This window comes from Leptidea sinapis, chromosome 37 (genome assembly GCF_905404315.1).
Source record: "Leptidea sinapis chromosome 37, ilLepSina1.1, whole genome shotgun sequence".
Lineage (NCBI taxonomy): Eukaryota > Metazoa > Arthropoda > Insecta > Lepidoptera > Pieridae > Leptidea > Leptidea sinapis.
The window spans coordinates 3,473,153-3,545,241 of NC_066301.1; the positions used below are offsets into that span (position 1 = coordinate 3,473,153).

Below are 72,089 nucleotides of genomic sequence, written 5' to 3' on the forward strand. Positions count from 1 at the left end.
GAATAGGATCAGAGCTCTCGTTCCAACAGTGCCACTGTGTATATTTCTACTAAACTTTGTTCTGTTTCGTTTTCGTTGATAGTTGAATGTTTTTATTGAATTTAATAACAAAATTAAATTAATAGCCAATTTGTTATGTTTTAAATTGATAACCCTCACTTCTGGAATTAATTATACAAATAAAATTTTAAGACAAAATTTATGAGCGATGCGGGAATAACACGCCTTTAAAAAATAACAAATTGTTTTGATTTACAAGAGCGACATCTCAAGCCAATTTCCTTATATGCAAATATAGGGGTTGAGCAGGTTATCAACTATAAAGTAGAAGTAAGTAAAGTAGAGCCTGTGGATGAAGCCTGAGAGTTGAACAAGGCACACAAGATTTATCAACGATACGTCACTCAAACGGTTGGCTCAGTTGGAAGAGCACTCGCACGGAACGCGAAAGGTCGCGGGTTTGAGCCCCGCATCGTTCCTATTTTTTTTTTTATAAATTTAACTTGTGTGAAAAGAAACAATCAAGTGAGGAATCATTTCATAGATATAATAATCGACCAGTTATTTCACATAGTCTCATATTGTGAAATTATTATTAGTCAGTTATTCAGATAGTCACACCAATATATTTATAATTATTTAATTAAACAAATTATAAATAACATGACATGACTTTACAAGTGTGATAAACATAATAATGTAATACAATATAAGATAAAGAAAGAAAGAGTCAACCAAAATATGTTATTGATGTAATATGAGACGATGAAAACGGCTTAAATTAATATCTATTTAAAATATGCAAATTTCTCATTAATATTGTACTATACAATGTCTGTATTACTATCGCCAACGAATAAATAATGAAAACCATTCCTCGCGTCGTTTTCCTCATTACTGAGGGTCGTGACTACACCGCTGCATCAGTTTCCCCCGTACGATTCCCCTCCATCTGCTGCGATCTTTATTTAGCCTTATGAAAGGCATCATGGAAGTTGATGTTTAGAGCAGATCGTATTTGGTCCGACCATCTCGTGGGACTGCGTCCTCTGGGACGCCTGCCATCTACCTTGCCTGTCACCATCAGCTGTTCCAGATTATGACCCTCCTTGCGAGCAATATGTTCAAAAAATTCCAGCATCCTACGAAATCATATTGTGGAAAGTCTAGTTTTGGCGTTAAGTGCTCTTAGAATAGACACGTTGGTGCGAAAGGCGGTCCATGGAATCTGCAGCAATTTTCTCAAAGCAAATTTCAAAATGCCCACCATGCAAATAAAAAAAGTTTCATTTTTAAAAGTATTATAAAATACAGTGTTAGATATGACACTACGTACGTAGAATGTTAACACAAGGAACAGATATAAACTTGTTATGCCTACTACTCGGTTAAGTCGAGTTAGTAAGTCTTTTATTGGGCGATGTATATGATTCTACAATATGATCCCAAAAAATGTACATAACAAATGTGTTACAAAATTTAAAAGACGTGTTAAAAAACGTTTGTGTGGAAAAGGTTACTATAGCATAGACGATTTTCTTAATGATACCACAGACTGTGAATGAAGTGAATACCCTCAGGCTCTTTTATTATAAATGTTTATTGTACGATATTATATTGTAATCCATATTTTAATATATAAAAAGCCCGCTAAGTTACTTGCGCCAGTTCTTTCTAGGTCTGAGGCAGTCTATTGTGAATGGGTGGTAGCTTTTGCCGTTCAATAAGTGGTTTGGAATTCTATTTTGAATAAAAATATTTAAATTTGTACCAATTTGATAATGTACAATTCCAAATCACACTTGACGAGTTTTCTTCTATATTTTATGATAAAAAATATAATAATAACGCACCGGGAAGAAGTATACAAAAATACTTCCGATAAGGCGATAAACCTCAAATAACAAACTTCAGTATGTAAATCTTCCTCTACCTCAAGTGATCATAAATTAATTAAGTTCAACACAATAACTATAGTACGGTAAGTTAATTAGTTCCACACGAACAACGTCAGGGCACAGAGCTATGCGATTTAATCGCTGTTCAAGCCCGAGGACACATTAAAAAACTAATTAAACAACTCTTAAATTCGGTCACAATGTAACATTTGTATTATAATCAGCCTGATAACATTAACAGAGGTTGTGGGAATAATAAATTACTTTTGTCAATGGTTCGTGAATAGACCAGATTACATAAAATGTGATTAAGCAATCACACTTTGTAATTCATTACTGTATATTAAATTTAACTATTCAAAAACTAAACTAATGACAAAAAAGGGAACCCTTATGGATTCGTCACGTCTGTCTGACCGTCCGTATGTCACTACCTTTTTTTTTCGAAACTATAAGAACTATACTGTTGAAACTTGGTAAGTAGATGTATTCTGTGAACCGCATTAAGATATTTACATAAAAATAAAAAAATCAATAAATTTTGGGGGTTCCCTATACTTACTTACTTACTTTTACTGAAACTCAAAAAATTTTTTTCATCAAGCCCAAACGTGTCCAATCCAATCAAAGGATGGGTCTCCAAAAATTATAATTATGGGGGATTGTAATGTATTTTTTTAAACGGAAAGTTTGCGTGACAGACACTTCCAAAGATGTATGCCCTCCCCCCCCCCTCCCGTAACTTCTAAACTAAGAGAATGACGAAACATTAAAATATATATATAATATATCATGCAAATGCAAACTTCCACCGAAAATTGGTTTATAATATAAACATATATATAATAAAACATAAATTATTTGTTACTTGCTGCTACGGAACCATTCATGGGCCATTCCGACTTGCACTTGGCCGCTTTTTTAATAACTTCGTTGTTGGTGTCTGTGGCGGACATGGAGCTAAGTTAAAGTGTCAAATGTGTACTTCATATCTACGTATGGCACTATTGTTGGCAATGTTTATGAAAATATTTAAACAGTTAAAAAAACCGACTTCAAAAACTTAAAAGTATAAATTAACTTTTTTTATCTTTTAACATACATAAAAAAAAATACCGATCGAATTGAGAATCTCCTCCTTTTTGAAATCAGTTAAAATAAAAATCAATATTAGGAGGATATATTATTTCGCTGACAGTAACCATGAAATTAGAATTTGAATCAAGGTGTTTTAACACAAGTAAAGGAAAATTGCCCCGTTTTTTTTGTTTCATATAAAACTTACGAAATATGGTACAATATTTTCTTTTTTTACCTTTTCTACGATAGAAGTAGACTTATGACTTGTTTTTATGTGTAAAAAAGTTTTACAATCGCATTTTAATTTACAACCGCTATAAAATATATTTATTGACTTTATCCTAGTAATTTATTTAGGGTTGAATGCATAGTAGTAATAAGGAATATTTTGGCATGTAATTAAGTTTATTATGAAACCTTCTTGCACGCGTCACGAATCTACAGTAATAATTAAACTATAATTATTGTTTACAAAACATGGCCGAGATATGAGCGAATGGCGTTTTTATTACTCTATTATTTGACATTATAAATTATGATAATAATCTTTAATAACAAAATTATTTCATTACGTTACGGAGAAATATTTATTCGTTATTTAGTGATAACCTCAGCGATGTAGGTAGAAGCTTAAAATAATAATATAGCGATGAATCGGCAACCACGGACTAGTAAAAAAGAAGGACTCGACTGTGTCACCTTACATAACACTGAAGCAACAAAACAAGCCGGTAAACGAGTAAATACCTATGTATTTACTCGTTTACCGGCTTGTTTGGCTGTTATGCTGGTGCTTCCGTTGTTGAGTCTGTTTCAGCCAAGCTAGGTGTAACTATATATATATATATATAGGGGAGATGTGTTTGAGACGCACGCGCGACGTGAGGAGGCGAGAGGCGAGAGCGGAGCCGTGGCGGGAACACACGGTTTTTATTTTGTTAATTTTTTTTTTATGTTTCTTATCTCAGAACTTGCGACTGGGTGAACCAATTTAATAATTTTTTTTATTTGAAAGCGGGTGCTTCCGTTATTGAGTCTGTTTCAGCCAAGCTAGGTGTAACTAGATATATATGTGAGATGTGTTTGAGACGCACGCGCGGCGTGAAGAGGCGAGAGGCGAGAGCGGAGCCGTGGCGGGAACACACCGATCCCGAAAAATAAAAATAATCGTAACTAGAACTAGATTAATTTATTAGATTGTATAAAATTCGCAATAATTTTTATACTTTAAAGTGCATATTATATATGTTCTTGAAGTCGGTTTTTATTTTGTTAATTTTCTTTTGTTTTAAAATCTATCTGCACGAGTCCAAAGCTGTTTTAATGCCGACAACAGAGTTGCATCTTGTAAAACATCATAATCAGCGGTTTCTTTAAAATCTTTTATTATAAAAATTCTAAAACACAAAAACCTATAATGTATTCCACGTTTACATTTGCACCACGCGCCAATTGACCAATCACTAAGTACTCTGTAATTAGTTCAGCTGTCAATACTGTCATACCGACAAGTGTCATTAAGTTTCTCATTATGTTTATCAAACAATAGCTATTAGATCCAATTACGAGCGTACAGACTGAAATGACAAGTATATTGTCACGTCTCTTTTGTATTTCGAAAAAGACAAGAGCTATTATTGAATTAATTGCAGGAAAATTGCCTCTTTCTATTGTGCTTTATAATTAAATTGTTGGCAGATGTTCACTTGAGTCATGCTATCCTAGTATTTTCTTTGATGAACAAAGAAACACTTTTTTTTAACACAAACTTTGAAAACAATTACACGCGTTTTAATCTTTTAAAAAAGTGCATTTTATTAATCAATTTAAAAAAAGGAGGAGATTCTCAATTCGTCGGTATATTTTTTTATGTTAATTATTGCAGAACTTTAGATCAGATCTAAACTAAGCTAAGAATATGCTTCAAATGTGGTTTTGCGACAGTTTGGTTAGGTTCTGATTATGGGATTGACAAAGTAACGGAACTCTTCAATTCTTATGAGTAAATTAACGATGCTCAGCCGAATCTTTTTATGCTGTCCGGATATTTGACTCACCTACCTTAACTTCGTTATCGTCAATTAATTTTTGTAGTCGGATTTAATGATCTATGGAACTCCTTAACGACTTATAGTCTGTAATCAAATTGCAACGCGCTTGCATTAAAAAGACAAATTAGTTAGTGTGCTTCAGATTCAGTCAAAATCAATAATTATTAATTAATTATAAATAATTATTTCTATTATATATAAAAACCCTTTGGACTTTCCGCTCAGGATTCCTAAAAAACCCAAAAATTCTGAGCGGCATTACAATTGCGCTCGTCACCTTGAGACAAAAGATGTCTCTTTTGCCCAGTAATTTTACTAGATACGGTGCCTTTCAGACCGAAACACAATAAAACTTACACATGGTAAAGTGTAAGCAGTAGTTTCACGGCAGAAGAGGCGCTGTTGTGGTACCCATAATCTAGCCGGATAGGAAAGCTCATGGTGGTAATGGAGAGGGCTATGCTCGGAGTTTCCCTGCGAGATCGAATCAGAAATGAGGAGATCCGTAGGAGAACCAAAGTAACCGACATAGTCCAAATGATTGTGAAACTGAAGTGGCAGTGGGCAGGGCACATAGTTCGACGGACAGATAGCCGATGGCGCAGAAGGTCCTCGAATGGCAACCACCTACCGGAAGCAGTGTTGGTAGATCACCCACAAGATCGACATCGCCGGAATACGTTGGATGAGGGCAGCGCAGGACCGATCGTCGTGGAAATCTTTGGGGAGGCCTTTGCCCAACAGTGGACGTCTTCCAGCTGATGATGATGATGAATACAGCCGGCATCCTGTGCTTAAGAGCCTTCCACTTTAATCCGATGTAATATCTTCACCATTAAATAATATTAAACACCTAATTAAAAGGGATTTTGCTGTAAGCTGTATTACTCAACTGAGGATAAATCTTAACGATCTGAGAGCCTAAGACTGAGAGATTATGATAAATTTTGCAATATTTTATGAACTGTATTGTTTAAAATATCAAGGATTTCCTTTAAAAATTGCAAATAAGAATACTGTGCAAATATCAGTCACAGAACAGACCTCGAAAAGAATTCATTATGTACCTAACTTCAATAAATAAATAAATTGACTTTGACTTGACTTTTATGTTCTGTGCCAACTCTAACGGCCATACAAATAAACTTGGTATAAAGCTAGACCTCAGAATAAGCCAGGAATATGCAAAATGTTGACTATACTGCTGACAACACTGTCAATACAATGATAATTCTGAAGTTTTACGAATGTCAAGCAGCTTTGCCAATAAACGCGGGAAACGTTATACGTCCGAATAAATCAATCATAAGCAAAATGTCTATTTGTAAACATTTTGCATATTCTGAGTTTATTATCAATTATTTATTTATTACCACGTTTAATTGTAAGGCCGATTGTGATTGGAAAAGCTGTCAGTCAGTGTTTCATGAATGTTAACGCTTCACAGGCTCATCTTTAATGAAATATAATTGATTCAGTAAATGAATTAAAAAATAATATTAATTAGCTGCCTATTTAAACATAATTTAAGTTGAGTCTAAATTAATATTTCCTTAAATAAAAATAAAACCTCTGATTTTTTAAGCGGGATTCTAACAAAGCTTATGATTCATTTATGGTCTTAACGGTCCATGGTCCACCAGACATGAAAATAAATTTACTCGGTTGAGTAACAGATAATTTATGTGCTAAATAATTATTCGCGAATTGTAAACATCTGGTTGATAGAAAACGTCACCACAATACACTCTACACAAATACTGTAACACGATCACATTTATCACCAAAATGTATCACAAAGGAGTATTCACTTCGCTTCACGTGTATAGCCACCCTAATTTAGAACCACACAAAAACAGGTAGAACTATTAACATAACAATTCCAATCGACAATTGAGGGATAGACATAGACTTAACTGTAAGATAGACAGGCTCATTGAGCTGTACCGGTCAAGACAACGATTTTCTAATGGATATAAACTCTTTGGCGATAAACTTTTTGAAAATTTTATTAAATTTTTAATTTCGAATTTAATATTATAACATTCCTAATCGTTATAAGACATTTATTCTATTATTATTCATTCATTTATTATTACGTTGACTAACGAGAACTGTAAATATTAATCGTGAATATAATGCTTAAGCAAAAGCTATGGGTACAATGCTATAAAATGTAAACTTTATGTTTGAAGAGGATGTACATACTACGTAATAAGAGACGAGACTGCCTAACCAAAAATTGAAATTTAGTTTAGTGTAAAACGAGCAGTGATATTATGACATAAGTTTGAAATAGTAGGAATAACAGTGTGGCGATGGTGACGAAGTATAATCCAGCTAAGTTTGAATGCAAACGTAGTGGATTTCGGCTATCTCCGTTTTTTACAAGATTATAATCATCATCTGTCAATCTATCAATGACTGTACGTTTCATGCAAGTGAATCGCATTTTCTTAGAGAGTTTTGCTAGGCTGGTTTGGTTATGTTACACTTTAGCTTATTATATATTATATGTTAGCACAGCACTCCTTTTTTCTTTTTTTAGAAACCGATACCATGAATTAGCGGTTTGGTTAAATAATATTGCCTTAAATATGGTAAGGTTATCTCATCTGCCCCACACGCGTTTCAAGTATACACTCCGTCTAAACATAACAAATTCTGCCACACTAACCCTCTAATTCAGCCGGGTCTATTATACCCGACATGCATAATTCATCCGTTGATAATATGTTAATTTAGCTCACCTTATGTTTATGCTAATCGTAATTGGTTATTTCGTTGGTTGGGATTACGTCGTGTATCACGTCGTCTCACTTTCTCATCCATCATGTTCTCTTGGTGGGAGATAATTGTCATGACTAGTGACTATGCTCTTGTACCTTTGCGTTTTTAAACTTTTTATTTTATATGGGAGAACAGTCAAAATTTATTTATATGTTCAATCTTTAAAGCTTCATCCCTTGTATGTTGCTAGTCAAACCCCAAAATTCAACACGTTGTCTTTCGACGTGGCGTTTGACTGTCCAAATCAGTCTTTCCTAGGATTACACATTAGTCAAAGACCGAAACACCCCATTGGCTTGAACTTTGTCTATGGCCTCTTGTCAGACATGAGGTATTACCAGCCAAACATAGAAGCGGTGGAGCTTCAAAGTTTGACTATAACATATGTATAATATGGACAACCCTAAAATATACTTCTCTAAGAAGAAAAATAAAGTAAAAAAAAGAAAGATAAAACCTTCACCTAAATATTTTCGTCATTTTCCTGTATATCATTATTCAACCTATTTGCATAATGTGATATACCTAGATAAAAAACGGGTAATATCTCCTTTGTAACAAAGTGTAAGTTATTTTAAGAACTTTTATTTGACTCATAATATTTGAAGAAACTTTATTACAATAACTTCATTTCGTTTCACTTTTTTATGTGACCTTGAATGTTAAATAGACCCCGTAAATACCATGCTCATCAAAAAATATTATCATGAGTAATTTTATGCTAGTACACGACGCACGCAACAGATGGCGCTACTTGTATCAAGTTAGCGAACACAATGAAAAGTGTGTCAAAGACGTATTAATAACTTATCTGGCTCGTAAATTTTATAGCTCTTCTGATTTATTGTTTAGTGACAATAATATTGATGAAATCAATAACATTTTTTATTGCTTCAACATTATCTTTGTTTTTATTAAGAAATAACAGATTATGACCAATTAAAATCAGCAAATATAAAACGGCACACATAAATATTCATTTTAAATGAAAAATATCTTCATAATCGCCCATTAATATGCGCTGAGTTTATTCCTCGGTAGACAGCGATAGCAACGAAATTAATGATCCATGAAATAAGTCTTATATTTTCCTTACAGCTGTATCGAATCATTTAAAAATGAGACACCCGTACCGATCCAAAACCAAATCTTTTCCAACAATTGAGTTCTATAGTTGGTTTCAATTACAAGCTAAAAATAGTCACAACATTCAACTAACTCGCACAGTCACAAAAAGTACCTCCGAGTCAAAGTCCCATTCGACGCTATCTACGATAAAATAATTTAACCAACCTCTGTTCACAGCTCCACCGTCTGTCTGTCTATCAGTCTTTTCACGCGACCAATTATGTATTTGACAGTTGAATTTTCGACATGACATGGGCCTAATCAAAATAGCATTTATTAAAAAGCCGGCATTAACAGAACTGACAGCTCACGGCTTTGTTATTAATGACGTTGAGAGTGGTTTCTCGCGTGTATTTCATCCTTTTGTATGTTTTTCAATGAGTTTAAATTGTTTTGTTGGAAGTTTTTTCTGTCCACATTAGGTGGGCTTGACTTGTATGGAATTAGACGGAGCTCTTGACATACAATTACTTATATAGTGATTTTTACTCGTTCTCTAAGTTCAAACAAAACTTGTTAGAGCGTTAAATTTCCCTTATTCTGCTGGAAACAATTTGACTTATTATTCTGCCTTATTACAATTAAAATTATGGAATTAATCGGCTACGATTTATAATACATTGGCACGATATTTGATGAAACAAGGTTACTACTATATCAGGTAAAAATCAGGAATGTAATGGTGGTATTTATTTTGCGAGGAAACGTCTACTTTATGAGATGTTAATTTTCAAAGTTTTAATACTTAATTGATGTAAACTACATTATGAAGTTTGACTTTGACAGTTAGTGATTGCGATGAGAAATATTTTAAGATTCTGTTCGTACAAAATATTTATACCAAGCTAGTAATAAATTTGGTTAATTATGAACTTTTTCATAGCTGATAATTGATTAAGTATATAATTTTGTTAATATTATACTGTTATTTTATCATTTTTAGTATGACAAGCCTTCAATTGTCTAGTTACATATAACAATAAATGGCTGATAAGTATAGTTATTAATAATTTTTGCAGTAGATTTTGTGTCTTTCAGTGATTATTACGTAAGGGATGCTCCGTCTAAATAGACAATGCGAATGCAAGCGGTAGTCGTGAGCTCTCGTGATCACAGCTTTGTTTTGTTGTGCTCCGTCTGTGTTGATTGACGGCACTAATGTGTGTGTTACAAGAACATTAATCAATCATTCTGTTGAGTTTATTGCTGTACTACGTCGTAGTTGGAAACTTGTTCTGTCTCGATGGCGTATAATTCACTTTTATGTCTATGTTTAATGCGCTTTCTAACAAATTTATTACTTGATAAATAATTCTATTCAACATTAAATTTGACAGACAATATTTTAACGTTTATATTATATAGGTAAAAGTTTACTTTAATAAAAACAAATATTAAACATATGTTTAATATTTTTACTCTACCCCAAATGTTTATGTCAGTGATTTATTAAATTAACTAACAGATTTAACAAAAAAAATTATTAATATTCCATAATATAAGTTACCTGGAAAATAAAACTTATCTTTAAAAGTGGCGAAAAATTAAAAGAAAGAATAATTTGAATGATTTTTATATTTATAATATATAATTTAATATTAAACATAGATATCAATATTTACACACATTTGGCTGTACAAGTCTTGAAAATAGTCTCAACATCACCCGCAAAGATACAAACTTAACGGCACGTTTCTCTATACTATATAACTTAACTTTTACATTGCACTAATCACTAAATTTGTCATTGCATATTTCATTTGACATGATTTTCTAGTCTATTGATATCACAGAAGAAAGTTGGACAGTACATCGATAGTCCTTTGTTTTTTTCACTACAAGATTTATTGGTGAACAGCTGCTCCAAGTCTTTGGCCGTACATCGCATATGGGGAGTAAAAAGGCCCCAGCGCAGGGTTAAACGCACCGTACGGAGATGACCCGAGACTCGCAGGTAGGCTGGCCTTAGAGTACGGATGGTAACGGCTTGCTGAGAGTGGACTTAACGGCGCCGTCGGATATGCGCCGCGAAGACCGGCTGTCGTGAACAGAGGATTTAGCGGATTGAGCAGCGATGGTTGACTTGTAGATGATGTGGATGGTGTAGATCCATCGGCTGTGTGACTCCTCAAATGCTGCAGAAGTTCTTCAGAGTTTCCAAATCGTTTTCCACAGTATGATTCTCCGACAATCCAATTGCAAACATAAGGGCGTGTAGCTTGCTGGTACTGCAATCCACCTTGCTGTGACAGAGCCATCGCCATTGCTATGTTATACTTCTGATGTTCACATTGAGTGCATCCAGCGGGGCAAGCACCGTTGCTCATCAAGAGATGGTGATTGTTAACTGAAAATTGACATCCAGTACAGTATGGATCTTTACACACGGGAACCAATGTTTCTCCACCTGCTGGTGTTTTGACACGAGCATATCCCAGATATGGATTTGGCGTGGATCCAGGGAAGGCTGCCGCAGCTGCTAACATTGCCGCGTGATGCGCACTGAACGGCGATCCAGCGTACGGCGGTCTGAATGCTGGGTTTGCATGTTGCTCCATGCCGGGAGGACAACAAAGTCCGGTCAACGGATTGTAGCCGGGAAGGCCGGGTAAATTTTTAAAAGCTCCAAGATGGTCTTTGCCATGACCTAACACTTCCAGACCGGAACGAATAATTGGGCTGGTCCCTGACGAACTCGCTGGTGATGATTTTTGTTCGTTCTGAGGACTACTTTTTCCGTTTTCAGCTGTTGGTGGAGTTGATTTCCGACCGGGCGTGCTTTTTCCAGATTTTTTATCATCTGAGCCATCCGAGCTTGCCTTTGATGATGGACGGGTATCTTCTGGCTTCTTGGTTACAACCATATTTTCATATGGCTTGAATGCTAAATGCTTTGTCTCGGGTGTTGAACGGGGCTTGTCCATTTTTGTAGAGTTTGGCGAAGAACGACTAATTGAATCACTGTTAACACTGTTCACTGACTTTCTCTTGTCTCCACCTGGCAGAAGTGGTTTAGTAGGCAGCGTGTCGGCACCTATCTGGCTGCAGGTTTGCGCTAAAAGCGCAAGCGGGCTTTTCTTCGAATCCATCTATAACAAAGAGAAACATAAAGTTAGTATTTGAAATTTAATTTACAAATTTACATCGAACCAGAAAAAATTTGCTTAAAAACAAACAAATACCTAATTTATTAAAAAGTACAATTATTAAAAAGGAGGCTGAATTTGTACATTTGGTTTGAAAAGCTTTAATTCTTATCGTGGAATAAAAAAAATTGTTACATCATTTTACAAGTCACTAAATAATTATTTTGGTTTGTTTTAAGTTTTTATTTTGAAAAATCAACACTTACAGATGATGGAAGTGGTGATAAGTAGTCAGGTTGAAGATATTGATTGGGATTTGTATTCATCATTCCTCCGTCTTCAAGTACGACCATTTGGAGAACAACGTAAATGAACACTTGTAAACTTCACGCAACACTGTAGACTCTACAACACAACTACTCTGTGGCACGTCCGCGAGTAAGTGAACAACGAAAACGTGCGTCCGTAGCAGTGGTCGAGGTAACTGTGAGTGTGAGAGACAAGACCCCACTAGAACGCTACGTGCCGGCGCCTCGCCCTTCGCCCCGCATGAGCGAGACAGCGATATCTCAAGTGTTAGTTAGAAAGGGAGCACCGTAGCTCTCCGCTGCAAGCGGTCGTAAAAAATAAAGCGGAAACGACACATAGCTGCATTGCGGTAGGGGAAAAAGGAAAGGCGGTATGGCCGGCAGCGCGGAGCGGATTGAGACGTGCGATGGCTGTGTTGGTGTGTTGGTGAGCCACCCATGACGGCCTGCTTTGAGCCGCCGCCGCCGCCACTCTACCTGCGCGCTCTCGGCTCTACACGCCGCCGCTTTTTTGTTCTATGCCACTTTTATTACGCTTTCGACACAGCGGCTCTCGGCGCTTTATGCTGACACATTCGAAACTACTTACCTACTCTTTTACAGCCGTCTTTGTTCAGTTCAAAGGGGAAAATGAAAACTGATCCGCTCTACGTACTCGTTTGATGTGTCAACGCTCGATTCACGAAGTAATATTTCACTCCATTGACAGCGACTCCATAATGTTAATGTTAATCTGACACTAAAACCTGTCAAACACGTACCCGGCCCTCCGTAGCGATCAAATTAAATATGTCAATTTAGAAACCCATATCAACAGCTGCACACGTCGGGCCCTTTAGAAATATTGCTTATTGTGTCCAAACAAAGATAGTAAGTATAACGTATGGGCGGACGACGGCGCTCGTAAATAACACGGCGGGTAGTAATATATTTGACAGAGCGTGGACATGCTAAACAAAAAACATGTTTACTGTGATGCGGGATCGCGGTGTACTATAAATTGGGAACTCTACTATTTTAGTGTTTATTTAGGAGGTTAGAGAAGGCGCCGAGTGCACGGTACGACTAAATCACTAAATCTTTTGCATGAAATAGACGGCATAGACAATATTAAGTTCAATTTTCTTGGTTGTTTATTGTTTTCGATATTACCACCTTTTATTGTTAAGGAAATACATTTGTAGTGTCAACAAGTTATAAATCTTAATACTTATTTCTTTAACAATACTATAAATTATTTTAAATTAAAATGAAATAGTAAAATATTGAAACTACATGCGTGTTACTAATTGTATAACTTTAGATTAAGGATTGGTGTCCGCTGCGCTCTAACTAGATACCGCCGGCGTAGTCTCAAAGTGCGGCAGCTAATACTACGCCCAAGTGGACGTACGATGACGTGCCACATGTTAAACTTTGCTAATAATTGAAACTAAAATACCGGATTGCGTCATTGTAAAAATAATAATACAAGAATTAAGAAAGACACAAGGATCACATATCATCAGTAAGTATTTTGTATTTTATTAATTTCAAAGTAAAATAACACGAAACGTATGTTACAAAATTTATAAAGAATTCATTGAGTGTCAAGATTGCGTGGCATCTTGACAAGCATCTAATAGTTGCCGTAATAAAAAAGCTATTGTTCTTAGGTAGTACTGTATCTAGTTGGAACGCAGCGGAGACCAATCCTTAATCTAAGTGAACATTACTTTTTACGTTCAGCAAAACCTTTATACCTGTATATTATATAGTATACACACAAACAATAATACCAGGTGTTAACCTAATCGTTTACGTACAAAACTTTAGAAATTATAATCATTATCTTAAAAATATTCACTTTGCTTTAAGCAATGTATTATAGCTTAAATTCTAAAGGCAAGTTATAATCCTTGACTCTAAGGGTTTGTTCATTTTTTTAATATTTCATCAAACTTTTTGTGCCAAAGGATTAAGATAACATGATATTATATTGAGATTTTTTAATCTTAGTTGCATTTGAAATACAAGTAAGGATTAAAAACCTTACAACAGTTGCTGGAAGTATTAGCTAATATGTACTTATGATTTTTGAATTATTTGAGAAATACATTTATAGGTAGGGTTACGTATAAGTAGATTATTTTTATGACAACAAGGGACGAGGCGAGAAGGATGTTCAGCTGATGGCTATTGATACGCCCTGCTTATAACAATGCAATTCTTGAAAACTCAATAATTCTGAGCTGCACTATAATTGCGCTCGTCACCTTGAGACATAAGATGTTAAGTCAGACCGAAATTCAATAATGCTTACACATTACTGCTTCACAGGATAGGCGACGTTGTGGTACCCATAATCTAGCCGGCATCCTGTGCAAAGAAGCCTCCCACTGGTATATTAATCATACTGATTTCAGAAAGGGTAAATACTTAATACGTACAGAATAATAAAAAATAATATAAAATATAAATAAATTTTAAAAACAATTTTACCTTAAAAACATGTCACTTTTGTATTAAAATACGAGCTGACTGATTTTTACAGCATTCAGGGAAGTAACTATGACAGCAAATAACCAGGTTTTTCTAGTTTCCTGGATTTCCCCCCACAAACTATATGTATTAGTTATAAGCATAATAAAGTTCTATCCCCCAACACGTAGGTAGGGTTATAGGAATAAGTTTCTGAGACCCACATATAAGGTTAAATAATTGTAAATTGCTTTAATAAGTAGCATATAACTAATATTGTACATATTTAAAAAATGAATATAGAAATGTGAATTTTGAAAAAAGGTGTGTGCGTATAATCTTTACGCGCGATTGAAGTAAAACTTAATTATAATTAACTTTAGGAATAATTAACAGATACATATATTATATACTTCTTTTTCTTATCTGGAAGCTCATAGACAAAATATATTCTTTCGTTTGCACTTGTTTGTCCCAACTATTTTAGGACATCCAGTATATATAACAAATATTCTTAGAAAGTTGAAAGATATTAGATATTACTTATTGATAGCTCTTGCCTCATCAGACAAGAAAGACAAGAAGATTTAATTAATACCATATAATATATACCAAATGGCCAAATGGTATCTATTTCACATCGAGCTAAAGAAGAATTACGTAAATCGGATCATAAAAAAATACCGATCGAATTGTGAACCTCCTCCTTTTTGAAGTCGGTTAACAAGAGAACCACATCACGTTATATTGCAGGGTTAAGCTGAATACAAATCGTTTACAAGTTAGTATCCATTATAAAACTTAATAGAAAATACAAAATGAAAGACATAGAGCTCATAATGCCTTACACATAGGCACACAGTTTAACCGCAAATCGAAAATGTAAAGAAATCTATTCAAAACCGTACCGCATGAACGATTCCAATAGGTTTACGGATATCCGAACCCAATTATGCATTAATAGATTAATTTATTCACGTGTAAACAGCGTATTATTAACAGGGACTTAACAAAAAACTTGTAAACGCCGAAAGCGGTCTCCTTTGATGTTAAACCAGCTTGAAAGACACCGATATGGTTGTAAGCTGAAAGTTTTGGGACTAGTAAATTATTATTATGTTTTTATTGAAAAGACCTTGTTAAATACAAGGCGAAAGTAATAAAACTGTCAAGTATTGAAATTACTAGCAATGCTTGTTTATAGTAAACTGGTAATTTTTCTATTATTTTATACTTTATTTGGCAAATATTAAGTTTTTAGTCAAATTAAAGCTTTTTGTTTGCCAGCGATACAACAATTATAGTTGATGTGTATTCACATGTTCATAATAATTATTTTACAAAACAAAACAGCGTATTTGCCCATTTTTCTAATGACGTGTCACTTTGAGATCTCGCGTGAGCTGACGACGCCATTTTGATTGCTGAGGCTACTAGACTCAGTTAGTGGCTAGAGGATAAAGGCAATTAATATATAATAGTACAAGTAAAAGTGGTAAAGGCGAACACGGCCATTGTTTCGCGTCCAGTGCTAACTTTGGCCAAGGTTACAGAATTGCTACATACAACTGTAAGTAATTCTAATTATTTTTAAATAAGATTAAGCCCATGTTACTTGCTGTTGCTAATTATATAGCTTTTTATGGGTGAGGTAATTTTTAGATTTTGAAATTGAAATTGATTGAGTAATTAGTCTATTTTTATCCGTTACAAGTTTAGAACCCAACATAGTTATGATTTTTGACTTTTTTTATGAAAATACGAGACGACAAGGACATTCAACTGATGGTAATTGATATGCCCTACCCATTAAAATGCAGTGCCGCACAGGATTCTTGAAGAACCGCAAATATTCTGAGCGGCACTACAATTGCGCTCGTCACCTTGAGACATAAGATGTTAAGTCTTATTTGCCCAGTAATTTCACTAGCTACGGCGCCTTTCAGATTGAAAAACAATAATGCTTACACATTACTGCTTCACGCCAGAAATAGACTTTTGATGTTATCTATCTTTCGAAAAAGATTCGAATGCTTATTAAAAATCAGAGCCTGAAAACGTAGATAGATAAGTTTTTTTGTTTCAGATAATAAAACTTCACTTATAAACTTGTAACATATTTACTGAACCGTTGTATATTAATGTTAGTATATATATATCAGTTCAGTGAATGATTTAATAATGCTTCACAAGCTATTTAGATGTAAAGTCCCATCGCCTTTTCGACAACAGCATCATAAAACCATACAAGTATATAATGGGTTTGTATCATTTCGTAACGCATCGTCGTAACTTCAAAAGCAACGTTCAAGTGTTCACTTAGCGCCGAGTGTTCCTGGCTGCTTGATGGTTGGCTCGCAGTATCGTTTGATGTCGCCGCATCCGGCGCGTCCGCGACTACTCCATGCCAACTCTGTCCTTCCTTTAATAACGTGAGTGGTGAATACGTGACGACTGACAAGAAACAATGCATGTATAGAGCCGTACATTTTTATTAATATTATTTGTATTAGTTAATTATGCTACTGTTGTGTAATAAAGGGTATTAAAATCATATATCACATGAGTGTTTTAATACCTAATTATCAACAGTTGCATACAAGACCCATCTACGACCATAATAATTATGAATCATCTATAAAAGATTCTGAAACAGTTAGCTTCCTGCTAACATTAAGAAAGCCAGTCCTAGTAACCATAATAATAATAATAATAAGAGTGTTATTATGAAAACGGATGGTACAATGTTGTACTGAATTTCATTACAACACTCGTTTGGATGATGTAATGGATATTGGGACATTCGAGGAGGACTCGAGAGATAAGTTTGAGGCTACAAAATTCAAGTTGTGTTGATGTACGTCCCCAAACTGTGCGAAATCGACTGCATGAGTACGGACTACGAGCTCGACACCCAATTAGGTGCCCACCGATACGTCACGGGAATCGCGCTCCTCGCAGAACATGGACCCAGGAACAATGGGATAAAATTATGTTTTCCGATGAGTCGCATTCGGGTTTAGGCCTGATACAAGAAGGGTGCGAGTGTACCGTCGGCCCGGAAATACTGAAAGGCTCAGGTGCATTCAGGAAGTTCATCCTTACAGCGGCTCAACAGTTATGGTATGGGCGAGTATTATGAAAAACTGGAGAACTGAGCTCGTTTTTGTAAATGAAAACATGAACGCTGAAAATTACGTTGAGGATATTCGCAGACCTTATGTCCATCCATTTGCACAAACCTTTGGCTCCGATTTTACGTTATTGCATGACAATGCGCGTTCACATACAGCTCGGCGAACCAGTCAATACTTGGCAACGGAGAACGTCCGGGTATTGCATCATAGGACCCTAAAAATATTATTTTAAAAATCAAATAAAACATTATTATGTGAATAACCATCCTTAAATTTAAATAGGTACATGTTGCTTAGACTTTTTTGATGTGTGTACATAATATCCTAGTCTCGACTTACACGTCTAAAATTTTATGACGTCAGACCCCCCGAAACTGTCGTAAAGGCTCCATTCTATTCAACCCCTAATTGTGTTATTTATTGCGTTGTTAAACGTTATCTTCAAAGTGGAGATAAGACGCAAATAAAATCTGTTAGTTCATTTATATCTTCTAGCCAAATGAATGTACATCTTTACTTAGGAGCGGGTACCAACCCAGAAAAAATTTGGATTTTAACAGCGCATCTTTAAAGTATAGACTATTATATAAAATGAACACAATATAGATATTATTTATGAAATTGATTTTGATTCAAATATTATATATATACACACATAGATTAATGATTGGTCTCCGCTGCGATCCAACTAGACACCGTACTACCTAGGCACAATAGCTTTTTTCAATTAGCGGCAACTCTTAGTTATTTGTGTGCGTGGTATCTTTGAAATTTTCTAACTTATAAGCGCTTTGTGTTATTTTACATTGAAATTAATAAAATACAAAATACTTAGGTACTGATGATATGTGATCCCAGTGTTTCTTATTTCTTGTATTATTATTTCTACAAAGTTTTACTACGCAACCCGGCATTTTAGTTTCATCGGCAAAGTACTACACACTATAATAACTATGAAAAAATTGTTGTGGTACCCATAATCTAGCTGGCATCCGGTGAAAAGGTGCCTCCCACTGGTAGTAGTTGTAATAATTTATAATCTTTGGCCGAATGATGATTCAGTTTCCATCACTTAGTTGTTATTAATGCCTTAGTAATCTTAAAATCAATACTAAGTCAATTATTCTTAAATACGACGTAAAAAGCAGGGCGGGGCTCTAAAGCGATAAATAACAGGTGAGGCGGAATAAATATTGTTGTTGTATCAGTATTTATGGTTGCAATAAACACAGGCAAGGCGAGCTTTTGTGAACGCCGCCCGTTGTAAATAATTTTACACAGAAACGTCCGTTGTTACACACTGTGGAGCCACGAGATACGCTGCCGATGAAGGAAGTATCAAAACGCTTCAGAATCGCTCAGTTTATGACAATTAATATTGTTACGAGTTATGAGCATGTAACAGGCTTAAATTAGTAGTTTGCGTGTTATAATATATTCATTCAATTATTTCGAGCATTATATCTGTATATAATTATATGCTTGATGTGATTTGTTGCTATACACCGGCACAAGAACCTATTTCACTTTTATTAATAAATAAACGATCTACTGGGCTTCTTTTTTTAAATAAACTTTAGGTAAACTTTTTGCACGCTAATTTAAATTAGCCGAATAGAAGACACTACAATATATTTAATATCTATTATGTATACTGTATTCAACGCGATAAATAAATTTCATTTCATTTCATTCAATACCATAATTAGGTGACTTATTTGATGGAATAGTAATTCTTAAGAAATACACCTATAATCAATAAAATATTATTCTATAAAACATAAAAGGCGATGATTATATTTTAAAGTATGATGTACATAATTGTACGGTACAAACTTATAAATTTCAAACGAATGAACACATAATCGCATTTTTAATGGCTTCACAAGACCGGTAACATTCAAAACCGAGAAAGACAATGTTTAATGACTGTTATAATTAGTGACAATTGTACCAATTTCAAAAATGCCGAAAGTGGCGCTTCGTCTCAATGGTATCTGTTAAGTAAATAATGTTTTCGGCATTAATTTTACGGTCCATTGTGAAGAGCTTTGCAGATTTGCCGTCTGTACTTCCCGTAGTGGCAAGCGTTACCAATTGCTTTTGTTTCATTGTTCGAGATATTTCATTTGTTCATGATTTCTGTGACTAACGTCTGTATTTCCAATAAATTTTGTATGTCAAATAAAGTTACAGCTTATAACTTATAATCTTTATATAATTATAAAACAATGTCCTCCGCCGCGACTGTCAGTGTGTCTGTTCGAGATAAACACTAAAACTACTACACTGATTTTCATGCTGTTTTCACCAATGGATATCCAGATTCGCGAGGAAGGTTTTAATAAATAATTCGTAAAGGTTTTGTATAAATTTTGTATAAATTAACTTAATTTAATAAATAATAAGTAAAAAATAAGCCGTTTGTAAGTTTTCACCGAAAACACTGTCTAAACAGTTTTAGATAAAACAAAATAATTTATAATGAAATTGTGTATCTTACATACGTCTATAGCAAATCCGTGATGGCATAAGAGTATTTCTTAATGATAACAATATACTACATTCATTTTAATACTTTAAATGTTGGCAATTATGAAGCGGTAATGTAAAGGCTGTTTACGCTAATACGATATTAATCCTTATCATTTTATTACTGCATATTATACAATCATTCATTTCCGATGGCTTCAGACTACATTCATCTCGAATACATCTTTTTTTTCTTTTGACAGAACAGCGTCTGTCGGGTCAACTGGTTTGATAATTGAGAGTTAAGGAGCTTAGCAGTGGGAAGCTTCTTTTCACATGATGCCGGCTCAGTGAATTTCACCGCGACACATTTTCCTTCTGTGAAGCAGTAACGTGCATTATTGTGTTTCGGTTTAAAGGGTATCGTAGCTAGTAAAACTATTGTGTTAATCAGTCTTAGGTATCTATCAAATGTAATATCTGTAGAGCGCACTTAGACTTTGCTCAGACTTAACTCAAGTAAAACTTAGCTGAGTGTAAGCTTAGTTTATATTTGGTTTCGTTTTTATAGTCATTTGACAGCTGAAATTATGCTGAGCTAAGGCAGCCAAATGCAATAGTTAAGTTCGCGTTTTATCTTATTCTTCACGTGCCTCTACATTACTGGAGGTCAGCAGTTAGCTTTTTAAACTTGTCCTTGTCCATGGCTAAGGGGAATAGTTCTTGGACTGTCTTGATGCCAGATATCTGAGCCAAGACTTGTTTCTTCTTTCAACACCTCTTGTGCCAGCAATTTTCCCCATCAAAATAGTTTGCGTTTGTTTCGCGTTTTATCACTCTCAGCTAATTGTTACGTCAGTGATGTCTGAGCAAAGTCTTAGTATGCTCTATAGAGATAGATCTCCTCAGGCTTAATGTCTCATGTCTCAAAGCGACGAACACACATGCGATGCCGCTCAAAATATTGGCTTCAATCTAGAACCCTAAATCACCTAAATGGCACTGCATTGTAATGGACAGGGCGAATTACTTTCATCGTTTACTCATAAAAATATAAGTAATAACTAACAAATTAGTTCACGGTACAATATGAGCTATCAACCTTACTAATCCACTTTATAGTAGGATTCGCATCACCCAAGTTCTATAGTATACTTTAGTAAAAGTCAAAGTCAAAAATATTTTATTAACATAACATCAACAGATTGCTCATCAACGCCAAAAATACATGCTAATTACACAAAAGTTTAAACATATATAATATTTTTTTTAAAATAATGCAATCCAGTAAAACAATACGAGGCTGAATCATATACTATAATACTATTCAATTCCATATTGTACTATCGTTTATGTAATCTTCAATAAATACTTTTTTTTTATATATCAGAGGGGGCAAACGGGCAAGAGGCTCACGGGATGGGGAGAGGTGAGGCAACCGCCCATGGACATCCGCAACAACAGTATGCTTTTTTCTTGAAGGTCCCTAAATAGTATCTGTTCGGGAAGACCGCTGCCGGTAGTTGATTCCACAAAGTGGCTGTGCGAGGCAAGAAATTTCGTACAAAAGGCGCGGTTGTGGAATGCCAGACGTCTACGTGATGCGGATGGTACTTTGCACGTAATGTCCGGTGGTGGAATTCGGCCGCTGGAATCAACCCGAACAGCTCCTCTGAGCACTCCCCGTGATAAATGCGGTAAAAGATGCAGAGAGAACCCACATCTCTACGCAATGCTAGAGAATCAAGCCGATCTGAGATGACTTGATCGTCGATGATTCGAGCCGCTCTTCGTTGTATGCGGTCAAATGGAAGAAGCTAGTACTGGGGAGCACCCGCCACTGTAATAAGCCTTCGACAAAAGTCTGCGTTGAATAAAGGATTTAAATTTATTTATTGATAATTCAGATACATTTTTTGGTAATTGATTGTAAGATTTAATACCATTGCATCCAAAAGAATTTTTTATTTTACAGTGCCTTGTAGTATAGGCATCAATACACAGCAATGTCGGAAGAAAACTGCAATTTCGTTGTTCCATAACCAGAATAGAGTATTTGGTAGATGAGGAAACGTTTTGTAATATAACAGTATAGAGACATTATTCACATATAATGAATAATAACGAAACACAACGAAAAGTCTCCCATCTCTTTTTTCTCTATATGTGGATCCGGTCCGAAAACTTGAGCAAAGCTTTATATATAACACTAGATCGTTATAAATTTCACTTATAAGACTTTCATGAATTTCCAGCAAATAATAATCGATAGCAGGTTCTAATTGATCATTATGTTTGAACTCACAAGTATCAAAATCAATATCGCGTAGTATCAAGTGTTGTTCATCAATCAACCATACGCAAACAGCATCCACGTGTGCGGAATATTATGAATTTTTACCCGTTTACGGAATGCAAGAATTCCATGTAACATATAATTTATACTCAAAATGCGAGCGTTAATAGGAGTCACATTAAAATTGTTAAATAAATAAACATTCTTGTAATAACAAAACAGAAGCTGTTGAACATGGGACTATAGACATATTAAATATAGATGGCGCGTATCAAATACTCAATTAAACAAATAAATTCATTCTTGTGATTAATAATTTTAATTTGGAATAACATGAAATAGAATTTTGTTGCTCTTCCAGAGATAGAAAAATATTCGGAGCAGTACGAAAAGCCTAAAAGATTTCAATTATGACATATGAATTGGATTCACTTAAACATAAGGCAATGAAAGTCATAAAGGCGAGTCTATAAGATATAACGATTTATATAGAACGAATGATACTTAATCTAAAAACCAGAAATATATCAACCCAGAAAAAGGTGAATAAAATTTTAGGAACTACTTGAGGAGGCATGAGATAAAAGCATCTTGGTGAAGTTATGCAATTGACAGAATGATACCAATATCCTTAAAGATATAACGTTGCGTCAAAGAAAGGAAGTTTTGTGCCTTTGTAGAGGTGATCATTTATTGAAGGAAAATAAATAATTGTTATTGTTCAATAACACTGTATGGCACTCAGTAACTGTATTAAGTCCAACCGTTCATATATAATAACAATTTTCAGTTTCTGCGGCTGCATCGAGTCATTGATACATCTATGTACAAACATACTAAGTTGTTCAGAATATATTGAACAACAAACCACACGTTCCAAGAAACAGTGGCTCAGTAAACAACAGAAAACGATGTTATTACAAATGCAGTGAGTTCAAAATAGCTTGTATTTATATGAATCGTAAAGATTAAACGGGGTGAGATATAAGCAAACAACCCTCAGGCAGATGTCAATATTCTTGGTAAGAATTTGTTTTTATAATTAGGTATACAGATCACGTAACTAATATGCCTTTAGGGCAAGATAAATACAACCGAACTGTAGAAACGTGCAACCTATGTAATTCAATTAAAAAATACTGAACTAATATTTCATATTTTTTTATGAAAGAGAAGGACATATGAGCACACGGGTTAACTGATTTTAAGTGATCACTGCCACGCACATTCTCTTGCAGCATCAGAGGAATCACAGGAGCAGTGCCGGCCGTTCTGATAGCCCGGTGCTGTCCTGACCGTTTATGGTGATCTACAGATGATGTGTTGGTATATCTTTCAACTAAAACACATATGAACACACGACCAGTAGCTAGCTTTTGAATAGTCTTGCAAAACGGCCAGAGGCTCTTTATGCAATGCAATAAGGCATTTCGACCTAACTGTATGTACCCTTAGTGCTTAAAAGTAAAAGACTAATGGTAAATATGTGTCTCTTTTCAACAGTGAAGTAGAAATGTATGTGTCGGTGGCTAACAGTAATTTTCGATGCTTCGCAAAATCAAAATATTAAATTGTTAAACGTGTGATTAGCTACTATATAAATAAATTTATTCATAAGAAAACTTGCACTGAAAAGTAAGCTATTTTATTATTAAAACGTTACCTATAAACAATTGTCTTAAGATCACAACCTTATTAAACTATTCTATGAAAATACAGGGCAGCATGATGTATTAAAATATGGATACCAAACCAGCTCTTCAAATAAAAATCTCCTATCTACGAATATATTAACTTACCACTACTAATACTATCTACCAATATATCAACAATTTTTTCATCTATTTATATCTTTTCAATTGACTTTATTTAATAACAATGAAATACTTAATTTATTTTTGCAAACAATTTATTAAAATATACTATTTAAATTCTGATACCTAATTGTATTAATATTATTATTACTAAATAAGAAACTGTATCGTCATTTTATTTTCTTATCCAAAAGCTCATTTAGGTCGTCTATCGTAGCCCCGTTCTCGTCGTCACTATTAGAGAAAAACTTACAATTAATCAGATCTGACTTCACTACAGTGATTATAATTAGGATCTCTTTTAGACCTTTCCAAATATTTCAATCCATGCCCACCACTTGAGGAGTAGTTTTCATACTACTTTCCCTGAAGCAACTCCCTTCTGAAGTTCTTTAGTAAGTACACCCAGGATTTAATAATCTCTTCTGAACCATCCTTCTTCACAACAATGTCATCAATTTCCCTGATGTACCACATGGGCTTCCAGTATATCTAGCTTAGAAAGCATGGTATCCATCCACCTCATAAACTTCACCTTTCACGTAAGGACCATCACCAGGACTGTATAATAAAAATTAATATAAAAAATAAATCACAAACCATCGATTAATATTACAATTGCTTAATGTGTCCCATAATTTACACGATTGAGTGAATTAGTATCAAACACTATTCAGTCGCTCTCAACAATAGAATATCTGATTTATTTTCCATTCCCGAGTCGTATTGTAGCGTGAAATCGCTTCACCCTTAACACAAAACTTTATTATTCCTCACAGTATTAAATTACAAGACGCATACGCATGGGTATAAATAAATGGTGGCCCACCATAAAGATAGCGATAAACAAAATTCCGTCCCGCGCCTTCCCCATTTTTATTGGCAGGGGGCAATTTGAAAGGATGTTCTCTGCCAAAATAACCAAAGTAATGCTACGATTATTCAAGCTCAGATTTATCATTGTCAAACTTTATGTGTTCTACATAAGAACTATACTAGCGTGTGAGTTAATTTAGCGTTGCGAGATCTTTTGTGTTGTTGGGTAATCTATATTCGTGCGATGGCTTAGTGCGTTTTACGAAATTGTTAAAGACAGATAAAGGGTGATATTTACATCAGGGGGTTGTTTATGAGAGGTTAGTGTTGACTGACAGACGTTATGGCTGGCTAATCATTATTAATGAGGGTCTAATGTTTAATGATTGCGTCTGCTTATCTTTGTAGTTGCACTGTTCTAACTAACCATGTTTTACTCTACTAACCATGATTCTATTATGGCAGAATATTTTTTCACGCGAAGTCATGTAATACTTAGGTTCGGGTTACAATTGACTTCATCGTTTTGAAAAATAGGCAATTGGAATCGACACGATCCAAAGATGTAAAGTTTCTTTAACAAGAATCTATTCTTTCATTCATTTGTACAATAAGAGTGGGTAAAAAAATATAACGCCTAAGCTGAACTCATAAATTTACATCATTGAATGAATTAGGCATTAATTTTAAATTTACGTCAAGATCTATCAACCCATTTCTGAGTTATTTAAATACACACAGACTAATTAAAAAATAAAAGTATATGTATCAGTGTGTTATAAGATATTATACTTATTACAAATTTTGATAAAAAAAATAATTAACAGGAGAAGCCTAAGGATTTGAAAAATAGGTCCATAAACGGATGATGTAATCTACCTACATAGTATGAGGAAAGGAAATGACTGGCGAATAACACTAAGAGATCGTGGATGTACTGAACAAAAGTTTAGCTCTAGAATAGTAGAGATTGAAACAGCTTGTATAAAAGTGTTGATTTTACTAGACGAAGCCAGGATAGTACAACAAACAGCACCGTGACAACAAGATGTTTGTAATTTCCGCCTTTTGGGATTTAGACATAATTGTTTGTATGTTTAAAATTACAATAATCTTTCAATGTTGAAATGTTGCATCATAAGAAATCTATAATTATAATTGTAAAGGTCAAAACTGCATTAATATTTTACATAATGAAGGCAGTAATTATAGTCAAGTTCCTTATTTGGTATTCACGAAAACAACTTTATCAAATTAATGCTTTGCGGCAGTCTGGTTAGCTTCGAGCAAACATTCAAATATTATCACTTTAGTTCAACAAACAAATACGCTAATCACTAAAGATATTAAATATTCTTATCTAAATAAAATAAAACAAATTTATACAGTGACAGCATAGTTTGCCGTAAAATAATATACAAATATTTTATGTTTCGTGTCAACAGCTCGAAATTTATAGCAGTGTGAATCCATTTTCTGGTGACAAGGCCGTTTGTTACGTTAAGCGATGTTCCATCCGTTTGCAGTGCTTCATTGATGGTATTCTTTAGAAGATTGATGATCTAGTTTGTACAGAACGAGTAATGATTGCGGAAATATTTTTAACTTCGACTGTACGTAGTGTGTTTGTTTTAAAATTAAAAATTCACGAGGTAAAGATATCGTTTGACAGGATCGTAGTTGACATTAAAATACCAACACAACTCATTAACATACTATTGTTATCGTCAAGGACTGACAAATAAATAGTAGGTTTTAATTTTTTGTATTGTCACATAATTTATTTTATTACTATTGCCTTAATTATATCTAAGACTGAGGACTGTATCTCTTTTGTAGATTTAGACAAATTATACGCCGAGCAGTTGAAATATAGATGATTCATGTATTAATTAGCTTTTTCTGTTGTTCTGCAGAAGTGTTCAAAAATTATTGTGTTTCGGTTTGAAGGGCTTACTAGTGAACTTACTGGGCTGATGAGACTAAATCTTTCGTCAGTCGTGGGTGGAATTGCGCTTCCGCTCAGAATTGTTTGCGTCCAGTCAAGAATTCTGAGCGGCAACGAATTGTAAGGGCAGTATGTACCTGCCACTGACCATCAGATGAATTTATTGCTAATCTTGTCAAATTCAAAATAGTGGTACTTTATTCTCTAGTCTATTTCTGATAGTTTTTCGAACAAACAATAGAATACAATCAATGAATATATTTTATTACTATTCTGTCTGTAATGTCAATCCTGGATGTATAGGCATAATAATGCGCCAACAAGAAATATTTCATATTTTCTACTTTCATTGCAGTTTTATAGAAATACACTTATACTAAGGTAACAAACCATAAAACTAATTTATTAGTCTATAAATATATTTATTTATAGCGGTTCAAAACTCTCTAAATATTTACAATTTAATATTACAAACATTGGATTTAGGCTCAAAGTGAAATTGCCGACGCTCTTGCTAAAGAAATATGAAAAATTCATTTGAAACGAAACAAGAGGGTGTGGAGGACTAATAATTTGAATAAATATAAAGAAACGTCCCGTCGCCTGACGTGACAAAACGCGGACCCAGCCACGCGTGCTTATGTGAGTTGATGGAGTAATTTGCCTGTTCTCGTGGTATGAACATTTAGACGGAGTTCATACATTAATGCGTTTGTGTGCAACGCAACTCTTTTTATGACATTGAGTTGATTGTACGCTGGTAATTGATACGCCCTGCCCAATACAATGCAGTACCACTCAGGATTATTGAAAAACCCAAAAAGTCTGAGCAGCACTACAATTGCGCTCGTCACCTTGAGACCGAAACACAATAATGCTTATACATTACTGCTTTACGGCAGAAATAGGCGTTGTGGTATACATAATCTAGCCGGCATCCTGTGCAAAGGAGCTTCCCACTGGTGGAAGGTAGTGATGTTCTTCAACGAAGGCGTCCCAAATTTGATACTAGTTTTTTGGAATAGGAGGATGAACTAGGGTACGGGTCACCGGATGTTAATTGAGGAATCACAGGAGCGTTGACAGCCTTTTAAAAAGGTGTTACTAGTTTTTATTTAATTGGTCAATTCACGAACTATAGCCCATGATATTTATAAATTTAAATACTTATTCATATTTGTTTTCATCTTGAATTGGCCAAATTTTTGTTTCGCTCCATCTATCTTATTTACATGAATATACTGTGTCAGTAATATCAGGCAAGGCGTAATACGATATGACGTCTCTACATACGCAAAAATGTTATTAAGTTTTTAAGGACGCGGTGCGAGATATGTGACATAAGACATGTGACATTTATGAGCACTTCCTTCCCGGTGGGGATTAATTCTCAAACAACGCAACTCAAGATAATTCCCTTCTAAGACGCAAAGATTATGGTATTGTTTTCTTTTCCTAGTCAAGATTACGTTGATTACATTTCTTTTCACATGTACTTTTCTAGAGAAGTAGTTAAGCATAGCTTTAAGTCCATACACTCTTCCCAGAAGGTCTACACAAAAAGGGTGCTAAGTGCGTTCACAAACATAAAAATAATAACAAAATCCACGTGTATTTTGACAACATAATACTCGATGGTCACAAAAGACATCAAGTCACGAGCAATCGGTTTTGCTTCCCCGCTGCTCTTTGAAAAGGGCCTCGAACAGGTTTTGCAAATAATTTACTAGAATGTTTTTTGTCGGGGTCGCGGTATTCAGCCCACTGTTCGCTACCGTTTGGCGGGACGTGATGAAAGATTTCTTGCAGATTATAATTGACAAGATCTTTGTTGGTGGGACAATGGGGTTTAATATAAATCGAGCCTTTGTGGCGGTTGAGAGATTAGCAGGAGTAGTTTGTATGTAATTCCACGAGTAATTCTTGAAACGAATAATTGAATGAAGGGAAAGATGAATCCTACATTGTGCAGTTCCTACGAAAATTAATTCAGCCTCCCCTTAACACTTTGAGATTAGAAACATAATGCCATAAATCTTTGTCAGATGACTGATTTTATCTTTTAACGAATATTTTTGATCCCATGTCATGGACGTCAAAGAGGTTGAGATATTAATATCAGAGCTAACGAGGTTAATATCGTATGATTAAGTAGCACCGCCTTCTACGTATACCTTCAACAGCAGGTTTGTCTAGGACTTTAATGGCTCATTTTAATTATTTGCGACAAATTTAATGCTTGAGGATATAAGTAAGATCACCAACTTACAGTAATTTTTGACACATATTTTCGTGTTTCATGCAATTTATGATGAAATTCAGTGCAGACTATATATAGAAAATAGCTTAAGAAAAGAGACAGGCTACCTTTGCGAAAAAGGGCTTGTAGGGATTGAAATAGGGGATGGAAGTTTGTATTTCACCATTATCGAAGATGATACCATGAAACTTTGTATTTAGGCAATTGATGGGAAATACATAATTTTAAATATATTGTGCTCTAGTGTTTTTGAAATTTTGTATGGAGATGAAATAGGGGATGAAAGTTCGTATGGTAATTCAAACAATGTCACGCTTTCACACCTAATTCCGCATTCCAGTTTGCTTATATTTGACACAAAAGATAGAACGCTTAAAAGTTACAGGAGTAAATCACGGAAACAACTTAATGTGGCGGTACTCACGAGTATCAAAACCGCAAAATCTTTATGTAAAAAGCAAAGAAAATGGAATGGAATAAAAAAACAAAAAAGAATTACTTAAATTAAGCAAGTTGTATTAACGCTGTACACTTATGAATTGCAAAGTATTCCAAAAAAATTAAATTCGTTGCCAAAATAACTCCACCACATTTTAATAAAAATATTTTTAATTATTCTTTGTTATTAGTTGCATTATTACAACCTAATCATCTAACAAGAGAATTCTGTACAGTCAATGTCTTAATTGTTTCATATTCCATGCATACATCCTTCATACATTTAAATAATCCATTCCGACTGAATCCAACATCATTATTTACGTTTTCAGTACCATTATTTATACACTCATTGTTTCCATCAATGGCGTCGTTTGATGTATTTATTTCTGCAACATGGTTCGTGCAGACGTGGGTAGATTTACATTCACGGACAGACGTTTCCACTGAATTATGCTGACAGTGACAATGAAATCTAGCCGACATTCGCCCACCCATGTCGAGTGACATTTGTTGGAATAACCAAGTGTTGAATAAAAAGAAGATTGTATATGGAAACGTGGCTTCCGAAAATTGTTTTGAAATGATATTATATTATACGATTTAGCTGAAGTAATTTATGCATTGATTTGATTTTGTTTTTGCTTTAAATTTGCTTCTGGAATGTTTTTACAAAAACATTAATGACATTCAACTAAATCCCTGCTAATATTATAAATCTGTTAGTTTCTTTGTTTGATGAAATTTGGTACAGCGATAGAATAGACCTTGGCAAAGGACATATGCTACATTTCATCTCGGAAAAATCTATGGTTCCCGCGGGATTTGTGAAAAATTTAAATTCACGTCAATGAGTATGAGGGCTATACCAATAGTAGGTTTAGTTTGCCATAGCAATCTTCCTCGAAATAAGATTGATATAAGATACTGGGAACGGCAGCGAAAACGGGAACCGGAACTGGAATAGGACATGAGATAGCCTTCAATTCCATTTTTTCCAACCCTTTGCCTACGCGAATGAAGTCGAGGGCATCAGCTAGTATACTTTTTAAATCAAGTGTAGGTTAGCGATTACTGATAATGGTTTATGGTTGTGTATCAAGAAGACTGGCAATACTCTTGTGATGGTAGCGTGGCTGTTCCATTGACCAGAATATGTCTTATTCATTATGTTTTTTTTTATAGTAAAAAGATTTCGTAGAATATCTGCCGAAAGAAAGGTGCTATATTTTAATAATCTCCGTAATTTGACTTGCCAATTAATTTTGTTTTGTGGTCATTTTCCGAAATTTTACAAGGCCTTGTCAAATTGAAGAATGAAGAAAATAATTTAAATTAACAATCAATAATTAAAGTTTGTAGAAACTTAATTGAAAATTAATTGAAATAAGAATCTGCTATTTTTCGTAACGGCATTTGGCTATATAATTGTCTTATTTTTTTTTGGTATATTTACAGTATTTGCTGAGTGAGTAATTATTTGTCAAATTCATCATATAAATGTACCTACCGGGATTCGATCCCGGGACCTCTGGCTCATTAGGCAGAGTCACTAACCAGTGGACTAAAGAGTCTTACATTATTATGAAGTCAAGCAATTACAACTTAGCAAAATAGCTTGTAAGATAAATATTTCATGTTCCAGCGACACCGTTCATTCGTCGGCACGCTTCAAGAATACATTATAGACTTATCTAGAAGTCAATCGTTATCAATATGTTCGTGGAAACATTTGCAAGCGACGGACAATGAATGCAATAATTTGTGTTGGCTAATACAGAACCATGTCAGATCAATGTTTTCTGTCTGTTTCATTGGAACGATTGAATTAAGGGACAGTTTTGACAGATTATTAGACAAGGTTGCGCAATGGTTCATGTTTGATTTGACCTCACTGGTCCGTGTGCTAAAATCACGGACCTCTACTATCCACTGCACTGGCAGCTGTCAAAGTGCTTTTGTGCCTGTTTGAAATTCGCCATTTTGGCGCTGTTGGCCATGAAGCGAGAGTCTGCGGTACTAAAACTATTGATTTTTTTATTTATTGGTTCCCAAACAACATACGTGTATTAATCATTACAAAATAACGCTAGTTTAAGTAAACCATGATTAGTTGGGCACATAGTTCGACGGACAGTTGGCCGTTGGGGCAGTAAAGTCCTCGAATAGCGACCACGTACCGGAAGACGCAGTGTTGGTAGGTCCCCCCACAAGGTGGACCGACGATCTGGTCAAGATGGCCTGAATACATTAGATGAGGGCAGCGCAGATCTGATCGACGTGGAAATCTTCAGTGGACGTCTTCCGGCTGATGATGATGATGATTAAGACATACGTCAATCAAATGGAAACTAATGATGGCGTGATATTTAACTAAAACAAATAAACTAAATAAATTGAAGACAACCTCAGCAAACATCGATAGATGGTGGAAAACTAATTAAAAAAAAATATGTACTTTATTTATTACGTTGATTATTGAAGTATAAATAACACGGAAAACGAAGAAATTAATTCAATATGCAAAAATACCTCAGAGTATTGTACGTTCCTTTGCAGCCATTTGTATTAAACGTCAAAATTAATTCTCTGGACGCTCGCGAGTGGCGCTTCAAATAGGTACGAAAAATTTGCTGCCAAACATATTATGCAACAGCCTGTCCAGTGGTATTTATTTATACAGGTAAGTGGCTAAAATTTTGCGCGCAATTCTAAATCAAAATTTATTGAAAGGCGTACTAGAGAGAGATGCTATGCTCAAGTTTTCATTCCAGTGATCTTGACCAGATCGTCGCTCCATGTTATGGGGGGCCTACCAACACTGTGTCTTCCGGCACGAGGTCGCAGTTGTTTTTTTTATAGCCGATTCAAATTTAAAACACTAGATGAACACACCTTTATATATACAATTAAAATATGTAACCAAAAGTTATGAATGATGCGGGACTCGAAGCCTCTCGGGTTCCTAAATTTTATTTGTATAATTAATCCCAGAAGTAAGGGATATCACTTTAAAAATATAACATATTTTTGGTATATAGACAAATAAATGGGGCGACATACAAGGAGATTTCTAACGGATATACAGAATAACAGAAACGGTATGCGAATTTTATTGTTACTGAGGCTGGTCCATGCATTATGCCCGCTCACGAGCAAGAGGGACATCCTTTGGGGTATAGACAAATGGAGCAAATGTATCACAGACTGGTATCCCAGAAACTTTAAAAGGAAACCACGGGGACAATACAATAGATAGTCATACGAACTTAGGACGATAGCCGACAAGACATGGTATAGGTTAGCTAAAGATAGGAAAGAGTGGAAGAAGTTGGAAGAGGCCTTTGTCAATAGATAAACAGATAGTGATAGTAGATAGATATTTAGTTAAGGATAGTATGTAAATATATAATATGTAAATGATACCATCTGAATAAATCTTATATTATTATTATTATTATTTTTGTTGTACCAATTGAAATAATATTGTAATTGAAATGATTTGTAACATCATTAAGCTGTAAATGTTGATTTAAAAGAGTATCAATGTGTTTCTTACCATTTCTTCACATTAAAGCTCTGCATTTTCCAAAGTAGTAGTAAATGGAAAAAGAAAAGAAACCTTTTGATTTGACCTACACAAATAAAGTGATTTTGAAGTGATTTGATTGATGATAAGCGAAGTAAAACTATAATGGATACCAAATAAGTAGGTTAAAAAAGAAAGCTTTGACAAAAATTGTCGGGTTTTATTCAAAGTAGAAGGCAATGGAGACATATATTTTAAGGACCACATTTAAAATAAAAGTTTAATAGGCAAACTGTAATAGTTTAAAGTTTTTGTCAAAACTGATATCATAAACGTGTCAATTGCATCGATAATTACGTATAATAAAAATCCGGTGTCATGATGTTTAAAAGTTAAATCGTATTAACTTCTTTTAAGTCTCAAGCATTATAATCGCCATACATACATATATTTAAAAGACTTCGTTTTTTTTAACGTACATTTCTCGATTTATTTTTGGCAACCCATGAGGATATAGTTTCAATACTATATAAGCTAGTCTAATGCTAAAAATTGTCAAGTTAATACCATGCATTGAAAGCGCTGAAGATGAAATATATATCATTTTGGATGAACAGAAAAATTGGGAATTCAACATGCCATTGCTAACATAATATTTGTGCAAATAATAAAGGACACAATAGAGTTTCAGCTAAGAACTCACACTCGTTTCGAAAACTCACATAAAAACCCAATTATTCATAAAGTCTCGAAAGTTCTCAAGCTGAATAGAGCGCCGCTGTATGATAATTAATACCATTTGGAGCTGAGGTCGAGAAAAACACGAGTGATTGTCTTCGATCAACAATGGGCATTCATTGAGGGGTCTGCTTAAGGACAGACAAAGCGCCGATTTTGGATAAACATCGAATTCTGTGTGTTTGACGTGAAGAATGCCGCGGACGCACACTCTGTGATAATCAATAACCTCAATTGTATTATTAACGGTATTTTTCCTATTTATTTAATTTCAATATTTTATAACATGATATCTTATAATTTGACAAAAAGTTGGCTCATGTTACTAATAAATACTACTTAGTAGATACTTATTTTGAAATTTGTGTAGATTAAGTAACTGATATGATATTGTCTCTTATTTAAGCAAAATATAGTATATATGTGTTGGTATATATCGGGTAATGTCTTGTCTGTGACTCGTTGCTTAAATATCAGTATTTTTTAATTAGATTATATTTTTCTACTATTATTATCATCACAGTTTTAGTTGTTTTAAGCTCGTTATAAATACCACATGAAGTTCGATTGCGTTATCGAGTATTTTGAAAAACCTAAAATTGTACTATACAATATTATCAAAGATTCTACTTTTTCTCAATTTTCAGACAAGAATAGTTTAACCCCCTGTTCTACATAATAATGTAGAGCATAATTAACTTACCAGCCAGGAAAAAACATTATCAGTTTATGCAAACGCTATTAGTTGTCTTAAGTGATTTTATTTTTTTTATTGATCTCCGCTAAGATTTTTCTTTAACCAATTCGATGGGTATTTCGCCTCTACAAGATGCATCAAAATACCAATAATTGTGGTCGTTTGGCTGGCATATCAACACATATTTGCAGCACTAATCATAAGCTAGGGAGAAAGCATGTCAGTTGGTCTGGGTAGAGCCAAGGCTTAGATCACTGGGTAGAGCCAAAGCTTAGATCACTGGGTAGAGCCAAGGCTTAGATCACTGCGTAGAGCCAAGGCTTAGATCACTGCGTAGAGCCAAGGCTTAGATCACTGCGTATAGCCAAGGCTTAGATCACTGCGTAGAGCCAAGGCTTAGATCACTGGGTAGAGCCAAGGCTTAGATCACTGCGTAGAGCCAAGGCATAGATCACTGGGTAGAGCCAAGTTTGTTTGGCCTCACGGTTGTGCACTCGCTATAAGGAGCCGAAGGAGGCTAGAAGAACCCACCTAATTTTATTTTCAAAATTACATTTCATTTGCATAATAAATTAAAAAAAAGAAGGTAAAAATAATCTAAATGTTTTTGAGTTTTCTTTAGTGTTAATTCCGCCAATATTTATTTTGAAACGATTCGACACGTGTTTCGCCTCTACACGAGGCATCCTCAGGCCATGTTGACTCGTGTAGAGGCGTATTGTTTTTTTTGAAAATTACATTACATTTGAATAATAAAATAAAAATAGAAGGAAAAAATAATCAAAATTGTAAAAATAATTATGGATTCTTCAAAAAATTTGAGGTAAAAATGAATAAAATTGGTTAGCAGATATAAAGGGTAATTTTAAAATTAATCTCCACCGCCTCAATTTTGATATTATATAATATTTTATGATAAATGTAGCCCTTAGGTTTAGATTTGTAGAGCATACTTAGACTTTTTTCAGACTATACTTACGAAAAACTTACCTAAGTATGATAAAATGCGAACGAGACTTTTGCATTGGGCTGTCTTAGCTTAAACTCAACAAAATCACTTGGCGTTGCAATGCTTTCTACCGCATTTATCACGGGGAGTGTTCCAAAGAGCTGTTTCACCTGATTCCTGCCGAAGAATTCCAATTTTGCACGACACGCCACAAGTTAGGATATCATCCCCATCATCAGCTTTCGTCCACGTACTACAAAGCTGTTGAATGATCTTCCTTGTACAGTGTTTCCGGGGGGATACGACAAGGGTATCTTCAAAAAATGCGCGTACACCTTCATAAAGGCTGGCAACGCTCCTGTGCTTCCTCCGGTGTTACAAGAGAATGTGGGCGGCGGTGATCACTTAACACTAGGTGACCCGTACGCTCGTTTGTCCTCCATTTCCATAAAAAAAAAATTAGCTGTCAAATGACTATAAAAACGAAATCAATGATTATGCACTCGGCTATGTTTTACGTAAGTAAAGTCTGAGCAAAGACTAAATACGCTATTGGAGACTCAAAGTGGTGAAATACAAGGTTACAACTATTAGTTTAAATACAAAACTCGTTGCATCAACCACCCCGTGTGGTTTGACGTTGTCAGACTGACAGTGACAGACGTCTGTCGGCCCGCTCTAGACATGGTAATGATACTGTTTACCATATAATACGACTGCTATTGACGAATGTACGAGCTAAGCGAATTTCCTGCCTGTTTTAATTGACGGCTTTGATTTATTGTCGCATCGCTTTTATCATGTGAAATACGTAAATTTGAAGTTTCTTCTTTTCAGAACTTAAATGCAAAATGCAATTTTTTTACCTCGATACCGTTATCTCTGTTTGTGATATTTACACAATTAGATATTATTTATATTATTAATTTTCCACCACAAGTTGGACCGACGATTGTGGTTGAGATCGCTGGAATACGTTGGATGATGAGGGCAGCGCAGGACCGATCGTCGTGGAGATCTTTGGGGGAGGCCTTTGTCCAGCAGTGGACGTCTTCCAGCTGATGATGATGATGAATGTAGCCGGCATCATGTGCTTAGGAGCTTCCCACTTGCATCCATCGTAGGATGTAGATAGACCCTTGGATAATTTATACGTCTAGATAGTCTCTTGCTGTTAGACAACCGATAAAAACTGGCGAGGAATATTAGTTTAGTGTGCGTGACCAGCCACGTCTTGCACTTGCGATTTGTATGACACTTAGTGCTAGTGTGCGTGAATTACTCAAAATAGAGGTTAGTTCTAAACTCAACTTATTTCGACGTTTTCATAGCTTTCATAGTCTATCTAGACATATAAAAGATCTATAGCAGGATCGATTGTCGTAGAGATCTTTTGGGCGGCCTTTGTCCGGCAGTGGACGTCTTCCGAATGATGATGATTTGAATTGAATGAAGCACATTGATGAAGCATGACAAATATATCTTAATGTTCTTTTTGATCTTTCACTTCGAACTTATACAATGTATCGAAACGCTTATGATGGTAATTCTTAAGATGGATACAGATTATTCCAATTATTAGTCCGCAATGAACAAATAATAATGACAATCATTATTAGACAAAATTAAATGATCTAATCCTAATAATAAAATGTTCCCACATTTCACCTATGTGCATGAATTTTGAAGGTGGAAGGAAACATTTTTTAAATGGAGTTGAGGATCTTTTGTTTCCCTTAAAAACTGAGAAACCAATTCAGAAAACGAATTCAGAAACCAATATATAAAATTGCTTCAAGCTAGGGATACACTACTAACAGATATTAAGATATATTTATCTCTTGGCACCGTTGTATGTTCTATTTCAGATGATAATTCAACTCCGGTATGGTCTAGTGGCTAGGATACCTGGCTCTCACCCAGGAGGCTCGGGTTCGATTCCCGGTACCGGAATTATTTTTTTTTGTTGCATATCGATAAAAATTTAGTTCCAAAATATTTTTTAATTTCTTGATTTCTAATTATCAGAACGTAGTTTAAATTAAACCGCGTTGTTTACTAATATCGGAGGTAATAAATAACGGATTATTGGAGTCATTATAGTTTTCACAAAATACTTTTATCTATAAAGATTTATTAAAAAATATCTTTACTAATAATTGAGCTATTATTCTTGTAACTATAATTTATGTATCCGAAAAATGGCTATAACGATTCTGATGAACATTACTACTCATGCGTTTTGGAGAGAACTAGTCAAGTCTAATTTCTGGGAAAACACATTTTGCTGAGTTTTCCACTGTATCGTCCGTCGACGACGTCGTCCAGGTATCTCTCTCTCATGAAGCGTCATCACTATAAAAATTTAGGGTCTACCTTTTGTGTAGCAGCAATTCCGAGGAGAATTGGAAGAGTTGAAGAATATTACCATAGAATACTCATATCAGTTCTCCTTTCTACGAACACCAGAGGAGACACGGCCTTTAGTTAAAGAAAGACCCTGAGCAACTTTCAAATTGTGTCTGAACCGAATGTTGAACTAAATAACTACCTTTTGAGCTAACTATCGTTGAACTAACTAACTAACTTTTTAAATTATCAAGATTTTGGACTCTTCCAATACTAATAACGGTGCAATTGCCAGGATAGGAACCGCTCACCAATTAAGGCGAGGAAGAAACTTTGTTACCCGTATTTAAAAGTACTTTGTGTTATCGCAGTGGTGTGTTATTTGACATGGTGAAATGACGTTGATATACAGAACAACTGCAGGAAGCAAAACATGTATCACAAATTGATTAAAATAAAATTATCATTGGTTACCTTAGGTCTCCACTGCGTTCCAACTAAATAACACACTACCTAAGAATAATAGCAATTTTTTATACCACAACTATTAGATGTGTGCGTTACGTCTTGACACTCAATGACATCTTTAAAATTTTGTAACATACGCCTGCACCAACAGATGGTGCACCTTTTTGAACTATGGAATATTATTTAAATCCTAAAGCCAAAACTGTTACAGTAAGAAGAGATCGTACCTATATTCATTCACAATGACAATTTTTATATTTATATGTAAATATTACACTGCAATTGAAAATATAAGATATATATTCAGAAAGAAGACAACAACTTGGTTAAAAGAGCTGGTATAGATATTTTTCAGCACTCTGCCCCATGTTTTAAAAAAGAACTCAAAAAAATTATGAAAGTACTGCAAGATGGTTAGTCAGTGTTCGTAGTTATTGTTTTATTCTTTAGTTTTTCTTGGTTATTAAGTAAGAACATTTTTTTATCAGCCTTTTGCTTGTGGCTTTAATTTGTTAAATTTTTTCAAAAAATTGTTTTCTTAAGTTTTAGTATAAAAAAGAATATATATAATACTATTAAGCATGACGAGTTAGCCTGTAAGTGGAGTATACAACATTATTAAAGAATTTTTAAATGTATCTATAGATTAAGATAGTTGTATGCACGTTGGCTTCCTAATAAATAAATAAATAAAGATTCAATAGGTAATCTTTAAAATCTGCGTTAGTTAATTCTTTAGGCGCTTCTCAGTCTAATATAAAAATAATGAAAATCATCGTATCTAAAAGGACCTATGATTGAGATTGATAAGCGAGCATGGGTCAGTGTAAATTACAATATTGTAATAAATAACCCATACTCGGTATAAAACTGCTACTCATTACCATTAATCAAGAGTGAAAAATCGTCCGTGAAATCCTACTTGCCGACAAACGAGTTTTTTTCTGGCCAGCTCTGAAATACATTGATGTTTATTTAACACAAATATTAATTAATGTTCGTTACTTAATCATTTTATATAATTATACATTTTTGATTGAGTAGATTTTATCTTTTTTTTTGTTTTACATTGATTCTTTCTAAACAATTTATTATGTTTTAAAGTGATAACCCTCACTTCTGGGATTAATACACAAATAAAATTTGAAAACAAAATCATGGGTTTAAGTCCCGCATCGTTCATAAAAAAAAATTGTTTTCAAATTTTAATTCCTTCTTTCTTATTTGTAAGATTATAAGAATGAAATGTAAGTAGGTATTTTTTAAGATTTTTTCAATAAATGTCACCTACATATTATATAACATCCCTTCAATAAATAATGAGAATTAATACAAACTCATTGGAACCAAAAAAGAAAAAATTATTTAAAGTCAATGACGTTCTATAACGTCATTGTTAAAAGTTATTGATTCTGCCGTGCTTGAAAGTTAATCAGATTTGCAGAATAATTTATGTGTTTTTACATCTATTCCTCCACCATATTCTAAAGTTGCACGTTCGTATGCGGAATTAAAATGTAGAAGATCGTCCACCTAAAATGAAACTCGTTCGTTCAAATCGGAACAATTGGTTAAAAAATTTAAAGTTGTGTCAGAAGGTTTTATAGCCGAAAAAAAGTATTTTAACTGGAATTGAATTAGTTGTTTTCAATTCAAAACTAGTTTAATAGTATTAAACTTGAATTCTATAATGCGGCTAAATCTAAGATCTATATGAGAGCGTGGATGAAAAAAAAAATTCGGACCGACAGACAAAATGTTGGATAACAATCGTGTCGTATCAAATTACTCTTTAGAATGTCCGTACCATAATTATGGTTCTGTTTGTGATTAAAATTGAATAGAAACCCGTAGTAAATAAGTGGATGATACTTAAGATCAAGTCATGTCGGCCGGCGCCGCAGCGAATGCCAACAGAGAAATAAATAAAATCACAACAGCCAAACAAAATTAACTCATATCTAATGGTAATAAAGTTGATGTGAATAGTAAAGTTATGGTTGTCTCCATATAAGCGGAGCCGACAGCCGTCAATCAGAAGGTAAAAACCGGTAGCCGCCTCAGACATTAAAGAATAGAAAAGATGTGGAGTAGTTAATATTTTATGAGGGTAAGATAATTATAATATGTGACCCTATTTAGACACAATGCGGTATTGTGATGAATCATGAAATGTTTTATTTATATCGATTTAGATGGAGTGAATTATATAAAATAACATTCAATAAGTTCGGGTCCCATGTTGTTACCCTGGGAGCGAAGAGTATTATTATTTGACAAAAATATATTTTTAATATAACTCTATAGTAAGTTTCTTATATTTTTTTCGACTAAGATCAAATAATTTGTCTCTCATTCTCTTTTCAGGTGGTTATAAGGAGAATATCTTTAAAGTGAAGATGTACAATTGCAATTCTTAGACGTGTATTTTTTTTCAGAATGCAAGTTTCATCACAATTACACATTAATTTATAATGAAATAATTAATGAAAGTATCATTTGAGTCAGTATAGTATAGAAATTAAGTCGAATATTATTACTAAAATCATCCTGCACCAATGACTTGACAATCTGATAACGAAATCGGATTTTAGTCACAGATTCATGCGGAACCATGATTCATTTTTAAATAAAAGTAGCATTTTGATGTAATAGCATGAGATAAGGTAAAGTTAGCATATTATACATTGTTTAAAAACTGATTTCCATAAAAAGGATGTTCGTTTTGGGCAATCGATCTTTTATAAGTTAATTTTGTATAATAATAATTAATACACACAATTTTCTTAATTAAAATGAAATAATTAAGAAAGATATAAATCATTTAGATTAAAGCGAAGGTTAATTCATTAGGCAAGCTTATTAATCTATCGTCAAATGCAATTTTGAAACGGAAACATAAATCAGACGGATTACTTTAAGCTGTTGCCAACATTCGTGGAGCTGTTGCGGAATAGTTATATAATGATAATGTATGAATATTTTAACGATATACAAATTACTTATTAAATTAAATGAGTTGAAAATGTTTCAAGTCAAGGTTCAAGAATCAAGAAAAGTATTCAGTTTAAGGGTAAATGATATCAGTGAAGATTCAGAAAACCATTTAGATGTATGGCGTCCATGGTGCAATTTTAATCGTAGTACGTTCACGCATAATTAAATTCTGGATCGAAATTTCGTCCAGTGGTGCCTCCATAATAACTGACAGCATCAGAAAACAGTAATATGTCACATGTCATGGAATCGCATGAGCGGCGGATATCACTCATCATTAGGATCGAATGCTTGTTCCCTCATCGTTGTTTATATTTTATATTTGATAGCTTTAAAAATAGTTCCTACTCTATAAATTTTACTATAGCATTATACAGGAGGATAACAAATATATTATACTATAATAGTTTCAATAAGATAATCATTCTTATTTTTTAAATCACTTATAGCACCTCAGTTAGTAAATATAATGGATCGAAATAAAATTATTTGTTTGCCAATGCTGAAACAAGTATTTTTTAAACGCTAATTGGAAAAAATTAAAAGATTTCTCCAACAACATAATTATTTAGTTCTGTCTTTTTATTCAATTGTTTTAGTAATTTCATGCAAATTGTAAGGTAATCGTTATTTAAATTGCCATGAAGAAATAAAAATAAATAACTTTTATATTATCATGTAAAATACACTGTTTTTCGATATTATGACAGCCTAGTTTATTTGCAGGTTTGAGTTACATACTTCACTGTTGTCAAATACATAAAGAATACATATCATATTTTATTGAAGTAGGCTTGATTTTGTGGAAATCCATAATTATCCAAATTGAGTTTTCTTGAGTGTGAGAGCGTGTAGAGGCGAAACACGTGTCGAATTGTTTGAAGAAGAATTGGCGGAATTACACTCAAGAAAACTCAAAACATTTGGATATATCATATTGTTAAGAAGAAAAAGTTTGAGTATTTCCAGACGTTACTTGAATACAGTAGTAACTGAAAAGTTGATCGACACTAAAACATATGACAAAGAGTTACAATTAATTAAAACAGATTCTTGATCCGTTCAATATTAGTTGTAAAACTTAATCGTGATTTTGGAAATAAAAAAGTAAGTAAATTAATTATCATTGAACGATTGCTTTTGTATTACAGCACAATTTAAAATGAATTTTAGAATATTCTATTCAGTCTCCAAAACTTTCTTAAATCCTTGTCAATTCACAGTAGGCGGCACGGATTGACAGCCAGAGAGGATTATACGTAACTCCGAGCAAAACAAGCTCCTAAATAAATTATGTGAGCAAACAAAAAACTGCTGCCACACCTCAAAGATAGAATAACAATAACACGGATTCCCAGTTGGAACATAATGAAAATAATATAAGAGCTCAAAGGGACCGACGATGAAATTTGACCGCTCGGTAAACATGCAGGGATTAGTGCCAGAGGCGTTTTTGTGCTTGTTTCCTGTTTCAATTATTAGTTCTTGGTTTTGTTGCTTGGGTTTGCGCTCCAAACGATTTAACTCTCCTAGCATTATTATTATTTATGTGTTGAGCTAGGTGAGTGAAAAATCATGAGTCTTAACAAGATGGTTAACGTTCCTTACTTACTTAAATTGTCACTTTCTTACCTCGACTTTTACTAACAACTAGAAATGGATATTTCACTTGCTTAATTGTGTATTAGAAATCTTAATAATAACATCATGAACATTTTTATTTATAATTGCTTCGAGTTTACTGTTTGAAGTGTTTTCATCTATCCATATTACGATTACTAAACTTTTGACACACATTCAATTTCAATTAATAGTACCAGGTTTTGTCGCTTGGGTTTGCGGTCACAATGATTTAACTCTCCTAGCATTAATAATACCATTTATGTGTTGAACGAGGTTAGCGAAAAATCGTGAGTCTAACTTGATGGTATCTGCGTTGATTACTCCCTGATATTGTCACTTTTTTACTTGGTGTGTTACTAACAACTCGATATAAGAGAAAAACTATACGTACTTAGAATTTTGTTTTAATAATAATAAAAATAATATTGACACACTTTTTACATAAATTATCTTGCCTCAAGTTAAGCATATATAGCCTGTGTTATGGATAATAATGGACAGTTTACGAGAATAATTCTATTTTTCAAAACTTAACTGTTCACTTTCACTTATGCTTGTGTAGTGGAAATCTTAATAATAACATCTAGAACATTTTTATCCACACTTACTTCCAGTTTACTGTTTGTAGTTTATACTTCTATCCACATTACGATTATAATTTATAACCTTTTGACATTATAATTATTTGTACATTTAATATATTTAATATATTTATTATTTTTAATAACAGTTTGCAATTAAGATATCTTATGTCTTTCGTGATCATTACCAATCCTAGAATCAGGGACGAGTTAAAAAGAAGGACTCCGTGTCACCTTACATAACAGTGAAACACCAAAACAAGCCGGTAAACGTGTATATACACCCACGCACACATGAACGCTAATACAAGCCGATCGGCCGTCATTATGAGATTTGCCATTGTCTGTGTCAGATCAGTTTGCGTCGTAATAAAATAATTTAAAGGCCGTCGTGCGTTGTGAAAAAGTGTAAAAACAATACTATATTTTTTTTGTGGATATATGATTATTTAAGGGAGAAAAAAGTTGTGTAACTGTTATCCCCCGTAACCGCACACACACTAGCATAAAAGTGCTTCACTTGCTAATATCACGGCGCGGAGTCCATCTTTTTTTAATAGTCCATGCCCAGAATATATAAGTCATAAAATATTTCTTCTTTTGATTACGAAACTGTTTCTTATACGTCCAACAAACATTAGTCATGCATTTTATTTACATTGATTTCTATTTCAACGGCTTGTTAAATCGTGACTTAACAGGTAGTTACCTACAAATGAAATGATACAATACCTACTGATATTGAATTGATTAAACCACTGGCTTATAGGTCAGTCTTAAAGTTATGGTGATAAGATTATATTTTATTTCCTTGCCGTGGCTTGTATCGAAAGGTGAATAATATGGTCATTAGTAATTTACTAGTGTTGTGTTGAATAATAAAACAATATTGTGATTTTATGAGTTAGATAGCAAAACTAACTGTAATAATAGTTTATTTACCTAGTTATTTTTTTTACTAGCTACGGCGCCCTTCACATCGAATGTAATGTGTGTTACTGCTTCACGGTACAAATAGGCGCCGTTCTGGTACCTATAATCTAGCCGGTATCCTATGCAAAGGAGCCTGCCTCTGGTAAAATTATTATTCCTTCCTAAACAGTTAAGATTAATGAAAAATCGAACAATTTCTAAAACAGCCTTATTAATTGTGATCGATTTTATTACTTTTTTTTTATACAATAATTTTCTGTTCTGTTCTTTATGTACTATGTATTTTTGTAATCTTCATTTAAGATAAATATTGTTAACTCTTTAATTTCTTTTTTAAAGGAAATTATATCTTAATATATATAAATCTCGTGTCACAATGTTTGTCCTCAATGGACTCCTAAACTAATGAACGGATTTTAATGGTGATTACTTCATGGAGTGCAGTTTGGTCCAACTTGAGAGATAGGGTAGTTTTTATTTCGATTTGGGACCCATAAATATTTTTATTTTCAATATTTGTTTTGTATGGACATATTTTCTATGAGAGAATTTAGTGACGCACGGTTTGACAGTTCCGCTGTGAAACAATTTCATTCTAACAACAGGGAGCATATTTACGAAATAATTTTTGATGTTTTGAAATATAAAACAGTTGTTGTTTTACTATCTACAGAACAACGTCTGTCGGGGCAGCTAGTATTATATATAACAAAACAGTTGCCATCCTACTAATTAACTAATAAAATATTGGTAGTCAGGAATTAATCTTATTTTGATATTACCTACAATATATTACATATTACAATATATATATACATACCTATAAAATTATACGTAAGTAGCAATTATTATAATAAGATATATATATCTAAGTGTTTAAACATACTACTAATCACAACCTTAAGTGTTCACTAAGTACGTATTTTAGTATATAGTTATATGAACAAAATTATATTAATGAACCATATACAATTACATTTTATAGCAAATAAGAGTAAACATATACACTAAAAAAGAGGTAACCTTTATATTAATACCATTGACTATAATATAAAATTAAACTCATAAGTAAAGTTCAAAGTTTTTTTGGTCATTTACATCTGTTATTGACGGATAACTTGTAGCTGTCACTCAACAATGATATATTAGGTATGATAATATATTCGATACATATTTGATATTGGTGCGATCAAGATATAGTTAATTAAAACCTCATTATCCTCGCTAATTGGGTAAAAAACTCGAAACATTCACTGGTGGCAACACTGGTAACAGGCAGCTGACATTCACAAGGTACAGTTTTAATCATTAACATCGAGTTGGAAATACCATGACAAGTGCAAACCTAAATTGCGACCTAGGTTCCGCATGTGTTTCATAGTAGTTATGAATGATAATTGGTGATCACCTTTACTATTTTTTTTATGACACGAGACGAGCAGGACGTTCAGCTGATGGTCATTGATACGCCCTGCCCATTACAATGCAGTGCCGCTCAGGATTCTTGAAAAACAGAAAAATTCTGAGCGGCACTACAATAATTGCGCTCGTCACCTTGAGGCATAAGATGTTAAGTCTCATTTGCCATATAGGTAATTTCATTAGCTACGACCCCCTTCACACCGAAACATAGTATTGTTTACACATTACAGCTTCACGACAGAAATAGGCGCCGTTGTTGTACCCATAATATAGCCGGCTTCCTGTGCAAAGTAGCCTCCCACTGGTAAAACACTTACTACCATAATCAAGGAGCCAGTAGAATTAAGTACTGAGGACAAAAGTATTTTCTTTAATTAACACGAGTGTTACACATTTAAATAGAACACTTTTAAAGGATTAAAACGCGTGTCATTGTAACTGTAATTATTACGTAAAAGTTACATAATTATTTAAGTTACCCTGACGTTTAAAGACCTTTCCAGATCTCGTTTTCAGGTTTCTGTCACCCTGAAAACGAAACCTGGAAAGGTATTGAAACGTCGAAATCGACTTTAAATGTTTTTTATTTAACTGAAAACAAAAGAAGATGATGGACTGATTAGGGCAGCGCAGGACAGATCGCCGCGGAGATCTTTGGGGGAGACCTTTGTCCAGCAGTGGACGTCTTCCGGCTAGTGATGATGAGGATGAGGAGAAATCGTTCATTTTTAATTCCCCTCTATTAAATTTAAAGCGATTAGTCAATGATTATTCAGCAACCAGCCAGCAGTTTGACTAGAAGATTGTTTTTGCTTAACTTTTTTTCTTGTTTAATCAATAATTAATTTGATTTTGAAAAAATTAGCTTTAAATGTTAATGGTCAGTTATTTCTATTGGTATAAATTTTGCAACAACTTTTGTTAGTTGTTTATTATTAATAAATCTTTCAAATATTTTTGTGCCCATGTTAAAAGTACATTTGGTTGTCCCTCGAAGAAAGTTCAATAAAATCGTACGGTTGATAAACGCCACACATCCAGCGTTTTAGTTTGACAGTTTTGACACTTTTGATTATAAAAACACCGTTTATAGCATCGATGGGTGCCACTATATCAATAAATACTTCACAAATAAATATAGCTACTTAAAGGCAAAAGTTACAAAAGATATTTGTTTTTTTTTGCCAAGTTGAAAACACAATGAAATGTATTGGTCTCAGTTTTCAAACATAAAAAACTACACAACTTGATAGCCTCCTCATTTTTAAAAGTAGGTTAGAAACACAAGCTTCAAGAAACCACATGTGGCACGTTGGATGAACTGACCAGACCTCGAATACAATTAATAAATGTAAATTCACCGTACGGATCTCTAAAAAGCCACAAAACCACTCGCTCCGGCCACATCAGTAAACGTCCAATTAATTGACAGTTCACACCGACATGTGCGCTCGCCATTTGTGAATGTTCAATTATATTAATATCACAATCAATCACTCCCGACGGGTCACGGATAACTTGTTGATTTTCGCGCGTCCAAAACCCGACCCAAGTTCAATAAGTATTAAGCCTGGCCATGAATATTCTAACAAAAAAAAACTTGTGTTCAAATTTATAAAACTTTTAATTCAAATTAGGAACGCGTATATTGCTAGAAACTTCAATCATTTCCCGCCATTTAAACCACACAGTATAAAAAATTAAACGTATTATACGAGCATTTAATTAGCAAATGTAAAGTATTATATTAAATAGCTTTTGCTATTTGAAATAAGAGAGAAGACAGTGTTAAATAGATGAAATTAAATTTATTAACTCTGTATTGATTTTACTCAATACAGGAATATACACGAATATTATCAAACAAGGTGATAAATGGCACCAATCTAATTCTTATTAATATAATTTTTAGTGAATATTTTTACTACCAATATTATCTATTTAAACATTTTATTAAAAAAATTACATTGTATAATATAAGGTTAAGTTACGTATAAGTTAACGTTAACCAACTTGAATGGACCAATTATAAATTTATATTAGTTTATTATTAATTATAAAAGCTAATCACAAAAATATTTGCTTGTCTGTCAAGACGAAACATGTGCACACAACACACCTAAATTTGTAACTCTTTAGCTGTAAAGTTTCTTGTAATTATAGAACTTTGAACTTTGCATAGAGTTTATAGCTTTCTGCATCATGATGGTTTTAGACTAGCTCAAACATGGAATCTCGTAGTCTCTCTCTGCAGTACAAATGCAACAAAAAGATCCGAAAGTATGGATGACGTCAGTAGTGTGTGTCGTGAATTACAAAATCATTGATGTACTATCACTGACGAGCAAAAAAGAAGGACTCCGTGTCACCTTACATAACAGTGAAGCACCAAAACAAGCCGGTAGAAGTGTAAATACATAGCCCCACGCAAACACTTACACTAACACAAGCCGATCGGCCGCCATTATGAGATTTGTCATCGTCTATGACAGATCAATTTGCGTCGCAATAAAATATTTAAAAAATGCCGTCGGGTGTTGTGAAAAAGTGTAAAAACAATGCTATAAAAGTATTTGTGGCCATATATGATTATTTAAGGGAGAAAAAATTGTGTAACTAGTATACCCCGTAACCGCACATACACTAGCATAACGGTGCTTCACTTGCTAATATCACGGCGCGGAGTCCTTTTTTTACTCGTCCGTGTGTACTATTAGTTTTAAGTGTGAATGTGTCAAGTGTTTCTGGCCACCTCCGCAGTTCCACCGCCACCACGATTCATGCAATTGGATCGAAATATCGACATCAAATTCACACACAATATAAAAAAGTACATAATATTATGGAAAAGTATGAAAGACCCAAAGCAGTTAGTATATAATTTATTTTTATTACTTAATTACTTGTGTTGAGAAGTCAAACAGGAACAGTTGTGTGAAAGTTAATCATAACATTAAAATTATTACAAAATATGTTTAAATCAAATTCTTGCTTTATCTACATTGAATATATTATAATTGTATATCGCATATGTCCAAAATGTAATTTAAATTGAGGATTAATAGGGCTGTCATAATATAGAAATAAATACCTATAAGCTAAAAATAATTATTAATTTTATTCAAAACTTTGAGAAGATGTTTCTTTTTATTTATACGACAAACCAAAAAAAAACAACTCATATTTTGACTGAATTAATATTATAATATAAAATTAGCAGGCGTAGTCGCAAAGTGTGGCAACTAGTACTACGCCCAAGTTGGCGTACCTACTCGAGCCAGTCTCGAACGATGTGTGACGTTGACGTTACACAAACCCTGTTAAACTTTGCAAATAATTGAAACAAAAAATGCCGGGTTGCGTAGTAAAAAGTGTGTAAAAAGAATACTACAAGAAATAAGAAAGACACTGGGATCACATATAATGAGGAAGTATTTTGTATTTTATTAATTTGAATGTAAAATAACACGAAGCATATGTTACAAAATTTGAAAGATGCCATTGAGTGTTAAAATCACACAAGCATCTAATAGTTTCCAAAAAAAAGAAAGGCTATTGTTTTTAGGTAGTGCGGTATTTAGTTGGAGCGCAGCGGAGACCAATCCTTAAGCTAAGTCTAAAACTTTAATTTTGAGGAGTAAAATATGACAAGTGTTAACCCTAAGATGTAAGAGTGGAGTAGAGAGCTGATTGGGCACACCGCACGGCATAGCCGTTTCGTCTCGTCAGCGCTTGTAACAGAGGGTTAAGAGATTTTATATTTATTAATTTCACGCGGATTAAAAATGAATTACGTGTAATTTTGAACGTTGTCATGAATAAATGCAACGGTAATGAATGTTGTCAGTTGTAACTTAAGGTAAGAAACATGGTACTTGTCTGTTTAACGACCATATAGCCCAGTGGTTAGTGACCCTTCCTAATGAGCTGAGAGGTGCCGGGTTCGAATCAAACATTAATTGATGAATATGGATGTTTGTTTCCGAGTCATGGACGTTTATGAGTAATTATATTGTATGTATAAGTAAGTCATACTATGTTTATTGTAATAAATATATCGTTTTCTTGTACTCATAATACAGGCTTACCAGTGGGAGGTTCCTTTGCACAGCACAAGCAGTAATGTGTAAGCATTACTGTGTTTTGGTCTGAAGGGTGCCGTAGCTAGTGATATTACTGGGCAAATGAGACTTACCATCTTATGTCTCAAGGAGACCAGCGCAGTTGTAGAGTGCCGCTCAGAATTTTTGAGTCTTTCAAGAATCCTGAGCTTCACTGAATTGTTATGGACAGGGCGTATCAATTACCATCAGCTGAACGTCCGGCTCGTCTCGTCCCTTATTTTCATAAAAAAGAAGTGAATCCATATTATCATATTGCATAGTTAGTGCGTTGACCTAAAAATCATATTAACGACAAAACTGACCGCTATTAATATGCTAATTATACTATAATATAAATAAACATATTAAATAGAGGTCAGTGAATGTTATACATAGGTAATTATTTAAACATTTATATTATGCTATTCGATATTGTGAGTTAAATTAATGGGTTTATTTTATTACATTTATGCTCGGTATGAATAACTATAAATCATGATAAACAACAATTAACGTAGGTTAGTAATTTATGTAAACTAATGGAAAAATTATAAGCTAATATATTATCTTAATATATATGAATTACGTGACACGTTGTTTGTCCGCGTTGGACTCCAAAAGTAATGAACGTATTTAAATGGGGATTACTTCATGGAGTACAGTTTGGTCCAACTTGAGAGATAGGTTTTATTTCGCTTTGGGACCTATAAATATTTTGAATTTCCACTATTTGTTTTGTACGGACATATTTTCTATGAGTGAATTTGTTGACGCGCGGTTTGACAGTTCTGGTGTGAAACAATTTCATTATAGCAACAGGGAGCATATTTTACGATATAATTCTTGATGTTATGAAATATTATTGACAAAATCATAATAAAAACAGTATTTTACTTATTATATACAGAGAAACGTCTGTCGGGTCAGCTAGTCTTAAATATATAAAAGTAATACTAGGCGGGATCACCAACGCATTAAATATTTCAAAAATATTAGATATAAATATCAGTAGTCCAAATGAAAATGCCAAATTGCACTAGCAATTTAGTGTTGCTATAATAGCAATGATAAGATGTTTTTTCTTTTGCATAAAAATATAATCTCGTTCCTCAAAATACATTAATATCAAAGTATCTAAATAATATAAAGCTCTTTTTAAATTATCTTCAATCTCACTAATAAAAATATAATATTATGTATAATAATAGTACCTATTATTTATTTTAAGCTGTTTTTGATGACATTAAAAATAATTATAACATTAAAAAACTAGTCAAATATCATTTCCACACAGACCATGTATAGTAATTAGACATCGGCTTGGCGTGGCCAACATGGGATAGATATCCTATATATATATAAGTACATAATATAACACAAGTATACTTTCACTATGAATAAATAGTGGATGTTTCACACGTTTCACAACAATAATAGCCTATTTTTATAGACACAAATAAAAGTAAACAAAATATATGTGCAGCGCTGTCAAGTTTGTTTAGCACACCGGGTGTGCTGACCTTGAAAAAAACGGCACGCACGGCGAAAAAAATCTTAATACTATCTCATTTCTTTACATAAGATTTTCTTTTTCTCGTGTGAGTGAGACGGAAGCTATCAATTAGTCTAGTTACTATACTTGGTCTATGCATTTCCAGCTCTTTCACGTCACGTTTACGCCTACCGCCTAATAATGTCTTTGTGACTTTGACAGCTGTAAAAACGTCGAAAAAAAATAATTTGACAGTTAATCTCTATTTTGACCAATGCACGCACACTAAAATAATAAAGGTATATTGTTGTCTAGCAGAAAGAGGCACCAATACGTATAAATTACATATCTAAGACCAGAACCATAAATGGCCAGGCTACATAAATTGTCCCGATAAACACATACAGTTAAAAACTTAACAATGTAAGTTAACAATTACCGAGTAAGAACTTTTTCTATAAAATTCTTTATTAGTTGTTCTTTCATAATTGTTTCCACCTTAGTTTCCGGCCAATTAATACCTTAATATTTTAATTACAAAAACATGGAAACTAGGACCTTTTGTTTTACAACATATGCTTTGACCAAATTTGGAGTACATACATTTACGAAACACAATTTTTTAAACGCTAACTTGTTGCTGCTAATTAAAGGGACATTATTAAGCTTCAATAATTTGGTAGAAAAATATCATGGATTTAACAAATTAATTAAGAAATGACCGTCAAAATAATCATTGACAAGTTTACGTAATACTTGTATTGAATGATTACCTACTGTTATAATATTATATACTTCATTGCGTCATTTATCAAAGTTATAAGGTCCATAATCCTCCAGCAATCTCAAGTAAACAAGTCATAACTATAATATCCTTTAATATCATATCCGTAATTACCTCATTCCTTTATTTACTCACACAATAATCCATCTGTCTGTGTCGAATTAAGCTTTTATTATCTCGCCAAAGCGTGTCACGATAATGTGACATAATCCACACGGCCACAATCTGTCAAGTGGGCTGTCACCCGAGCTGTCAGCTGTCAGCGTGACAGCTAACCGTTACGCGTGGGGTAGATTAAACAATCACGAGTCACAACAGTGCTTGTGTTAATATTTGTTTGTATAAGTGCTTTCCGGTTATGTGTACTTTGCATTTAAAGAGTCGATGGCAAATATTCATAGTATGTAGGTCACACGACATGGTTGAAAAATAAATCTATACACAGATTTTTTTCGTTTGTCCTTTATTGAGAATTTTGTGACATGATTTATATAAAAATGATAATCTATATCATTTCATTTCATTTCAAAATTCTTTATTAATAAATGATAATACAACAGAAATGTACAACGAAATTCGTTTGAACATTAAACATGAGAATGGCTACACAACTTTGATGCGAGGAAAAAGAAAATGGATAAACTATATCAATGAATTACATACACATAATATCTACGCCTGTTTATATCATAACAAAATCGATTTATGGAATTAATATAAGACATATTTGAGGAAATCTTATCTAAAATTAAAAGCTGCATTAAAAAAGCATTGTCAAACAAAATAGTGTGTTATATTAGAACATAGCGTGTTTTGAATTTATTATCTATTGTTTAGTCACCGTAAGTTTAAACTAATGTTTTCTTTTATATTTATTTAGAATGATTGTTCTCATGTGAGTGAACTTTTGTTCTTTTTGAGAAAATAAACTCTTTAAACCTAACATCAAAATAATATATACTTAGTTGTAAGTGAACACATTCCCCATAAAAAGTAGTGTTATTTGCGTTGTTATTCAATTCGATTATCATCTCAAGTTTTTACGCAAGCCACATTCATTACGAATGCCCAGCTATCACCATAAACGTCTCAGTAAATTGACGTAATTCAGAAACTGTTCAATATTTAAATGGTATTTCATTTCAATTTTTATCGTTGAATAAACCATCTCGATTAATTAAACATTATATGCTCACACTTGGCTGAGTTCGCATTAATAATGAATTCATTAACATAATTTAAAATAATTTGCTGTAAGAACTTTTTAATGGCTTGCGTAAAGTGCTATTGGTATTTCTGAAGTTAATTATTATGTGTTTAGTTATTATGCCGTTGATAAATATTAGTACTTCCAACGCAAACACATTGTGGAGTAGGCAACTGCCAACAACTGTACTTGCATTCGATTATTTGCAATACGTTAAATATTTTTTTACTGCAATATATACACTAGCTTAGCAACTGTGGGGGATCCAAGAATCATGTGGTATATCCGATGGATTACAAATGATGCAATTATTTATAAGAAAAGTATTAAGTATAAGTACGTTCTGAAAAGTTACTCATACTACCTATAGCGTTTATATAAAAGTTTGCTTTTCATCGATAAAAGTTTTTTGAATATTTTTTTAAATAAGGTTTTGTAACTGTTTTATCTTTCGAAATGAGTGGTTTGTAAATTTAATAAGTACTAAAAAAACACATGTGCATGTTATTTTATTACATAGAATTAAAATGAAACAAATATCCCATTTTTTATGTTATCATAATCTATTCCTGAAGTTCTCACTCCTATTTTCCAAAAACAAATAAAGTATTGAAATATTCAAGTAATGCATTACACAGTTAGTTAGGTAAGAAAGTAATTATTTACTCTGTTTAAGACTAATGATTTCTCTTTGTGTTTGACTTAAGTAATAACTTGCTTAACATAAGTGTACTTCATGAGCATAGCCATTTGTTTCTTTATTTATAACTCATTGCAACATGTGTAGAGTAATATGCGAATAGAGATAATTTTACTATTTAATATTTTGCTTATTTTTTAATATACTTTCTACTAGATATGAAATGATTTATGTGGTAGTAATTATTACTCATTATAACGTTACTAGATTACGAAAAGTTTTATAAAACTTTAAATTTAAATAACTTAAAAAAATTATGACTTTAAATATATTTATTCAAACAAAACAGATCTTATAACTATATTAACAAGCATCATCATCATCAGCCGGAAGACGTCCACTGCTGGACAAAGCCCTCCCCCAAAGATATCCACGTCGATTGGTCCTGCGTTGCCTTCATCCAACGTATTCCGGCGATCTTGATCAGATCGTCGGTCCATTGTGGAGGGCCTAACAACACTGCGTCTACCGGTGCGTGGTCGCCATTCGAGGACTTTCCTGCCCCAACGGCCATTTGTCCGCCGAACTATGTGCCCTGCCCACAATTAATTAATATATTTACAATTCTATAATTATATAAAATTAAAACTATAATTACGGGGAAGTGAACCAAAAACGCTACCAGTATTTCTGCCTTGGATAGCTAGGCTAATCCGTTGACCGAAATAGCTGCCATATCTATGTCTGGCAGCAATTTCGGTTTCAATAGCTATCTAAGTTGTAATTTTTTCAACGCAATATTACTTTGTACATTCTCTGCGCCTTTAAATATATTTAAAATAAAGGAAAATGTAATGTAGCATATCATTTTGATAATGGTGTTAATTCAAACATAAAAAATACGACCCTGAAAAGGACACGTGATGGAGCGGAATGATAATGCGAAAGATTTTATTAGGTACTTAGTGGTTACTATAACTGTATTATATTCAGGCTTGGTGTCAAAAAGTTTCGGATTAATTTTTCTGATGAGTTTTGAACAGTATCAGGGAATTACATTAATTGCAACTAACATAACAATCATACATCTTTGTGCCGTTTGGTGTCGAGACACTTCGCCCGAACGGCCCAAAGGCGCGGAGAATGATCAAAATACTATCTTCGTGTCTCAGTAAGGCTACAGGAAACCCAAGCGCTGGCAGCTATTCCGATCAACGGATCACGCCTTGCTATCCAACGCGGTAATGCTGCCAGTATTCTTGGTACGCTTCCCCGTAATGATAGTTTCAAATGTATGTAGCCATAGTATTGTAAAAATAGTTATAATATTTGATTTGTTTGAAAAATAAAATTTACTTAAAATTCCACATAATATGTATATCTAAATTCTAATGAATATACACAGATCTCTCTGCTTCGTTCATTAGTCTACACAAGTACCGTTGTATGACGTGACCGAGCGATGTCAGGGCGTATGAGTGATGGCGTGCGGCGTCGACGTTAGCACCTGATTTATTACTTCCGAGAACCTACCGACCTCCCTCCCGCCACTTTACCCGACTGTAGCACCCCCAACGGCAGGGGTGGTTATATCATAACAGGTTCAAAATTAACTGCTCGTAAGCCAGATGTAGGAAAACTAATGCAATTAAGTATGGCCAAACGTAGAATGGCTATCTTTTTTTTTCCATTTCTTGTTCAAAACAAATCATTCAATAAAATATCTACATCTAAATACCCCGAAAACTATTATATATATATACATAAAGGGTTTATCTGGGTTAGTTGTCGCTCGCGACTTCAGCGTTAGATACATTACCATAATTAAAATAATGGTATATTAACATTTACTTTAGTCTTCACATTAATATGGTTGTTGTTCTAAAAATGTTTTTTTTAGTAAGCCTTTATATTTTCCATTCATTTTATATAAATTTTGTAGATTATCTGACAAATCGTTTAAAATATTAGGTATTATATTACTTAGCATTCTTGTGCCATAGATATTTTTGGTCTTTGGAATGCAAAATCACTTGGATTTTATATGCTTTAGTATCTGCTTCTTTTGGAACTTCCAAATTTAAATCCTTGCTTCATCTGAATGCTTTCTCATTATTTACTTCTAGAATGTGAGATGATTGATATTATGTCTATTAGATACGAATACTACACTTTCAACCAGCAACATGATCCAATTAAGAAATCAATATCGTGAATTTGAAACAAATGTACACCAATTCGCTAGTTTAGCATTTACAAAGGGCTCGCAATAAACGTCACAGCGCCACAACCCACCACCGCGTATATCATTCTGTTTTATGAATTGTAAATTTTACGTTATAATAATATAGTCTTTAGTGGGTCATATTTCAAGTTGTATTAATGCCCCGCAGCGCAGGGCTGTCCACAGTGGTCTTATGTTTTTTTTTTATGTTTACTTCATTGTAATCTATTTGCTGCTTCGTTGTATACGTAACATTTAGTTTTGTTCATAGACATTTATTTACATTACGGTTTGAGATGTGTTTTAAATCGGTTGTCTCAAATTTTTGATAAAAGTGTTAAATTATGCCTGCAATAATATAGGCAGAAGTCGTTAGCTGTACTGGGCATTAAATAGCCACTACATTCTAAATATATATTACTAGCTGATGCCGGCGACTTCGTCCGCGTAGATAAAGGGTTTTTAAATAATAAGCAAGTTTGGAATTGAAGATTATCTCATGTCCTATTCCAGTTCCGGTTCTCGGTTAGGCTGCCGTTCCCAAAATATTATATGAATCTTATTTCGAGGATGATTGCTATTGCAAACTCAACCAACCCCATATAGCCCTAGGTCATTGACGTAAGTTTAAATTTTTAAAAAATCCCGCGAGAACCATGGATTTTTCTGGGATAAAATGTAGCCTATGTCCTTTTCCAGGGTCTAGTCTATCGCTGTACCAAATTTCATCAAAATCGGTTTAGTAATTCCAGCGTAAAAGCGTAACAAACAAATCACATCTGTAATAGTAGTAGAGATGTGAATGAAGTACTTACTTCCAGAGGTTTTGAGTAAATATTTTATTTTCTTTATGACAAAACCACTATCATAATTCAGCATAATATAAATTATTAACTGACAATTGTATTTTAGGGACACATTTTCGGTTTGATAGGTATCAAAGTACTACCTACTATTATTACAAATCATACTTAGAATAATTCAAGCTCAGTGCCTTGGTACATTGGATTTTATATTTCCAATTTACAATATTTATATAAAAATGGCTAACAATATAAGAGTTTATTATATTTAGCCACCCTTTCTTTCTATTAGATAAACCTTTCAGAAATTGTCAATGAATATTGTGTGTTTTGAATTGTTTTTTACCATTTAAAGTTAAGTTGGAGTAAAAGAACGTCCGTGGCACAATAGGCTCGTTAACTCTCACCACAAGGCCTCCGGTTCAATCCTCGCCCGCCACGTACCAATTCATTTTTGGCATATACCATTAGCTGGATGAGTGAGCAAACATACGGTATGTATACTCCTTTATCCTCCAGTTATACTAAAAAAAATGTGTGTGTGTACTTATGTATGCATGCAAGAAGTTACATTTCTTTGGAATAACAAAGCAAAATTCCTTTAAATTATTTATTCCTCGTGCTATAGAATAGCTTGTAGAAAGAACAATATTGTAAATATCTTGCAACGATGGCTTTGACAATTAATTATTAAATAATGAATACGGCTCTACTGACTTGAACCCTTTGCCTATCCCAATAATGACGAAGAAACCAAAAAAAAAAATAACGAATGTCGCAAACGTCAGAAAATTTTAGGAACCAACTTCACCCTGTTACTTTTGTATTAAAGTGATGCGCGCGCATCTTAAAATTTCACACTCATCATTTTTTCATAACGCGCCTAAAGAAGTATAACTTCCAACATTTACTTTAATCGAGAATAACTTTTGATTGTATTTGTAAGTATGTAGGATAGAACTCTTCGATATAGTTACTCCAAGGAAGGCCCAATAAATCATAAGAGGCATTACAATCTAAGTTGTTATAACGAGTACAATTCGAATGAGTGAGGATGGCTATGATTGATTCACAGTCGAGCTCGTAGCTGCCATCATTAATATTGTTTACTTGATGGATCGTTACCAACTATCGTACCATTCTTCATAATCGATTACCATTTGTATTTAATGAACCAGACTTTATTTCACTAGCATTAACCTAATTTAAGACATGAACTATATCGATTAGGGCTATATGCTTGTATTTCATTGGCGCACTTAGTCTTATATCATCATTTTATCTATATATGTAATAGTCAAACTTCGAAGCTGATGGTAATTGATACGCCCTGCCCATTATAATGCAGTGTTGCTCAGGATTCTTGAGAAATTCAAAAATTCTGAGCGACAGTACAACTGCGCTCGTCACCTTGAAACATAAGATGATGTCTCATTTGCCCAGTAATTTCACTATCTGCGGCGCCCTTCAGACCGAAACACAATAATGCTTACACATTACTGCTTCTCGGCAGAAATTGGCGCTGTTGTTGTAAGTACTCATAATCTAGCCGGAAGCCTGTGTAAAGGAGCCTTCCACTGGTGAAATACAGATTGACATTAAAACGCTTCTAATTCATATCTTGTAAAGTAAAATAAATGCTATATAATATTATATTATTTTAATTTCAAAGTTTATGATATCATTGTTTATTTCCTAACCTTAATATTAAAAAATGTATGATTTTTCTAAGGTAGTTGAATAAAGTATTCAAAAAGTCACTATACAATAATAACAACTGAAAAACCAAATGCGAAAATTTATACTTCGACATAATATTATACTGTGACATAAAAGGACTGGTGCCTATATAAAAGAAATTATGATGTTCGTCGTAGTAATAAAATAGTTATGCATTAGCAGCCCTAGATGGCGCGGTAATAAACAAGTTTTGTGAGGAAGGCAGCTCTCGAGCCGATTCATAAATTTAGTACGCCATTTAGCTTTATGTCTGATATTATCTATTCGCACGCACACCGATAGATTGTGAGGTGTAACGTGCAAACAAACTAACGTATGTTATACAACGCTGTCACTCGGTGACATGAAATAATATTGAATATAAAGTACCTACTAGCAGTACCTACCAGCTTGTCATCACGGAGGTTACGTTTTAGCACTGCCATATTTATTTTCGTTGCCTGTGAATTCATCGTGAGCTTTTATAAATTATTTTTGATCTACTTTTAACATCAGATCCGGCTAAGAATTAAAAAATAAGGTACATTACAGACTCGATTATTTGGTGTTATGAGACACTCGGAAAACCCACGTATTTTATTTTTATTTTTAAAGGAGGAGACGAGCAGGACGTTTAGTTGATGATAATTGATACTCCCCGCCCATTACAATGCAGTGCCACTTAAGAAAGATCCAAAAATTCTGAGAAACACTACAATTGCGCTCGTCACCTTGAGACATAAGATGTTAAGACTCATTTGCCCAGTAATTTCACTATGGAATGGAAATTATGGATGGACTTTTTGTTGTTATAAGACATTCGGATAATTACACAAATTAAATTTAAAAAACAAAACAAAATTTGTGAACGATGCGGGACCCGAACACGCTTACGCACGGAACGCGAGAAGTCGCGGGTTCGACTTCCGCATTGTTCATTAATTTTATTTTAAAATTTAATTTGTGTAATTAATCCCTGAAGCAAGGGTTATCACTTTAAAAAATATAAAATTTTTTACATTCGAATAATAGTAAATCCACATAGTAGAATATTTGAAGAAACATACCATACCCTACTGTTAATTGTTTAATTTAAATTGTTAGTTATTAAGAAATTTTATGGAGTATTAATTATATGCTTTGTACGTAAATGAAGCAGATATATATTAAATATTATGGTACTTCCTAATTGTACTATTAAACTTAATAACCTGATTGTATTTAGAAAATGAAGGTGTCATTTTCTAAAGATTTCGAATAAACTATATAATATATGACCCAACAGACGTTGTCCTGTACACACGGCTTAAATTTGAAAAATCGGTCCAGCCGTAAGGAGTCGTTCATTAACATTCACATGACCAGGATAATTATATTATATGGACGGAATTGAGAATCTAAACCAATCTCAAATTCACTGGAACACACAAAAATATCATCAAAATCGGTCCAGCCGTTTGGGAGTTCAGTGTCATACACACGCAAACAAGAAATATATAAAACTAAACTAACATTAATTATTGACTAATATTAGTTTTAGAGGCGATAATATGGCCTCAACTTGTATTTTTACTAACCTTAGAATATATCATAATAATTATCAATAAAAATGTGGTGTGTGATGTTACAAATTACATTAATTGTTTATTTATTGACTTTAATATGAGTGATTTGAAAGATATAAAATATTTAAAGAGCACTTGTGTAATTTCCACTTACAGAAGAAGTGCATTATAAAATAAATATTTAACAACTACTTTCTATAATGACGAAATCTATATACTTTCAATTACAAAATTATTACTTTGTTTTAATATTATTCTTCCATATAAGTTCCCGTTCTTAACCATATAAGTTCAATTTGAATTTCAATTTATTGCAATTCTATAATACTCCAGTAAAGAAAAGTTTTAAATAGACATTTTTTTCGGAAGTTTAAATTCTCGATCATATTTTCAGTTTTTTATGTAAAATAAGGATACAAAGTCAAAAAATCGAAAATTAGCTTGCAGGGGTTGTAAAAACAATTAAAACTACCCTCGAAACAGTTTTTGGCGAATTTCTTCGAAAATATAATATTTAGCGAATTTACATTCACAAAATCGATAGATAATAAAAAAATCAACAAATTTGTCTATTATCACTTTCCTCGTAAGTGCAATAGAAATAATTCATCTCTGTCACTCCTATTATGCATAAACTGTCTTTGTTACATATAAATACAGTCTTTAAATATAGCATTTGGAGTAAATACTATAATTGTACAAGGCAGTATTATGGATACCCAGTTTGGGTGTCACAATTTGGTCTGAACAGCAGACCGTAGTAGGGAGACCCATATTTTTATTTATTTTAGTTTGGCTCGTTTAGGAAATCATTTACGGCATAGTAGCACTTTTCTAATAAAAAGTTTTTCAGTATTTTAATAAATTCATTTTCAAATTCAGTTCCGTAAAACATGCATTAAAAAAGAAATATTTTCATATTGTCTCATATCAATGCCACTATCCCATGAAATTGTCAAAATAGCGTATAATTTAAACCATTTCTTAACCGTTTATATAAATTTTTATTTAAACAATATATAATTATATATCTACAGAATATGAGAAGAAAATTCATATTTTCTTTACATTTTTATCTATAAATAATAGACATTGCGAAAAAATATCACCAAAGTACCTACACAGTTGGAGTAACTTTTACAGTTGGAGCCATGTTAATCATTAAATCTAGATAAAAATTGCATGAAAAATTAGTAATTGTTTACCAATACTATTTACATGACTAGTTTTGTTATTTTTGCAAAGAAAATTGTATTATGTTTGTAATAAATTAAAAATGCTTCTTATTCTGCTCCGCTCGATTCCTCAAGGCCGTTGGCTCGGTCCCTAACCTTAATAAGCTTAGCATAATGATTTTTTTAAGGGATATCTCCTATAGAGATATATAAGTGATAGCTAATGTCGTCAAATAAATGAAATGTTAAAATTATTATTTCGAGGTACCTATAAATATAATAACCGCAAAGTCATGTTCTAAACAAGGCTTCCAATAACGTTATTAAAACGACTAACGCCAAGCGAAAGTTGAAAAGGTAAAACTACATGTCAGTAAACAATTCATTAGCATACGTCGACTCGAGCACCTTGTAAGGTGGTATTAACATAATCAGACGTATCCGAAGTAATGTATGTAAAGAAGTTTAATGAAACGTCCCCGATAGCGAGCCCGCCGACTCATGAAATAACTATCATTAAACTCGACACGATACGGATGATAATCATCGGCTCGAGCAAAAAGCGTTCTGATGCAAATTGCATACGCTATAAATCAAGTACTTAATCACCGTGCCACTCGCAATAATGAGATTACTTAAAAAATTGTGCTGTGTTCGTAAGACATTACGATGGGAACTCGACAGAACAATACTCATCACACAGCGAATACGTGTCGAACAACCGTCGGGTCGGCGCAGAGTAAGAAATTATTGAGACAGACAGTGAATAAACCAATTAAAGAGCTTTCTTTGAGTGGTTTACTTTAATTTTTAATATGACAGGGACGAGACGAGCAGGACGTTCAACTGATGGTAATTGATACAAAAAATACCTTGAAACACCCAAAAATTCTTAGCGGCACTACAATTGCACTCGTCGCCTTGAGATATCTTCTTCTTCTTCTTTACACTGGCGGTTTCCGCAACTCAACGTCATATGCGCCTTTTTTGCGTGGGAGGGTGTCTACCACCCTCTCGACTACTCCAACCAGCCAAGCTTCTCCAAGAAGTCACCCAACTTTTTAACGTTTCCGAAGACTTCCCGAAGGGCGCATGGTGATCCCAGATGCTTCGCCCTGTAGTTTGCCACCACTCTGCACTCCAGCAGAACGTGAGCGGCTGTTTCTTCTGCCCCCAGGCCTACTGCAGCCTCTGCATAGGGGGGTGTCTGTGGCGCCTGTATTAAAAAGATGCCTGTTAAAATTGCCGTGACCTGTTGCCGCACATAATATTAATCTTAGTCGGAACCGACTAAGTTGTAAGATTTCCATGGTAAAACGCAATTCAGCGCAAGGTAAAGCTGCTTTGGCTTGCCTGTACTCCTCAAGGCTATCCCAGTACTGTTGCTGTAGTGCCTTGAATGTTATGTGGTTCTTGAACCAGCTATGTGGGAGAGGCAGGAAAGGTTCTGGTCCGTCCGGTTGGGTCTCAGAACCCCTTCTAGCCACATGGTCTGCCGCCTCGGTAGCCCCTGACCCCACTGTGACCTTTGGTCCACTGAAGAAGTTAAGATGTTGTTTTTGCCTGCCGCCACATTAAATGCTTAGTGGCATTCAAGTAATAGGCTTGTTTGATAATTGCTTTGAAGGGCTTGTTATACCGATTTGCTATCAGAGAGTATTCCAATGGTGTGATCTTGAACATCTCTGGCCATGATTGCATTGGAAGCTAGCAGAATCCCCATACATCCAGCCTGGTATACAGTGTGAAGCTTACCCAAAGACTCGGATATGCTGATACTTAGATCTTCCGAGATGACTCCCGTACCTGTGCCGAGCTTACAATGTGTACGAAAACTGTCGATACTTTTCTCGAGCTATTTATAGATGTATAGCTACATCAGCATATTATGTCTTTAAGTATACTTTTATAAAATAGCTTAAGTTTAATAACTTCTATGCTATATCAAAAAAAATAAAAATTAATATGAAAATGGTTGCCTTACTTAATTAAAAGAAATATTGATAAAAAACATGTTCTTTGCAGATGCTTTTTCGTAATTTAATATTATAGAAACAAAGACGTTAATCACAATCTTTACAGGTCAAAACCATTCCTTTACCAATTAAGTATAGGTCCGTCGATACTTTAAGTTAAGTATTCCTTAGGCCTATTAAGGAAACCTTAGGGGACTATAGGAGTGAACATTTTTAATGCTACATGGGGCACACTAAAAGTTTTGCTCTTTTAGCTAATCGGAACTATTTGAATTCTGAAAGTTATATTTTTTGAAACATTGCAACCTTCTTAGTAATAAACAAAAGCAATTGGCGGGAAATCATTTGTCAATTGCTTTATCACACATAAAAGTTCTACGTACGCAACGAAAACGGAATTCAGTCGAAAAGATTTAAGAGTGATGATTTGTTATGATTTTAAAAGTTCTCTCTGTGCACAAGACTTCGAGGACTATTGAGGATTGCTATGAGCTAAATTCAGTAAATTTTACACAAAGAATTTAATGTTCAGAAACTTTTTGTCGTTGAATCCCTCATGAACTGACAGCGGAGCAGAAGCGGGCTCGCGTGGAATGGTGCTCACAGATGCTATTAAAGTATGACCACGGACATTCTTATGCTGTTTATGACATTGTCACAGGAGACGAAACGTGAATTTATTGTTTTGAACCCGAAAAAAAACAGCAACCTTGTTAATGGGTGTTTGTAAATGAGAACAAGCCAACGAAAGTGAGGCAGGCGAGAAACGTTGGTAAAAAAATGATCGCATTTTTTTTCTCAGCTACGGGTCCGATCTGCACAATTCCACTTGAAGATCAAAAGAGAGACGAGTACCACTCGGCATTAACACTCTTCTACACTTCTAGCATTTGTTTAAAAAAAGTTCGCAAAAGACGACCAAAAAGCCGCGTTCTCCTACATCATGACAACGCTTCTTCACACACGACCAACAAAACTAACCCTGATTTCTGTATTTTCCACAAAATCAAAGATTTGATGAGAGGTTTCACTTTTACCAATTTCGAAGAGGAGTAGAAAACATGCCTTCAGATCTGTGGTCCTCCTGTTTTACAAATGGTTCGATCGCATGAAAAAATGTTTAAAATATAAATGAGAGTATCTTGAAAACCAATAAACATATTTTGGTTGTTAACGTGTTTTTTTTTTTAAGTTACTTAGAACTTTTAGTGTGACCTACGTATACTAAGTAGATATATAAGTATTCCTTAAACGACTATGAGTATGGTGGTTACTGTCAAAATATGTTTCTTGACTTATGAAGTAAGAACATTTTATAAATACTCAACCTATAAGAATCTATTTGGATAAAGAAATAATTTCAAAGTCGGTCTGTTTTTTTTTATTCTGAGACCGTCAATTAAATAACATTCATTTATAGTAATGGTTAAAGATGAAATCGCTTCAACGTGGTGTAAAAATAAATCGAAATCGTAAACAGCCAGTGAAGATGTTTATAGCGATAATAAGATATTGAATTGAGTTAAATTAAAATTTATTGTCCAGTCTCCAAGTTGAAGCAGCAAGGATAATTCAATGGCGTTGGCATAGTGAAACTTTTAGATGGAGCTACGAAACCTGTTCAGTATCTTGCAAAAAATAACTTTATCTAATATATTATATTTGTGAAGTTATTATAATTAATGCAAATCTGGCTCAAGTGTTATTAAAATACATCCCTAAAACATTTAATAAAACAACACAGAATTTAAGTTAAATTCAAATATTTTTATTCAAAATAGTAATTGAAAGTCAAAAAACACCATTCATTCTAAAAGGTATGCATCAGACCTCAGAGAAGAACGGGCACAACAAACTCAGCCGGATTCTTTTATTTATAAAAATATGGTTACAATGTAAAATCGTACAACAAAATTTATTATTTAATAGCCTCTGTCGCTCTATTCCGAATCAGTGTTATCATTAAGAAGTCATTTATGTTATAGTACCTTTACCACACAAACGTTTTTTATCAATTCTTTTGCATTTCGTAATTTGTTTTGAACATTATCTGGGATCTTGAAAAGCATAATATACGCCCTACAAAAGACTACTAACTCGACTTAGCCTTGTGAGGCTAAGTCAAACATAAACTTAAAATGCCCACTACTGTGGGCATTTTAAGTTTTTATTTATTTATTGTATTTTAATTTATGACAGTTTCTAGCAAATTCACTTATGTGCATTTGTGCAAACATAACACTATCAAGAATATCACTATCATACTATATTCCTATTTTAATAATTACAGTGAATGATATGGTTTCTAATTAAAGTTTTTTACTTCTCAAACATTCCATATTCATACAGCCTACATTAGATTAGCGATGAAAGAAAAATCGTGATCATTTGGAACTCACAGGATAAAAAATTGGGCAGCAGTATCGTTTCTGTGCAGCCATGCGTCATAACTTTGACAGCTTATGTCAGTAAGCTGTCAACCTATCCAGTTTGACAAGCGTTTGACAGCCACGCGGATTAAGCACCATGATGGATTAATTCCTACTACCTATAGCTCAGCTCCCACATTATACCAGCTTTGCGATTAACTTGTGACTTCTTAGATAATATTATTATATACATCAAGAGAGCTGCTTGCTGCTAGGCAACCGACGACTACAGGCCAGGTTTATTATTAAAGTGTACACTCGCGATTTCTGTCGCTTTGTGTTAGTGTGCTTCCTCAAAATTGATTCCTTTACAATTCTTTTTGATCCCATTTCTAATATACTAGATGCTACTACCGCTTCGGAAACAAATGGCGGTCTCAGAGAGAAGAAGCGGCGCAAGAAACTCTCCGAGCATTCTTTTTTTTTTGCGCTCTTTTTAATAAAAAAAAAATACAATATTGTTCTGTATATTCCTTTTGCTGTAAGAAAATCATAATCTTATCCCAGGCTTACCAATCACAGATACGTAGTTGGATTTACGATTAATTGTCAACCTCAATTTTTTCGACATTTACACACCTGTTACAGTCTATTTACACATATAAATGATCTTAATGTGGTAATTTAGATTAGGTGTAAATTTAAAGTAACATAAATATTAAAAGTATTTTATAGACACAGACAGAGCTATCCATCTAAAACGTACATATACTCGTACCAAAAACTGTGTGCATACAACAAATAAAAGCGATCCCACGGAATCGGCACGTACCTACTCGTAACAGAGAACAAACCCGCTACCGCCGAATGTCGCATAAATCTTTATTATTACTGCAACAAGCTTACAGCAACAACAGCGAATCGTTTCAGGTACTCAAACCGGATCCCACTCGATATTAACTCACGACTCGGCGCCATTTTTTCGCTCAATGAAATATTCTACATTGCCCCCGGGCCAAAGGAAGGAAACCCATAAATAAATAATAATACTGCCATTTATATTGCCAAAGGGTTTCTCTCGACGTGTCTATTATCATCAGAATTGTTTTAATATGATAATGTATCAAAATAACACGCATTTGAATCGCGGACGCGACTTCTGTTGCAATATTAACATAAAGATTCACTTAATAGAACGTTTCGTAAATTATCTAGTAGTGACGCTGTTTTATTGCCAAGGAAAATAATCGTTAAATTTTTAAGTCGTTAACTTAGCTCGAAACATAAAATAATGCTAGTTACGACTTGAATTTACATTTTATCTTATTCACAATTCTGTAAACACTTTCACTTGGAGTCGTAAATAATAGAGAGGTGATTATTATTAATTTAATGTAAAAATACTTCCCGATAAAAGAAATAGGCAGGTGCAACTAGGGAAGTGCAATAAAATTATAACTTTTGAATTGAAAACTTCTTTAGCGGCGTTGAGCACTATTCGTGGGATGGGTATAAAATGATAAACTCGCGTCAGGATACGTGTCCTGATCGAAAATTCGTAAGACATTCGTTGAAATTATGGATGAAAGTAATTTTTTCTGGCCGATAAACGTTTTAATTTAAAATTAATGTAATAGCTCTTAAGTGTTATTTTTTGTTACAGGAAAAGAAAGAAAGGATGGCATTTCTGCAAAGTCATTGTTGGACTATCCAAATGTTTTGAGTTCTCTTTAGTGTTTATTCCGCAAATAATACATGACATTGAGTCTCGTGCAAGATTTTGGCGAGTCAACATGTCCCGAGGATGCCTCGTGTAGAGGCGAAACACGTGTCGAATTGTTACAAGACAAATATTGGCGGAATTAACACTATAGAAAACTCAAAAAATTTGGATAATTATGGATTTCAGCAAAGTAACGCCTACTTCAATAAATGTTCATTGTTGGACTGTTTTATGAATTTATTAGATTTTTAATATTTTATTGTGTCCACTTCCACCTTCGCACAATACCTAACAAACTGGGATATCATCCTCTTGTTCTTGCCAAGTACAACCTAATCATGGAATGAGCTTCCTTGTGCAATTTTTCCGGGATATGACTTTACCTTCAAAAGACGAGGTACGTCTTCCTGCAGGACCGACTCGCTCTTGTATTACAAAATAGTTTGAAGCGGTGATTCAATTCCATAAAAAATATTCCATTGCTGTTAGCATATATATCCTTACTGTGTGTAAAGGCACATATGGGATACCTTTTCAAAATCTGATTGATAATAATGATTATCAATCAACTTTTGATGGCAGAGATAATCTACTATCACTATAAGTGCTCAGGATGATGAAGTAAGTGCCTCGACGATTCAAACGTACGTATAATACTAGCTGTTCCCGCTCGCTTTATTCATCTTATTACAAATACAATAAAAATATAAGTAGCTATAAATCATCTAGGACAAATGTCCCATCGAATGGTGGTACTTTCATGTCGATACGATCAGTGGTTTAGGCGTGATTGAGCCTCAAACAAAGACCATTTTCATTACCATCCGATCCTGTCTGCTTCGCTGGGCGAATTTTAAAAGGAAATAAATTAAATTTTATTCATCTTATTGCAAATACAATAAAAAAATTAAGTAGCTATAAACCATCTAGGATAAAATTACCATCGATTGGTGGTAGTTTCATGTCGATACGATCAGTGGTTTAGGTGTGATTGAGCCTCAAACAAAGACCATTTTCATTATACATATATAGATAGATTTTGTAAATCTATCAGATATCGGAGTGCTATATGCGTATTTCGAACAGAATTTACATACAAAAATAAATTAAATTTCAACAATACTTACGTGTTACTATCAAGATCGCATAAATAATCGAGTCCTTTGTATTCAGACGAGCATCGGTAAGGAAAAACGTTTAGAACGATGGCGACTATAGAAACACGCAATAATGCAATTGATGTTCACTCAGCGCGAAGTCCATATAGAGGTGTACATTAAATAAATATATTGTTTAAATTACTTTTATCATGAATACGTGGCTCATTAACGGCCGTTCCCAATATTCAGTCTATCTACGGTTGTGGCCTACTTGAGATAAAAATCGTAACTATCGTTGACTTTTCTGTCCCAATAAACTTATCGGCGGTAACTCACCTTATCCGTACACGCTGTCTGTCAATGTGACGACGTACAGCTTACCAGCGATGGAAGTTTTTATGGAAATTTCAATTCACGCGTCCCAATATAAGGCGATAAGAATGACTTATCGGGTATATTCGGGTATAATCGCACTTGACTGGTTTAATAATTACCTATTAGGAAGGACGCAAAAAGTAAAAGTAGCAGAATATTTTAGCAAGAACCTAAATGTGACACACGGCATTCCACAAGGTAGCACGTTGGGACCGACGCTTTTTTTAGTATACGCTAATGAAATTTGCAACATAAGACTAGATAATGCCCAACTTATTGCCTTTGCCGATGACACTGCCATAATATTTCATGGGAGAACGTGGAATGAGACCCGCACAACAGCTGAAATTGGACTTAGTAGGATCACAAAAACATTGGAAAATAATCCACTCACCATAAATGCTCAAAAAACCAAGTACATTTATTTTAGCATAACGCGAGTCACCCAGCCCCCTTCTAATTTCAAACTTAAGTTACACACGTTTCCCTGTAACAAATTAGAAGTCACTCCTAATGAATGCTCCTGTGTAGTACTCGGTAAAGAAGTAACCATGAAGTACTTGGGAGTTGTCATCGACGAAAACCTAAAGTGGCATCCCCACATCACAGCACTTGCTAATAGAGTCAGGAGGCTAATGCCCGTATTTAGAAACCTCCGTGACGTTGCTGACACCAAATTGATAATACAGGTTTATAAAGCCCTATGTCAATCCCTACTGATCTATTGCATATCTGCATGGGGTGGAGCAGCCTCCTCACACCTTATTGAGGTAGAAAGAGCGCAAAGAGCTATGATAAAGGTGATACTCGGTAAACCTCGTAGATTCTCTACTGAGGAACTATACAAAATCACGGAACTTCTTACGGTACGTCAGCTGTATATAGACAGAAGCGTTACAAGTTACCATCGGATGCACCGAATTCCACCCCTGGACAGTACTCCCCGACGTCGACCTGTAATACACATTCCCCGAACAAAAAGTTCATTTGCACAACGCCAATATAACTATTTGGGACGATATCTTTTCAAAAATATTAATACAAAACTTAAAATTATGCATTGTAATATATATGAACTTAGACATAAACTCAAGAACATGTTAAGAAACTTAAATTACGAAGCTACTGAAAATCTTATTTGATAACCACTACTTAAACCAGGTATAGCATTTGAAAAATAAAAAGCTAAACACATACTCACAAACACAGTAAAGTAGTTCTCTGAGAGCTAATCCTCAGTATAATTACCAGTGGTAGGCTCTTTGGCACAGGATGCCGGCTAGATTATAGGTACCACAACGGCGCCTATTTCTGCCGCTACGCAGTAATGTGTAAACATTACTGTGTTTCGATCTGATGGGCGCCGTAGCTAGTGACAGTACTGTCCAAATGAGACTTAACTCTCAAGGTGACGAGCGCAGTTGTAATGCCGCTCAGAATTTTTGGGGTTTTTCAAGAATCCTGAGCGGCAGTGCACTGTAATGGTCAGGGCGTATCAGTTACCATCAGCTGAACGTTATGCTCGTGTCGTCTCTTATTTTCATAAAAAAATATTAAGATAGAAATACGTTCTTATTGAGTATATGTAAATTATGACATTATATTTACATTTTTTACATATTTATCTCGGCAATGATGTCATTTAGAGATATAAAATGTTATTATATAAATACACTTATAATAAATGAATTATCAATATACTTCGCGTAAAAGTTTTGTAAAGTACACCTAGACTTTCTAGAAACTAATGCTTCTTGTTAAGTTATCTAATGCTTAAAGCTAAGATGGTAAAAAGGGAGTTTACTCTGAATTGGTATTTAATAGTACTATTTCATTTGTACCGCTTATACAGGAGCAGATATAAACTTATAATGCAGTACAACTCGGATAAGTCGAGTTAGTAAGTCTTTTGTGTATATTCTTTTACAAGAAGATCCCAAAAAATGTTTAATACAAAAGTATTAAAAATACTTTTGTAGTAACCTTTACATTACTATAACGTGAGTGGCTTTCTTAATGCAAGCACAGATTGGGAATGTAGCGACCGCCCTCGGGCTATTAAATAATAAGTTTAATTGTTCGATATTACTTTGTAGCCAATTTTTTTTATTTTATAATAACCCGCTGAGTTTGTTGCGCCCGTTCTTCTCAGATCAGAGAACTACCACCCATTCTTAGAATGGGTGGTAGTTTTAGACTTTTTTATTTTTATTTGAATTTTAATATAAAGTACCATCACATCGTAGACAAACGCCTTTAAGAAATTAAATCTGGATGTGTGGCGGTCCTCCTCAGTGTGGTTTTCAAGGACTGAAGAATGAGTATCTGTGTGCGGTGTTTCAGGGACAATACGACAGGGGTACCTTCAAAAAAAGCGCGCACACCTTCCTCAAAGGCCGGCAACGCATCTGTGATTCCTTTGCAATACGCAAGAGAATGTGTATTACTTAACACCAGGTGACCCGTACGCTCGTTTGCCTGCTTTTCCATAAAAAAAATCAGTTACAGAATTATCCGTCGGTACATACACCAAGTTGATAATGTTATACGTGTGTGTGAGTACATA

The 72,089-nt window shown here is 33.9% G+C and overlaps 1 protein-coding gene and 1 non-coding gene across 2 annotated transcripts; one reads left to right on the forward strand and one right to left on the reverse strand.

The window, feature by feature from the left end:
• Window positions 1–10,504: 10,504 nt before the first annotated feature.
• LOC126975683 (zinc finger protein Noc) lies at window positions 10,505–12,669 on the reverse strand. The gene is made up of 2 exons (XM_050823682.1): window positions 12,300–12,669; window positions 10,505–12,036 (listed from the first exon to the last, which is right to left on the reverse strand). Exons 1-2 carry the CDS (start codon window positions 12,384–12,386, stop codon window positions 10,792–10,794), a joined length of 1,332 nt encoding a protein of 443 aa, XP_050679639.1. The 5' UTR covers window positions 12,387–12,669; the 3' UTR covers window positions 10,505–10,791.
• Window positions 12,670–37,776: 25,107 nt separating this feature from the next.
• Trnae-cuc (transfer RNA glutamic acid (anticodon CUC)) lies at window positions 37,777–37,848 on the forward strand. The gene has a single exon. It is a non-coding gene; the product is annotated as a tRNA-Glu (tRNA).
• The last annotated feature ends 34,241 nt before the right edge of the window (window positions 37,849–72,089 follow it).

Coding starts and splice junctions, on each gene's coding strand:
- LOC126975683 (XM_050823682.1), bottom strand. CDS start 12,386: ATGGTCGTACTTGAAGACGGAGGAATGATGAATACAAATCCCAATCAA. Junction 12,037..12,299: donor TATCACCACTTCCATCATCT/GTAAGTGTTGAT, acceptor TCTTTGTTATAG/ATGGATTCGAAGAAAAGCCC.